Source organism: Taudactylus pleione, unplaced genomic scaffold (assembly GCF_031769625.1).
Source record: "Taudactylus pleione unplaced genomic scaffold, aTauple2 ptg000517l, whole genome shotgun sequence".
NCBI lineage: Eukaryota > Metazoa > Chordata > Amphibia > Anura > Myobatrachidae > Taudactylus > Taudactylus pleione.
In genome coordinates this window covers 3,886,034-3,958,122 of record NW_028284919.1, presented here as the reverse complement: position 1 = coordinate 3,958,122, position 72,089 = coordinate 3,886,034, and positions in this window count along the sequence as shown.

Genomic DNA, 72,089 nt, shown 5'->3' with positions numbered 1-72,089 from the left:
TCTCTCTCCCTCTCTGTCTTTCTCTACCTCCCTCTCCCCCTCTATCTCTCTTTCTCTCCCTCTCTCCCTCCCTTTCTCCCCCCCTCTCTTTCTCTCTCTCTCTCTTTTTCTCCCTCTTTCTATGTTTGTTTTTGTTGTTATGGAGGCTCTGTTCAAGATTTATACAGTTTATTTGTTTCCAAATGGTTTTGATGGAAACTGTTCTTTTTCCACAGTCCTACCACCACCACCACCACCACCATCATCACCTGGCCCCAGTGGCTTCTCCATGACATGTAAGTACAGTACACCACATTGTTTTCTACAGCACTGTATCTCTCTCCTTTTTTCCCTTGTCAGTCTCTCTCTTTCTCTCACTTTCTCCCTCCCTCTCCCCCTCTCTTTTTCTCTCTCTTTTTCTCTCTCTTTCTCTTTCCCTCTCCCTCCTTCTCCCCCTCTCCCTCCCTCTCCCCCTTCCCCCTCCCTCTCTTTCTTTCTCTCTCTCTCTTTCTCTTTCTCTCTCCCTCTCTGTCTTTCTCTCCCTCCCTCTCTCTCCCCCTCTCTCTCTCCCTCCCTCTCCCCCTCTTCTGTACCTTTGCAACTCTGCCTGACTTCCGAGTCACCTTTGTTGCTGTACCCTGATCTTCTACAGCTGGTTCACGGTCATTTTGCTGTGTTAGACGCTGATTTGCGTAGCGAGTTTCAATGCATACGGTAATGTTTTGTTTTACTCAGCAGCCAACTTAGTTTCAGTCGCAAAATTGCTGTGTCCTGTCCCCGCCGCCATCTTGTTTTGCTCAGTGGCCATCTTAGTTTCAGTCGCAATATTGCTGTGTTTAACATCCCGCTGCCACAGTATGCCCCGTCCTTCACCCATCCCTGTAGACGCTTATTTGTGTATCGAGTAACTATCACACACACTGTATACCGCTGATCATTTCCTAGCCTCTCGCTGCCCCTCATAGTCTCCCGTGAGTGACCCTCCTGTCCCCGCCGCCATCTTGTTTTGCATCAGCGGCCATCTTAGTTTCAGTCGCAAAATTGCTGTGTTTAATATCCTGCTGCCTCGGTATGCCCCATCCTTCACTTCCCATAGATGCTGATTAGTGTATCGAGTAACTATCACACACACCGTATACCGCTGATCATTTCCTAGCCTCCCGCTGCCCCTCATAGTCTCCTGTGAGTGACCGTCCTATCCCCGCCGCCTCTTGTTTTGCTCAGCGGCCATCTTAGTTTCAGTCGCAATATTGCTGTGTTTAATATCCCACTCCCTTGGTATGCCCCGTCCCCGTAGTCGCTTATTTGCACATATTATACCTACAGTACTGTATCATTGCATTATTGCACCACTTTGCACATTTAACTTTTGCACTAATGGTTCTAATGGTACTGTACACACTAAGTTTTGATTTATAAAAACAACATTTGACACTCTACTTTACAGTACTGTTCTGTATATCAGTTCAGATATTCACACATTTTATTACTGACAAATCACCATTGTCATTTTAATACTGATGAGCTGACACCTACCGTACAGTACAGTACAGTATATAATTAGGGAGTGTTTTTTAGACACCTGTATTATTTATCATATTTATTATCTTGTGCCTCTATACAATCTCACAATATTGGTTAGTGCTGTAACAGTTGGCGCTGTAATCTCCTATATTTACCTGTATATACTGTATAACACACGCACAGTGTTAGGAGACAGTGAAAAGAGATACTGTAAGGTAATTTACCAGCCAATCAGCTCCCAAATGTAATTATTCAAATGAAACGTTGAAAAATTACAGTTGGGAACTGATTGGTTGGTGCAGTACTGTACGGTACCTTACAGTACCGTATCTCTTTTCACTGTCTCCTAACACTGCTTAGTACTGTGTACAGTACTGTACCGTATGTACTGTATTTGATTGAATCTATGGTATATTTACTGTTGAAAAAAAACACTGAAAACAACTTTTAAACTAAAACTGAAAGTAAAGTACAGTACTGTCTTTATCCGGCATTTGAAGCACAGGTTTTTTTGATGCTCTCGCTTTGTACCCTTTTTGGCACAGACAAACAAATTACTGGGCATACAGTACAGTAGCACTTTTAGCCATTGATTTGCAGATGGACACGAGCATTTATTCAGTGTGAAAGGGTCAACATACCGGTACTGTACAGTACTGTACATCGAAATGACCAGGTCTCCGACCCAGGTTAAATGTAAGGTCAAAGTGACCCTTTCACACAGTAAAAATCTGATCAGCAAATTACTGCACTAAGTACAGTAAAGTGCTTTACTGTAAATGCTACAGTACTTTAATTTAATCTGTGTGATAGGGTTATTACTGGAGTTGTATAGAGTACAGTAGCAGCACATTCTTGAAAGTGCAGTATGAGTACTGTAATTGTTTACAGTGTTGGAATGTGAAACATTTACTGTATACAGTACATGTATTTCCACTATTTTACCTAACATTGTATTTAGTGTCTTTATACTTGTGTATTTCAGAGTGCACCGAACTGTCAAAATAGTGAAGAGCAAAGGTTTTTACAACAGAAACAAATCTTGCCCACTTCCAATGACCAAAAGGCTGAGTGCACTAGTCCCACAACTGTCTACAAGCAAATCTTCCAAGAAGAGAATTTACAGGTACTTCTTGTAGTCAAGGCAAGGAAGAATGCAAAGCCGAAGAACAACACTTTGCAACTGGACATAGGAGAAAATGGACCAGGGAACGTGGAGCAACCCATGAACATCCAGAACCAGGAGGAAACACCAGTGAATTATGGACCCGAAGAATTGGACACCTTTGAGCCTCTTGTTGAAGATGTATCCCACTCACCAACTCGTCGAAAACTGTCATTCCAAGAAGATAATGCATGCACATGTAGCTGTGCTAGGATGGTGAGAGACCTCATGGGAAAAGTTGGTCATCTGGAAGTGAAAATTGACAACTTGAAAGAAGAGCTGAAGGAAGGGCTGAAGGACACCATTGCAGAAGCAATGAAAGAAGCAATCCGGCAAAGTAAAGAAGAATGGCAAGAGGCTGCTGCCCAGAGTACCAGGAAGAGACATGAACAGGCAATCCAGTATGAAATGGTCACACCGGATGAATTTGAGCCTGAGGATAACGACGACAATTTCAACTTGGAGACTGACTCATCCTTCCACTTGCTAGATATGGACAATACAGTGGCATCAGAGCACTTGGACATGACAGCAGTGCCATCATGCAGCCTGCCTCAGTGGGAGAGTACACCAGTGGCATCATATTGCCTGCCTAAACAGTCAGTTGAAGAATCGAGGATCAACAATGCAAGCCTGTCTGTACTTTCACCAGGAACACCTGTCATGTCGAGCACCCCAGCACCACTGACTGTATTCGGAACACCCTTACCGGATATACCACTGGCTGTAATCAACATTGACAAGGACAATGAAATTTACAGAGCTGTCAATTGTGAGATGCATCGATATGTGCAAGCAATATTTCAAGAACACGTGCCCTACGACCTGTATTGCAATTGGACCAAGCGGGTGAGCTTTGATGGCAGTTGGAAGAAAGTGCCAATCCCCAACAATTTAAGAGAAGATATCCTCTCAAGATGTTGGACAAAATTCAGGATTGGAAAAGAAGAACTTACCCGGATAAAGGACATGTTGAATGGGGTGCTGCGCATGCCAAGGAAACATGCATGGGGGACAGTCACACATACAAGTACAGATCTTCAATCAACAAACACAACTTGAAGAGACTTGTCAGAAGACAGGAAGACCTGGCACCACCGCTGGCCAGGATGTGGCAGCGGCAGAAGAAAGAAGCTGAGGACAGGAGAGGACTAAAGGGATGGAAAGCAAAACAGCTAAAGAAGTTCCCCCCCAAAAGCCTCTTCCACCATAACAGGTACCGATAGGCCCTCTGTGAGGCCAACTGTACTGTACATTAATATTGTAGTTTGTTAGGCTGGTGAGATACAGTAGGGCTGATATTAATGTTACAGTAGATTAGTGTGACACACTATTAGAGCAGGAAAGGGCCTTGCATGGCATATTCTCTCTCCTACAGGGACCTCTGTGTGGGATTGAGCGGGACGAAGGAAAAGAGTATCTCCGTTGAGTACTGTATGTACCGTAGCTGTGTGTCTGTCTTTTACTGTCTGTTCATCTCTGCCTATCCTCCTTTCTTCAGGGCGTACAGTGGACCTTGCACTCCGATGAGGAAGGACTGTTCTCACGTCATCTCCTTCCTCCTAGGTACTGTACAGTAGTCATGTCCGTGTCCAGCTTGGAACTCCAGGACATGCCAATGGCAGAAGAAAGAAGCGGGGGACAGTAGAGGACTACTAGGTTACTGTAGGTTAAATAAAAATTGTCATTAATTTATAAAATTGGTGTTTGTACTGTATGTAATTCAGTCTTTAAGTGCGCCTGAGACCCAACACGTGCATCTGTCATTAAAAAGGTACAAAAAGTCAATAACACACAGATGCAGGGGCATATCTTCCTATTGGCCAGGATTTCACTCACCAGGGGCGCGCCAGCCGATGGGGGTTGCCGCCCACAGTCATATACTGTACAGTATCCCTGTTGCCCATCCCAGTGATTTCACAGCTGCCCATATACAGTACAGTAGTATACAGTACAGTAGACATACAGTACTGTACACACTGAGGGCCGTTTTCAATTTAGGGGTCTATTTACTTTTTTTTAGACAATCTCGTCTTTTCACTCCAAGGGGTCTATTTACTGTACTAAGCAGTGTTAGGAGACAGAGTGAAAAGTGATAAAAAAGTGATATGGTGTCAGGCAATCAGATCCCAACTGTCATTTTTCAAACACAGCCTGTGAGATGACAGTTGGGAGCAGATTGGTTGGCACTTTTTCACCCATTGGAGCGAAAAGACGTGATCGGCTAAAAAAAGTTTAGCTGATTACGTCATTTTGCCAGGCGTAAAATTATCGCTGTATTCAATTTGAAAGCTTTTCCGCCTACCATAGGCGGAAAGTCAATGCAATGTACAGTAAGACAGTATGTGAAAAAGTTTCACCTAATGTATGAATAGCAGGCGGAAAAAAGTGGTGAATTGGGGTGCAACATTGCGGGAAGCCTTCAACGTGCAGCCTTAAGACAGTCCCTAAAGGTACTGTAAACTGCATAATTTTTTTTTTTTTTTTAAAACAGTCAGAACACCCCTAAAATTCACTTTCATTTTGGGGGCGGAAGAAAAAAATTTTGGGGAAAAGGTAAAACATGTAGGGGTAAATTTACTAAGATGGAAGTTCTATTTAAGAAGTTACTGTACTGTATGTTGCCCATAGCAACCAATCAGATTCTACTTCTCATTTATCTACAGTAGCACCTTCTAGAAGATAATACCTGGTATCTGATTGGTTGCTATGGGCAACATCACTTCTTAATAGAACTCCCATCTTAGTAAATTTACCCCCTAATATATAAAATGTACTGAGTTTAGTAAGGGTTGGATAACAATACTGAATAAAAGTAGCAAAGAATTTAAAAAAAAAAAGCGCTACTTGGGTATACCGTAGATCTGGGCATGCGCCTGAGATACGATGACGTACAGTATTGTAGGACACACTCAAGCCAGGTGCAACCTTGGTATTGCAGGCGGCTGTAGTGTAATGGTAAATAATCAAACCAATACATTACGTCACTTGTACATCCCTTTTGCGGGTTCGAAACTTGAAAGGTTATACTTTTTATTTTTTATTATTATTACACAGTCAAGGTTACACTTTTTTGTCATAAAGTACTGTGGCATAGAAATACCAGAATTTCTGGATAATTTATTAGTGAAGATTTAAAACAAAATAAAATTTCCGTATACAGTATATATTTTAAAGGTCTCGAACCAGCGGGACAAGAAAATGGTAGATGCACTAGGGCTAGGCATTAGCCCCCTAGACTACTGCATCTACTGTACTAGAGTCATGGAATCTCTACAATGTCTACCGTAAGTCCAGGACAGGGTCAACAGTATTGTACTTACTATAATACAGACAACTGGGCATGCGCAGTGCAATGAGACTCAATACGCCACAGTGTAGCGCGCAACTAGCAATGCGGTATATGGCGTACCGTATGGAGCAACAAACTACAGTACTGTAGCTGGACACATCTACAGTACATACAGTATAATATATTGAGTTTTGTAAGGGTTGGATAACAATACTGAACTACAGTACTATAGTGAACATTTAAAAAAATAAATAAATTATCAAGGTCTCGAACAGAAGGAGAGAAGTGTAAGACGGATCACCTAACCCCTTGCTCACAAGTCTCTCCTAGTAACAATTGCATCTGTCCTCTACAGTACTTTATGTGACATCTACAGTACTGTACGATGAAGTACTCAGGCGTCTGTAGCGTAGAGGTAAGAAATCGAACGTCTACATTGCAGACGTCGGGTTAACCTTCCGGGTTCGAAACCTGGAAGGTTAAACTTTTTTTTTTATTTTTTTATTATTATTAGACAGTCAAGGTTACACTTTTTATTTTTTAATATTATTACACAGTCAGTGTGTAATACGGAGATCCCACTTTCACTGTGTGTGGATCATGACCCGCTACTGTATGATCTTCCATACTGTACACCATGGTATAGCGCTACAAGGGTATGGCTATGGCGCAGCACCACTGACAATGCATTGCAACCCCACCACTGGGCACACGCCAGAGATCCTATTTGTACCGTAACCCCTCACAACTGGCTATAAGTCACCACAGCGACAACTGTGCAGACATTGACGCAATTTTGCAGTTTAAATGCAGAGTCAGTTTGTAATGCAGAGACCTCTCTCTCAAACAGAGCCAACTATCAGTTACTGAACTCATTAAATCACTAAAGTTTCCAAGTCTGGGACAGCATCGACATTGACGCAAGTTTGCGCTCTAAAGCACAGTCAGTTTGCAATACAGAGATTTCTCTCCCAAACAAAGCCCACTACTGTAGCACTTTCTGAAGTCATGAAATGACTATTGTGTATACCAGGGGTTCTCAAACTTTTTTGCTCTGGGACCCAGTCTAATAAAAATTATTACAGGACCCCAGCAAGTTACTGCAGAATGACTGCCACACATGCGTGGTCAGCAGACCGCTCATGCACAGTAGCACTATGGAGACGCAGTAGACTTTGGAAACTGAAGTGAGGTATCTGCTACTGCAGAGGCAGAACTATGGGAGACAATGGAGGCGCCTTGTCTATTGCCCACAATATAGTCACCCCACTTAACGCTATTCTATATTAGTGTTTTTGTGCATAAGTGATAGATAGATAGATAGATATATGGATGGATAGATATGCACCACATTTATTTTCCCTTTTGTTTTAGGGGGCACAAAAATAATAACTTGCCTCCGGGCATCTGGTATGAACTTATGCCACTGCGTAATGCGATCATTTTATTTAGACATTGCAGGGACGAGCTCCTTTCAAAGCCCCTGTCCCTGCAAGGTGAGGCAGAGAGTGACTGGGGAGGCAAAGGGTGACATAGGAGGCAGTGGATAACAGGGAGAAGCAGTGGGTGACAGGGGGTAGGCGGAGAGTGTCGGGTGACAAGGAGGCAGTGGGTGGCAGGGAGAAGCAAAGGATGGCAGTGAGTGAGGGGGAGGCAGTGGATGGCAGCAAGAAGCAGTAGGTGACAGGGAGAGGAAGTGGGTGAAAGAGTGAAGCAGTGGGTGGCAAGGAGCAACATAGGGTGTCAGGAAAGACAGTGCGTGACTGGGGAGGCAAAGGGTGACATAGTAGGCAGTGGGTAACAGGGAGAATGAGTGGCTCACATGGGGAGGGAGAGGGTGACAGGGAGAGACAGAGGGTGGCAGGGGGTGACTGGTTGACAGGGAGAGACAGAGGGTGATAGGGGGGAGGCAGATAATGGCATGGAAAGGCAGAGAGTGACTGGGGAGGCAATAGGTGACATAGAAGGCAGTGAGTAATAGGGAGAAGCAGTGGGTGACGGGGAGGCAGAGGGTGTCGGTGGCAGGGAGAAGCAGAGGATGGCAATGAGTGACAGGAGGCAGCAGTGGGTGGCAAGGGGCAGCAAAGGGTGGCAGGGAAGACATTGAGTGACTGGGGAGGTAGTGGGAGGCTAAGGGTGACATAGGACACAGTGGGTAACAGGGAGAACCAGTGGGTGACAGGGGGAGGTAGTAGATGAGAAAGACAGAGGGTGCAGTGCATTTCAAGGGAGAGGCAGTGGATGACGGGGGAGGCAATGGGTTTTTAATAAATTTGATTTTTCTGTTCCCCCTTCCAGTTCCCACACTGTGTGCTCCCCTGTTCCCCCATAGGGTCTGTGCTTAACACTCCCCTCATTCCTCCTGCTGAAGTTTCTTCTCCCTACACAGCAATCAACATACATTCTCTGTCCTCCCACCCTGGCAGCAGTGGTCCCCCAGGCTGCATTTACTTAACAACATCTGCACAGACTGCAGAGAGAGTCTGGCAGCTGGCTCCTCTGAATCTGTCTGCTGATGAGGCTTGCTGCCTGTGTGTCAGTATTTGCTGCCTAGCAGGAGGACAAGAGAAGCTGAGCACTGGGGTGGGACGGGGCTGCCTGATGACTCCTCGGATCTCTCAGCCAGTGATCCGAGGAGTCTGAAATAACAGACAGTTCAACTGGTTTCACTCTTCTCAGAGGGGTCATCAAGCTCACCCCATGTGAGTCGCGACCCCAAGCTGAGATGGCCGGGACCCACTTTGGGGTCATGACCCACAGTTTGAGAACTGCTGGTGTATACTATAAGTCTCGGACAGTGCAGAATGGCACAAGTGTGAAAATTCAACAGTACTGTAGGAATACAGACAACTGGGCACGCGCCATGGCATAGCGCTACTTGGTTTATGGCTTGGCTCCACTGGGCATGCAGCACACATTCCATTGTCATTGTAACCCCTCCACTGGGCATGCGCTGACATTGACGCAATTTTGCGGTTTAAACGCAGAGTCAGTTTGTAATACAGAGCCCACTCTCTTTAACAGAGCCCACTACCAGTTGATGGTCATAAAAAATCACTATAATGTCCAAGTCTGGGTCAGAGCCGGCATTGACGCAAGGTTGCATTCTAAGGTACAGTATGTACAGTAATAAAATTCCAAATTTCGCTGTTTGACTCCCGAAGCACTGGGCATGCGCTCCACATGTACTGTATTGAATACTGAATATTTTAAGTGAAGATTTTAAAAATAATAAAAAAAAACATATTTTCAAGGTCTCGAACCCACGGAACAAGAAGAGGGGAGAAGCAGTGAGACCAAGCATTAGACCGCTAGGCCACATGCTTCACCCATTACTAGAGTTCTGTAGTTTGTAAAGTAATGAAACCACTACAATGTCTAAGTCTGGGACAGTGCCGACAGTATTTACATTTGCACAAGTATGATTTCAACCGCACAGTCAGTGGGTAATACAGAGCTTAATGATTTCAAACTTTATTAGACATTCTTCTACCGCTTTATTATGCCGTACATTCCTGATTCCATGTGGAAAACGCTGTAATACTGTATAGTGTACCAAATCACCGCTTCTGTCAACCAATCATCGGGTGGTGATACAGAACATACCGTGCGGTACATTGGAAATCACACGCATGCGCTATGTAGTTTAGGAAAAGTGACACCTGGTGGGCAAAAAGTTGTATTACACGTAATGAAATCAGATGCATGCGCTATGTAGTTTAGGAAAAGTGACATCTGGTGGGCAAAAAGTTTTATTACACGTAATGACTTTTTTCCAGCGTTACGCTACATTACTAAACTTTCTTTGTGGCGTGACTCATGGTGTGGTGTGTGGTGTGCCATGCATGGCGTGAGAGATAACGCTGTGATGCCACGTGATACCTGGGCACATCTGTATTAAATGTTTTAATTGTTTCAGGAGGCCAAATTTTAGGTTTCGCTCCTTTAGGGGTATGAGTAGTGATTTGTGCTACCACAGAGTAGTATCCCTTGATGAACTATCTGTACTAGTTGGGAAAAAGAAAGAAATCGCAGTGTAGTTTAAAGGTCTAAAAATTTAGACCAATCCAGAATGGATTTTACCTTCTCCAGATCATTCTGACAACCCTGAGTGACTATAATGTAGGAATAGTGGTATGTTCAAAGGAGAATTTACAATTTACAATAGAGGTGATTCTTCCTAATACAAGCAAGTACTTCCTGGACATGTTCATGGTGGGCAGTAAATCCAGGAGAAGATTAGGATATTGTTGAGATACACAACCACATATTTCTATCACAAAAAAGTGATACATAAAGCTCTGTAAAACCTGCAGGTACATTCCTAAACCAGAATGGCATCACAAGATGTTGAAAGTGTCCATCTCTGGAGTTGAAGGCCATCTTCCATTTACCTCCTATCTTGCTTGATACTGTATCATTTTAAATAATTTTCTCCACAAAGATTTAGTTTGGTAAATATCTGAGACCCTTTTATGATGCCAAATAGGTTAGATATAAGAGGTAGAAGATACCTGTTCTTGACAGTAATGGCATGGAGCCACCTGAAGCCCTGTATTTCTTTTCCACAAAAAATAAACTAGTCCCTACAGGAGAGGAGGACTTGCAATAAACCCACATTCAAGGTTTTTTCCATCTATTCAGAATGTTCCTGAACAGTGGCTGCAGCACAGTCCAAATTTCAAACAGAGGAGCCACACCAACTGCCAGTGAGTCCCAGCCAGCGATGCTTGGCAGCATTTTGAAGGACAGTTGGTTTGCCTCCCATATTCAAATTTGAACTGCGCTGCAGCCCCTTCTCTGGAACCACTACTGATTCTGAGTTTCTGGTATGGTCAAGGGATACCCCTTTCCCCTGGGAGGTGTCTTTCAAGGTATTAAATCAATAGCAAAATCCCAAGGCCTATGAGGTGGAAGTTTTTCAGGTCATTGTTTGTGGAACACTTCTGTAAAATACTAGTTTTGAGGTGGTATAGGAGGAACAGAGTGGACTGAACAAATTGGAGAGCTTGGGCAGGGAGTGACCTTTGACAGACATTGAGAATGACAAGCAAGAATTTGTCAAGTCACCTAATTCATGTGCAGAGAATGGCTTTGCAGTCAAGGAAGGTCCATAATAATGTGGTCAATAGCTAGAGGGATGACCAGAAAGCTTATCTCCTTTTAATGAAGAGCCTTTACTTTCATAACCATGGGACTGGTTTTGAGGGAGACATGATCATTTTGCAGGTTATTTCCATCAGTTCCCACAACATACTAAAGCAGAATAAGAGACTCTGTGGGAAGTCCCAATTCTAAATCATATAGGGGCACTTATGACACTCTAAGCTGCCCTGGAGCCAAGAAATGCAGACTTTTTTTAAGTTTGTCTTAAATTTTGAGTGATACAAGTGTAGAAAATAGTTTTATAGATGGAGAGTAACAAAGAGAACATAGACAGCCCCTGGTTTACCATATAGGGTCTACCATTTCCCAGCTTGTTGTCAACCATGTACCCAGGATTCCCACAAAAGAGGTAAAGATTATCTTCAACCAATTTTCACATTCCAGAGACAATTCAGAACATCTAGTTTGCATTATTTATTCTACAGAAGTTTCTGAAGCAGGAAGACCATGCCCTGCTGGGTTTTGAAAATGGGATGCCAACCTTATTGCCATGCGACAGAGGGCAATTTATTCTTAATGTGCTCATTAAGGTCCTGCCACAAGGTTGCCACCATACAATAGTCTCATTGTTCCATGATAGATCAAAAGCTAAGGTGCACAATTGTACTTTGTACTGTCCACAGGGGAGGTCCCTTGGGGAAGTTATAATGACTAATCACTGCTGAAATCACTTTACCAGGTTCATCAAATTCCTTTTTAGAAGCATCCAGGAAGGCATTACCGTTCTGGACCAGAGGATCATTGCATACCCCCAAGCAGAAAGGCCTGGGTTAGCACCTGATCAGACAATTAAAAAACAATGAATACTGCCGTGACCTTATGAGAACCAAATTCCCAGGGAGGAGTTCAAAATCAATCTAGCATAAAATAAGGAACCTTTGCCTGGGATCCCCGTCAAATTTAGGGGAATTAGATATTTAATGATTGAAAACACAACCTGCCCTATTGGCAGGTTGCAAAGCATCCAGGAAATGAGCCATATTCTGTAAATATTGCATTACTTGTTGATTAAATTACTTTTGCTTTTCAACTGTTTGTATTGAAGCATCCATGTTTTGCCCAGAGTAAACTATCATGTTCTTGGTGGATAGAATGCTGTCAGACCAGGATTTGCACTGGCAAGGTCGATATGCAAAGTCTTGGCCAACAACCATCCTAAGGTGGATGGGTTTCAATGCCGGCAGACTGTAGATAGCAGCCTTCTAGAGTTAACCATGTGGGAATTTAACTGGAGTGAGGTACAAAGTCAACAGGCAATACCATAGTCAGGAGGTCCAAGGTTTTCATCACAGACAAGGTAGCAGTAGAGTAGACAAGCCAAGGTCAAGGGGCATTTACAGGTAGTAAAATCTTAGGACAAGCAGGAGTCAGTGAACTGGATGGTAATAAAACAAATGTTAGAGAAAGGTGATGTTACCTAATATTCTGGCATTCACATATTGCCCAGAGCTTCCTCAAATAGAGAGGACATTTGAATTTGTTGCCAACCTGATGTCATGTTTGCACATTTATACCTTTAAGGCGGGGAGGTAGTGGTGTGCACATCCCATGGAAAATGCCACCACCTGAGGAAAAGAGTCAGAGCCTACCTGCAATAACCAAGGAGTGGGAATTCTGGACAGACCACTAAGCAGCCGGGGGGGAAAGACACCAGGCAGGCCAAAGAGCATGCTGCCTGGTGACCATGTCAGATCCTGTAAATCAGTGCTGTTTTATGACAGTACCCCCCATATCTTAGGTGTAGGCACCAAACACTACAAAAAATGTATGTTAGGGAACCTTTCATAAAATTTCTTAAGAAGATGAGGTACAGCAACATCTGAGGCTTTTACCCATATATGTTCCACTTGCATGAAATCTGAGACCCTGTAAGTCGGTGCAGAGTGCCATTTTGTGACAGGTACATTTTGTTGACTGTATGCTGAAGAGATTTAGGAAAAAAAATTGGCTATTTTATGGAAATGCATGTCTTCTGAAGAGAGGATAATCAGGCACCTACCCAGGGTGCAAATATAGGGAGGGCACAGAAAATTAATATTTTATGCTCATTTGATTGCAATTGATGGCTTTGGGGCATCTAACTTGTAGTTATGGTTCTGCATTTGAACATGACAAGATGTATTATATTGTGGGTATTGAGTAATAAAATAGTGATTTTGATGGTGGAACATGACCGGCACAAAAGTGGCAAAAGAGGCTCAGCACATTAGTGAGAAAAACCTCAGGAAACCACATTTTACTTTCAGATTCCTTTTGCACATGGTGTGGCCAAAACAGCATTAGAGATGCAACAGGGGTGAAACTAGAAATTCTTTCACCCAGGGGAAGGCAGTAATTTTGCCCCACTATAAGCATCTGTCCTTTCAGAACCCCACCCTGATATCTCTACAGCAGTCTGCTCCCCTCCTTTCTGTATCACTGCAGCAGCCTGTGTCTCTCCTCCCTATAGCTCTGCAGCAGCAGCCTTTGTTTGTGTTGCCCCTCCCCCCACCACCACTTAGCTGGGTATTCTCCTTGCTCCTCCCTAAAGCTGGCCACACACTAGACCAACTTATATCCAACCAGCCAACTAGTTGATTGGTTGGAATGAAAATCTGGTAAGGTATGAAAGCAAATGACAATCAGCAATTTGCTCCCAAACACCGAAAAATGAACAAAAACTGTTGTTTGAACAAATTGTTTAGATCAAACATTTAACAAACTTGTCTGATGACCAAATTTGTTTTCTGGCATTTAGGAGCAAATTGCTGATCATCATTTACTCCCATACGTTACCAGATTATCATTCCAACCAATCAACTAGTTGGATGGTTGGATGAAAGTTGGTCTGATGTGTGGCCTGCTTAAGGAGGCGGGTGATCCCGGTCCCTCTATGCCTGTGCTTTGCTTATTAGTGACAATCTGCTTCAGCCTCATCACAGGTTTCCCACTTTATGTCTCTGACTATCTCGGCACCCCCTCAAATCTGGAGCCCGGTGCACATGCCCCCCCCCCCCCTCTTCCCCCTAGTTACAGCCCTGGATACAATCATATTGTTTGACTGATTTCAAGCCATTATCATTAGGCTTCTATATTTGTCCCATATATATCATCAGAGCCCCCACATGTCCTTACATAAGTCAGAGCCACCTCATGCCTCTTTATATAGCATAAATCCCCCTAATGCTCGACAGAGCCATCTCATGACCCTTTAAATGGCATCAGTGCCCTCTCATGATTATTTACATGGCATCAGACCCCTTCATACCACAACAAGCTAGATAGAGCCCACTCATGCCCCTTTATATGGCATCAGAGCCCCTCACTCCCCTACATATGCCAGACTGAGCTTGATTGGTTGGAATGAAAATCTGGTAAGGTATGAAAGCAAATGACAATCAGCAATTTGCTCCCAAACACCGAAAAATGAACAAAAACTGTTGTTTGAACAAATTGTTTAGATCAAACATTTAACAAACTTGTCTGATGACCAAATTTGTTTTCTGGCATTTAGGAGCAAATTGCTGATCATCATTTACTCCCATACGTTACCAGATTATCATTCCAACCAATCAACTAGTTGGATGGTTGGATGAAAGTTGGTCTGATGTGTGGCCTGCTTAAGGAGGCGGGTGATCCCGGTCCCTCTATGCCTGTGCTTTGCTTATTAGTGACAATCTGCTTCAGCCTCATCACAGGTTTCCCACTTTATGTCTCTGACTATCTCGGCACCCCCTCAAATCTGGAGCCCGGTGCACATGCCCCCCCCCCCCCCTCTTCCCCCTAGTTACAGCCCTGGATACAATCATATTGTTTGACTGATTTCAAGCCATTATCATTAGGCTTCTATATTTGTCCCATATATATCATCAGAGCCCCCACATGTCCTTACATAAGTCAGAGCCACCTCATGCCTCTTTATATAGCATAAATCCCCCTAATGCTCGACAGAGCCATCTCATGACCCTTTAAATGGCATCAGTGCCCTCTCATGATTATTTACATGGCATCAGACCCCTTCATACCACAACAAGCTAGATAGAGCCCACTCATGCCCCTTTATATGGCATCAGAGCCCCTCACTCCCCTACATATGCCAGACTGAGCTTCCTTATATTCCAGAGCCCATTCATGCTGATTTAAATGTGAACCCCCTTATCTCCCTACATATGCAATACAGCATTCTCTCATTCCAAGGATCATGTCCCTTTATAGGAGAGCCCCTCATCGACTGAGCCCCTCATGCCACTAGATATGCCAGACAGAGTCCCCTCATGCACCTACACATGCCAGTTCCAACTCATGTAACTTTATATGGTAGCATGAGTACCTGTAATTATGCCATTAGTAGATGACCAGCCCAACCTTACATGCCATAACCCCCTCATACCCTCATGCTGAGCATTACATACCATCACTGCCCATCTCAACTTCAGTCCTGTCCCTATTGGCTTTTTTCGTATAAATAGTACAGAAACTGCAACAGTCTCATTGTGACTTGGGATTACCTACTGTATGTCACAATGCTCACAATCAGAAGTGAGTATAGTGAAAAAATTGTATTTATGAACGCTGCCTGCCTGGGATTATGTGTACTCCAAACTCCAAAAAGGTGTCCTGAATAATTCTGAATGAGTGGTAACCTTATGTGCAGTGGTTAACAAAGTAAGCTTGGTGCCACAGTAGTCAGCATTGCTATCTCATTGTGCTGAGGCCATGGTTTCCATACGAACTCCAGTATGGAATTTGTTAGTTCACCTCATGTTTGCATGTGTTTCCTCTGGCTCATCTGGTTACCTCTCACAGTTCAAAAAAATGCTGGTACAGGTAGGGTAAGGTTATTATGTGTGTTTGTATGTTAGAGAATTTAGGGGTCTATGTACTAAGCAGTGATAAGAGACAGAGTAAAAAGTGATAAGTCAGTGATAAGGTGCCAGCCAATCAGCTCCCAACTGCCATCTCACAGGGTGTGTTTGAAAAATGACAGTTGGGAGCTGACTGGCTGGCACCTTATCACTGCTTAGTACATAGACCCCTTAGCTTGTAAATTCCACTGTTGCAGAGACACATGAAGGATAACACATTATTGGTTAAAACGCTACTTAATATGTTGAAACTGTATAAATGAGGTTAATAATGTTAAATACTGCAAGTCCATCAGATTTGACTGTTTACTACCTGCTTGACCCCATTCTGTGAAATACTGTTGTAAAAAGGAGTTGAAAAACTTTATTGAAACCTTTTTCAAATGAGGGGGAAAAATATCTACTCTAACCAACATCAAGACTGCTGCATAGCTTCAAGTGACTGTTATATTGTATTTAGCTACAGTAGTTATTCAATTTTAAATATTAAAGAGTTTGTGTTATGCTGCAATTTGACAAAATGTCAAAAGTAAATCAATTTATAAAAATATATAATGTAACACAAATCAATATTTACAAAGCTAAAAAGCTGAATTTTAGCTATAGATGCCTAGTGACAGCAATATGCACACATTAAGCTCAGTTACTGACTGAAATTCAATCATCGTGCCTGACTTGCATTATTATCAATACATGCAAAGACATAGAATGCAATGAAAACAATTTTATGGGGCCTATGTAATTTTTAAAGCGGTTATTATTTTAAAGGCAAAACCAAGCTGGTTTTGCCTTTAAAATGATTGCCATTTTGAAAACACTAGAAGACTCGCAGGAGTTCCTGTAGTGGCACCAGATCGCACCCTTTTACATAAACCCCTATGTGTATAATTGGATTTTGCATGTTCCATTACAGTGCTTTCAAAGCATGTCCCTTCACTTCACTTCAAAATGTTGTAGATCTTTATAGGGGAACATAGTGTACATACATATTGCAGGCTAACACAGAGGGCTGATTGTGAGTCGGATGGATATCTGTGCATTGCCGTAATGTCATGCACAGATGCATATGTGCACATTTTTGCATATCTGTCCTATTCTGAGTCAGTTTGAACTTGGCCAGATCTGACTTTCCATGAAATTGGGTGCTTTGGGGCGATCGCACAGAACCGCCCTGTCCTGTGGGATGTTGATGGGTGCGTATCTAAAGCTCTGTGCAATTTGAGTTGTGCACACAGGGAAGGGAACCCTGCTTCTGATGGATCTATTGAATTAGCATGGGGCTGGTGCAAGTGCAGAGACTACAGATGACAATGTGGTGGCAGAGTACAACCAATGGGTGTCAGATGCACAAACCCACGCTGTAGCTGAATCTCCCATTAGCCTAAGGTAGTAAAGGTGGCTTCTACAGCTGCACCCAAGTACAGCCACTTGCATGCAACTCAGAAACAACTGTCGAATGATCGCTGTGCTAGCCTTTTCATTTCAGTGGATTTGTGTGCAACATATAGAAACTGATTTAAAATTAGAGATGTGCGGTCTAGTTTTATTCGGTTCTTATAGCCAAATTATCGCAAGTTCCGATTTCTCTTATTGGCTATCCAAATCACATGACAGCCGGATAGCCAATATGATGCCGTTTTTGAGATCCGAACATATCCGAGTAAATCCAAGTAAAACCGAACCGCACATCTCTATTTAAAATTATAGTGTGCGATGTGCCTTCATCGAGGAGAAAATATAATTTCCCTTATATTATAAACAAAGGCATTTGTGTGAGGTGAATTAAGCTATTAGAATTATCCTGCAAAGATGATGTGGTAAAATATTAATAGGCAATATGAATATACATATCTAAATTAGAAATAAGTGATTAGAAGTTAATAGAAGTTTGCAAATAGAAAATGAACATTGCTTATAGAAATGTATTTATTGAAAATGGAAAATGGCTAAATACCAAGATTCTGTGCAATGGAAAATGTTGTTTTCGAGAGTTCTCAATTCTTGTTGAGTTCTAGGGGTATATTTCCTAAAGTGCGGGTTTATAGAAATGGAGATATTGCCCATAGCAACCAATAAAATTCTACTTAACATTTATCTAGCACCTTCTAGAAGATAATAGCTGGAATCTGATTGGTTGCTTATGGGCAACATCTCCACTTCTATAAACCTGTACTTTAGTAAATATACCCCATAATCTCCAGACATCAGATGCCTCTTGTTATGGAGGGTCGTGAATGATTGTGCATCTCTGTGTAAATTCACACTGAACACTTTTGGTACAAGATTGCCTGCTCGAGATATCTGTCTCATTTTATGATAACTTAGTGAAGGTCCAAGGAACTTAGGCCCTGATTCAGAGCCGGACGCTCTGACCAGAGCGCTCGCTCTGAATCAGGGCTCTCCTCCATTAAAATGGAGCGTCCTCCTGGACGCTCATATAGCTGTGGGTCACCACCCACAGCATATACGAGCATGCAAAAAGATGGTCGCGATGGTCTTGACCATTGCGACCATCAGACTTGCGAGAGAAACCCTGCGGTCGGGTTTCCCAGCCGCAAGGCCAGGAGTGATTTTGGCTCTATCAGAGCCAAAATCACTCCCACTGACATCACTAGTGATGTCAGTGGGGCCGGCTTGAGACGGTAGGCGTTCCCATGGGAATGCCTCCATCTGGCAGGCACGCCCCCGGCACGCCCACCAAAGGGGGCGTGCTGTCAATCAACATCGACAGCACGCCCCCTTTGGTGCGAGACCCCGAGCGATGCAAAGCCCGTCGCTCGCCGGGTCTCGCGCATGCGCATGACGGAGCTCCCTCCGTCGTGTGCATGCGCAGTGTGGAACATCGACCCACTTGCAAGCTGACTGCCGCTCGTGAGTGGGTCTGAATGACCCCCTTAGCATCCAGTATCAACCTTCTTGGTGACATTCACTGATGCACTGATATCCAGACCATGCAGGGGTCCATCTACCTATCTATAACTGATGGGAGGATGTCAGGAACCCTGCCAATCACTTATAATGAAGAACTGGCACTTTTAATCAGCTATTATAATTATACCTGATTTGAATATGTAATTGATAGCCATAAGTTAGGATAACAAGCATGATTCAAGTGATGCGTGGCAGAGCTTCTAATGGAATTTTGAAAGACAGCTGTCGCACGCTGCCTGTGACTGCCTGATGTTTATATGCTAATGATAGTAATTTCCTGATGATTAAATAATTATATAAAGAACAATTTATTTTTACCTGGAGTGGAGACAAGTTAACAAGGTATTGCTTTAATACCTTCAACGTCAGTGAAGCTGCACAGAATGGGAAGTTGCTTGTTCCCCCCACATCAATAGATTGATAATTCATATCCATATACCACTTAGGCCCGTATTCAATTAGAAGCGAAAAGTCAGAGGCCGGACTTTTTGCAGTCATCAGAGGTTTTGCAGGCGAATAGTTATCGCGCGTGTCCTCGCATTCAATTGCAAATGTGCAAAAACGGGACCCGGTGAAACTGAAATCAGCTAAAATTTCTGTCAGTTTTGGGGAAATCAGCCTGACACCCCCCAAAAGATGAACTGGCATGGGGGATCACTATGGGTACCCCCGAATAGCCCTGCTAAAGGTATTTGGGGTTTTTAAATGGTCTCAATAGGTGCTATTCAGCATCTTTCAGAAAGTGGTGAACAATAGCATTTTGCTACTTTTTGGGAGAAAATAAGTATTCCCATCAAATTTGGGGTACATGAAAATGGATGCAAGCATATTTTAAAGTTGCTAAAGTCAAGCATTAAAATGCGCCAAAAACACACCTTCAGCAAACACCTGCAATCAAAAATATACCTCCCCCATACTTGCAGACCCCCCCAAAAGCTATTTCGCTAGTTTTTGAATTTGTACCCCCACTTTGATTTTTTTTCGGCCATTTTTTCAAAGTGCTTTTTTGATGTGTGTGAGTTTTTTTTGCATTTGTTGATGCAGTTAGCATCGGGGGGGGGGGGGTGACCAAAGCGTGCAGGGTGGTTCTGGCAATATTGCACCCCAAATCCCCAATTCTGCACGTTTTTCCGCCGGGTATTCATAGGTAAAACTCTTTCGCCTATTACATTGCATTGCATTATCGCGTTGGCGAAAATATGCTACAATGGAATACGGGTATAAGTTGAAACCGGTGAAAATGACGTCATCGGCGAAAAAGTATTGCCGAAACTGACTTTTTGCTTTTAATTGAATAAGGCTTAATTGGCTTATAGTTTTAGCAAACTTTTTAGAAATTGTCAATTCTTTGTGAATGATTGATATATGTTAGGAACATCTATTTAAAACTCATTAAACAAATTTTTATTAAAAACTCTTCAGAAATGTTTTAGTATACAATATTTTGAAACAGGGTACAGCGCAATGTCTGACATTAAACTCTTGCAGAAGTATCTTGGTCTCTTCTTCCCCATTCTTCCCTTGTTCAACAGCAAACAGCATATTTTCTTGCAGGATTATCTCTCTTCAAGTTATCTCGGTTAACCAAGAGGAGTTCGAGCTGGTTCCTGGCCAACTCTGTTTTGATATTGAGGCCTCTGCTGTATCGGTATTTTCACTTACCAACTCTACCAACAAATTTTTGCCATCTCTGATAATTAATTTTTTTTGTAATAAAATGACTTTTGTTAGATCTGCACAATCTGTCCCACCAATTACATAAATTACAATCACCCACAGCCAGTGAATTTTCTGAATTTTTTGTCAAATAATTTTCTAGTGGCTCCTTTGACTAGGAATTCCTCACTATCCAGGACCAGCTAGTAATTTTGAACCAACCCTTGCAGCACTAACAGGGAGAAGAATGTTAAGGTTTCAACATGCATTGTTGGGTCCCAATTCTTACTTCTTGAATTCCATTGTAGTGTTGTCCAAAATATTCATTGCTTGGAATATACTTATCTGGTTAATCTGTTATTAGTTGATCCAATTGGTTATCACAAAATAACCAATAGTAGTCCGAAATTCTACTTTCCAAAGATGCCACACTCGGTTTTTGTAAAAGGCAGCAGTGGCAGGCCACAGTTTGGCGTGCCTAATGTCTAATGCACAAACTTGGTACACATGTACATTTTCTTGATCACCATGGTAATTATATTGATTGAGAGATTGCAAGCTCTTTCACTTGGGTCTACAATTAACATTTTGTAACTTTGCTTATCATTTACCAGCTTTACAACTTTGTATATTGCAATGTAATGTCTTTTTCTTGTACTTGTTCAAAGATGCAGTCAGGTCCTGCATTCACTTATGTTGAGCAGAGGAGTTCCCAGAAGTTGGCAGCTGCATGGAGCTGTGTTCCTTTATGTTGCATAAGATGCAACTGAATTACTGCAAGTGACCAAGCCAGGCAAGTGATTAATGTATGACCAAATGATAACGTACCCATAGCCCCTTTATCAACATTGAGTGACTAATACTGGGAAATTGCTTGTGATTGGCTTATCAGCTAAGTGGCATCCTAATACCGGTCAATTGATTGTTTTCTAATTTTGTGTAAGGTTTACATCTTCTTAAATTTTTTAAATTATTACTATTTTTCTTTACAATGGATTACAATAAGTTTATTTGTCTTGAGTTACCATTTGGAATTACAAAAAGAATCTCAGGGGTACATTTTTCATGATAATTATCAGGAGTCCACTCACAGTCCATACTGTACCTTCCTCTGTCTAATAACAAATTTGTTCATGTTAATTAACCCCTTCATCATAGGTGACCCTCATAATAAAACACACACACAACTTGCTCCTTTATACTATAATCTTTCCACCAAGATACCAATTATACCCTCCTTTCCTTCATCCCATCCCACCCCCACAGCTCCACTTACAATGTGAATCTCCCGCCATGGGCTGCTGCTGCTAATCTCAACAGGTCAGAGGAGCATGTTATGGGCTCCTCCAATCAGAGATCAGGCCATGCTCCTCTGACCCTCTGCAGAGTCTCATGGGATTTACCCAGTAATGCAGTGCCCCATCCTCTGCATGTAGCTGCCGGGCCCCATTAGTCCCATAAGCCCTTGGCTCTGGCAGGCTGGGTGGTTGGCAGGTGGACCCCCTAGCCACATGGTGCACAGTGTCGTACAGTCAGTGGCAGGCAGGCGCTGGGCCCCCTTGGACCACTGTACCGCCTTGCTGATAATCTGGCTCTGCATTCATAAATGCAAAAGATGTTTGAAATCTTCACATCGGGACAACCCTCTATGACAAAAGTTTCAAAGTGAATAAGCAGCGGCTTTTTTTGTGCCCACATATCTTTTACATGCTTTTGCACGTGTTGCATTTATTCACAGCTAACAGTTGCATAGAGATTAATTGGGTGATGAGATATTACAATAAATACGAAAGAAAAAGATTTTGTCTTAGATGTGGCACATAGTAATGGGTAATTATTTACATAAAAATTAAATCTTTATTAGATATACATTATAATGTCCAATTCTGGAACGCTAACTAGTGAAATAAAAGGTTAAAAATAAAGAGAAGTGATTGTGTATTAGATTAGAAATGAGTAATAAAATCAAGGATTATCCTTGCTGTTTGTCCTCATTATTTCTTCATCCTGTATGTTAATGTAATTATTCTACAGAGCTGCGAACTACACAAATAGTGATGGAGAGACAATTTAACTAGACCCAATTTTTATATGTAAAACATATCTACCGTACCAATTGGTATGGTGTTATCAGGTACTGTAAATATCTATCACTTATAGTTAGTATATACTCATATAAGTCTCCTGATGAACAACTATCACTAGTATGACTCCCTTAATTTAACATCTCACAATTTTACTGAATCTCATTGTAGTCAATCTCAGTTGCACTTATACCTTATAAGCATATTACAAATGTATTTAAATTTCTTGTTTCATGTATAGCAACCTCTTAATGGATGTGCATATATTATATCTGTATTGTAGAAAGAGATTGTTCTAATCCCGCAGTTTAGATGCTTTGTGTCAGTTTTCTCATTAACCTATCACACGGAGATAATATTACACAGCCTAACTTATTAAGTCACTAGTTGCGTGTAGCCATTACTATATTAGTTTTATGCACATCTAAACCAAGGTCTATAATTATAATGAGATAATTCGGTATCAGTTATTATGGGTCTTTATATTCTTTTCAACATACACACTGACATGCAGTATATGTAATTAGTACACTCTGATATATTTAGTATACATTCTCTCACATCAATCATTTGCAGCCTTGAAGATTATGGCCCTCATTCAGAGCCGTACGCTCTGAGCAGAGCGCACGCTCTGAATGAGGGCCGGCCTCCATGAAAATGGAGCGTTCTGGACGCTCGTATAGCTGTGGGTCACCACCCACAGGCTATACGAGCATGCAGTTTGATGGCCGCGATGGTCGTGACCATCGCGACCATCGAAACTGCGAGCCGGAGCCTGCGGTTGAGGTTTTCAACTGCAAGCTCCGGAGTGATTTTGGCTCTATCAGAGCCAAAATCACTCCCACTGACATCACTAGTGATGTCAGTGGGCCGGCTTCTGACGGGAGGCGTTCCCGTGGGAACGCCCCCGTCAGGGAGACACGCCCCCGGCACGCCTACCAAAGGGGGCGTGCTGTCAATCAACATCGACAGCACGCCCCCTTTGATCAGACACAACGAGCGAAGGACTTTCCTTCGCTCGTCGCGTCTGGCGCATGCACACGACGGAGCTCCCTCCGTCGTGCGCACGCTCAGTCCAGAACATCGACCCACTTGCGAGCGGACAGCCGCTCGCGAGTGGGTCTGAATCAGGCCCTATATCTCCCCGCAAAGAAATTCACTTAAAGGGGTAAATTTACTAAGAATCGTGTCTTATCAAGATTGCCAGATTAGAAACTCGATTTGCATTGCTGAAACTCTGGTGATTTTAGGCAGTGGAAACACTCAAGTTTACCAAGAATCGTGATTACCTAAGACCGTGTTTTCTGATGGTGTATGTGATTGAGATTTCTCTTCTGAGTTTCCGCATTCTGACCGCAGCTAAACTCTTACGAACAAGCAGCCCACACATACTGTATCAGTGAGATATGTGCAGGCTGCTTGTGTGTTATAAATGGATTTAAATGGTTAATGTAAAAAACAAATGATGTAGGGTCCCCCCCAAAAAAAGTATAACCAGTCCCGGGCTCCTGAGCCAGCCCTGGTTCTTAAAATATGGGGAAAAAACTAGCAGGGTTCCCCCATATTTTATGAACCAACACTGGGCTTCCTGAAAATAGAATTAAACAATTTTTCAGGGAGCCCAGTGCTGGTTCATAAAATAAGGGATCACACTGATCTGTGTATTTTTCTTCCAAACTCGCAGCTCAGGGGGTAGTTTATTTGAAACTTCCATTTTGGTCTGAGTTTGCTACAATTACAGCCATGATTCTAATCACGATTCATAGTAAATTCCTGCATTGTATTTTTTCAATGAAAAGTACTTGCGAGTTTAGCCAATGGTGTATTTAATCGTGTTTGCATTCTCACCCGAGATTTCCCAGTTTTAAAAGTGAAATTTCTCCCGAGTTTTCCTTCCGTAAATTTCCGAGTTTGAAAAATTGGGTAAACTCACAGAAGATTGCTATCTCGACCAAACACGATTCTTAGTAAATTTACCCCATAGAGTCTTGAATTAAATAGGATTCTGTTGTCAGTCCTAGTCCTGACTGCCAATCAGGGCCGGAAACAGAAACCTTTGGGCCCAGTACAGTGATACCAATGCCCCCCTCCCCCTCTGCCCCTCCTCCACAACCCCTGCATTTACCAATACATGAATAATAAAAAATAAAAACTATATATGTATAAGCACACACATCTATATATCATATATATATATATATATATATATATATATATATATATATATATATACACACACACACACACACACACATATATACATACATACATACACACACACACACACCCCCATTAACAAAATTAAATAAAGTAAAAATAAGCTATCACTTGACTTACCACAGGCTCAGGCTGCTACACTGCCCAATCAGTGTCAGTCACTCTGGGCTGGCTCATGGATGGGACTGCCAGCAAGGGAGGGAGGATGTCTATAAATGGAGAAATGGTTCTGCAGGCCTGCAGCTTGAAGTTGACAGTGCTGTACTGTCATTGTTCCCGGCAGGTGCCAATTACTTTGTGCTCGGCTGCAGTGCAGTGCCCCATTTCAGTTACCCAGGCCATGGCGGAGGTGAAGGGCTGGCTCCCGGCGCAGCGGCATGCCTAATGATGTTGCACGTTGTGACGTCATTGGTATGCACAGTGTATCATAACGTTTTTTGATTACACATCCCTCTAGTTTTCTTCATAAAGACATATAGGGTTTTCTGAGCGCATTTATATATCCTTTCATTTTATTATATAGAAGATTAGACACCCTTCTGCATAAGTGCAGCCCACCCCGCCCATCTTTACTAACATCACCAACCTAGTCCAGTGCGCAACAGACCTTTCTGTGTATCATAACGTACCATACGGGCTGAATATCCGGGGTGTGTTGTGGGGGGGTGGGGGGGTACTTTTTTTGTGTTCTTGTGCCAGATGTGCTGCCAGCTTGGTCAGCTCAGTTTATAAATAACTATTAGGCACAACGGCCGAATCTTGTGCCCCTGAAATTTGGGGCCCCTCTGCACCTCGGGATCTGGGTTGGGGGTACTCCTTATACCCCCCTGTCACCGGGCCTACTGCCAATTCTTATTGATCGTAATTTGCTATGCATTTTTATTATAAACTCTATCACTGCAGTTTATATTGATTCAGTGTTACAACTCCAGTCTAAGTGTTCCAGGGAGATGTATTTTGCAACAGTGTTGCTATTATCAACTAGGCTGGAAATTAAGTAGCGCAGAGACAATACGTCTTATTGCAGGATAAGTTTACTATGCTACCCTGATATAATACATGTCACGTTTAAATTACAACATTACAGACATTTATTACTGATGCACACACAGTGGGCATGCTGATGCACATTTTGCTGTTAGGAGCTTTGTCAAGGCAAGCCGATTACCTTTACTGCCCCAAACTTTATTGATACGGGAGGACCAATCACTCATGTCCCATGATCACATGGTAGCCAGGTCACGTCACATTAGCCCTTAGCTCTGGCAGCCTGGGCGGTTGGCAGGAGGATGCCCTAGGTATAGGTAATTATTAACTTTTGTCTGCTGGCAGCACTCCCAATTTGAATACAATTCTAGTGATATAGAATATGAGGTTAGTATGTATAAAGATGGGTTCACACTGCAAAGATATATCTGCAGGTCGAGTGACCTGCAGATATACCTTTAGATGATGGTCGTTCATATACACTGAACGACCATCATCTTCCAGGCAACCACGGGTCCCGCCTCATGTGTGCGGGCGACTGGCTGATCGCCGGTACACACTTGCCAATGCACAGATATATCTACAGATATATCTATCCATCAGCTGTACAGTACAGCCGATGTGATATATCTGTGAACGGCGTAGTTCACAGACATATCGCTGGTACATACTGGCCGACTGGCACCAGATATATTGGCCGTTCAATTGATCGCCAATATATCTGTCAGTGTGTACCCAGCGTAAGAGATTGATGTGTGTGGATGTAAACTTTTTTCTTGTGTGAGATATTACTCTGATTGTGTATTCTGTACCATAGCTGTGGAATATCATTACTTGTGCATGTTCCCCTACCCCTTGTGCTACAACTATGATCATAGCTAGTGAATGGCACCAAATCAGCTTCTTACTGATCACCTTTTAAATGCTGATCTGTGGTACGTGTAAGCTTGACTAACTCACCATTGAAGGGGTCATAGACAGCAGGCAGCCTGGGACTGGGACAATAACGGGATTTATCTTTAAGGGGAGAAGAAACACTACATGGGAGATAGATTTTAAAAAGTGCCCCAAAGGAAATGGCATAAATGTTAAATTATTTGTCACAAAAGAAAACCCAGAGCATTATGCATTTGATCTGTATATATTGCTAAGGCTAACCACCACTTAGTTGAGAAGATTGATGGTATCAAGCCAGAAAAGAAATGTGGAGTATGTATTGAGAAGGATTAAAATATTCCACGTCTAGGCCCAGGAGGGAGTTTTCTTGTGAGTAGGTTCCAGGTCAAGCAGTTTGAAATCCTACCCGTATGAAGCTATTTAGTAAGACTAGTGTCTGAGTATGGTCCTGGTACAAGTTGTACTTGCCTTGACTTTGTAGTTGTTCAGGTGGAATGTAGTTACCATCCTGCTGGTCGGGATGCCGGCGCTTAGAATACCGGCGTAGGAATCCCGGCACCAGAATCCAGACCGGCAGCATCCCAACAGTACGTATTAGCAGGGTTAGACTGGCCCACAGGGGAAACCCCCGGTAGGCCCCACTGTCTGAGGGCGCACCCCTCCTCTAGGATCAGGTTCCAGACTGTGCACTAGAATTATACATTATAAATATGTTACATTATATTGCACAGTACTATGTGTAATTCTACAATGCATTGCTGTTATTAATCTGGAATATTATCATATATGCACTAGCAGTATTATATTATATATATATATATATATATATATATATATATATATATACACACACACACACACACACACACACACACACATATACAGTCAGGTGCATAAATATTGGGACATTGACAGAATTTTCATATTTTGGCCTCTATTCACCACCACAATGGCTTTGAAATGAAACAAACAAGATGTGCTTTAAATGCAGACTTTCAGATTTAATTTGAGGGTAATTACATCCAAATCAGGTGAACGGTGTAGGAATTACAACGGTTTCTATATGTGCCTCCCACTTTTTAAGGGGCCAAAAGTAATGGGACAAACTAAACAATCCTAAATCTAACTTTCACTTTTTAATACTTTGTTGCAAATCCTTTGCAGGCAATTACAGCCTGAAGTCTGGAACGCATAGACATCACCAGACGCTGGGTTTCATCCCTGGTGATGCTCTGCCAGGCCTCTATTGCAAATGTCTTCAGTTCCTGCTTGTTCTTGGGGCATTTTCCCTTCTGTTTTGTCTTCATCAAGTGAAATGCATGCTCAATCGGATTCAGGTCAGGGGATTGACTTGGCCATTGCATAACATTCCACTTTTTAGCCTTAAAAAACTCTTTGGTTGCTTTTGCAGTATGCATCGGGTCATTGTCCATCTGCACTGTGAAGCGCCGTCCAATGAGTTCTGAAGCATTTGACTGAATATGAGCATATAATATTGCCCGAAACACTTCAGAATTCATTCTGCTGATTTTGTCAGCAGCCACATCATCAATAAAAACAAGGGAACCAGTTCCATTTGCAGCCATACATGCCCACTCCATGACACTACCACCACCATGCTTCACTGATGAGGTGGTGTGTTTTGGATCATGTGCAGTTCGTTTCCTTCTCCATATACTTCTCTTCCCATCACTCTGGTACAAGTTGATCTTTGTCTCATCTGTCCATAGGATGTTTTTCCGGAACTGTAATGGCTTTTTTAGATGTTGTTTGGCAAACTCTAATCTGGTCTTCCTGTTTTTGTGGCTCACCAATGGTTACATCTTGTGGTAAACCCTCTATATTCACTCTTGTGAAGTCTTCTCTTGATTGTTGACTTTGACACATATACACCTACTTCCTGGAGAGTGTTCTTGATTTGGCCAACTGTTGTGAAGGGGTTTTTCTTCACCAGGGAAATAATTCTTCTGTCATCCACCACAGTTGTTTTCTGTGGTCTTCCGGGTCTTTTGGTGTTGCTGAGCTCTCCGGTGCATTCTTTCTTTTTAAGAATGTTCTAAACAGTTGATTTTACCACACCTAATGTTTTTGCTATCTCTCTGATGGGTTTGTTTTGATTTTTCAGCCTAATGATGGCTTGCTTCACTGATAGTGACAGCTCTTTGGATCTCATATTGAGAGTCGACAGCAACTGATTCCAAATGCAAATGTCACACCTAGAATCAACTCCAGACCTTTTACCTGATTAATTGATAATGAAATAACGAGGGAATAGCCCACACCTGTCCATGAAATAGCTTTTGAGTTGATAGTCCCATTACTTTTGGCCCCTTAAAAAGTGGGAGGCACATATAGAAACCATTGTAATTCCTACACCATTCACCTGATTTGGAAGTAATTACCCTCAAATTAAATCTGAAAGTCTGCAGTTAAAGCACATCTTGTTTGTTTCATTTCAAAGCCATTGTGGTGGTGAATAGAGGCCAAAATATGAAAATTCTGTCAATGTCCCAATATTTATGCACATGACTGTTATATATATATATATATAAAATAGATTGACTATAGAGCGACTAAGTTGCTAAAGTGTGCTAGTGATGTGGGTATAACACAGGTCATAAATATTAGTCAATATACATTACAAACCCATGATAAAATTCATAGAAATAAAGTGCAAGTGCATATATATGTATAAATTAGTAAACAATTTATTTAGAGACACCAAAACAAAATGGGGTGGGAGGGGCTGGGGGGAAAATGGTATACACAATATTACAGATAAAGATACTTGTAATACTTAAACAAATCTATTAGTACAAGAATTAAAAAGAGGAAGGATCAAATTAAAAAGTATTTCATGCCACTTTAAAGAGGAAATATTCCTTTCTTAAAAAATATGCGTAATAAATAAATAGCAGCTTATCTGAGTGGAAAAAGTAGAGGTAGAGGGGATCCCCTTGATGAATTCCCCAGGAACGAAAAAACGTTGGGAGTGACCAGACCTTGCCTCTTGAACTTATGAAATAATTACAGCATTCAGAGTTCCGACGTTTCAGTCCTATACGTGGACCTTTGACAAAGGTCCACGTATAGGACTGAAACGTTGGAACGCTGAATGCTGTAATTTTTTTACTAAGATTAAATAAATATATATAATTTAGAAGACTGGTGAGTGCACCCCCTTCTTTTCTATTATATATATATACACATATACAAACACACACACACACACACACACACACAGAGAAAGACTGCACTCCTAATCCATCAGAAATTCATCCGTTGGGTGATCCCCTAAAGACTAGCAAGGCCATTGCTTACAAAATTCAAAAAGGAGGGCACTCACCAAATTCTTAAAGATTAAAGCCAGCAGGGTTAAATTGCGCACAGGAACCACTATGTTATATGTCATGTTGACATTTTGGTCCCTCAGGATCTTTCTCAAGACCAAATCTCCAATAGCAGTAAATTTTGGATGAGGTGACAGAATTTACTACTACTGGAGATTTGGTCTTGAGAAAGGTCCTGAGGGACCGAAATGCTGCCATGACATAACATAGTGGTTCCTGTGCAAAAATAAACCTTGCTGGCTTTTATCTTTAAGAATTTGGTGAGTGCCCTCCTGTTTTGAATTTTGTATCTATATACAGTATATATATATATATATATATATATATATATATATATATAAACAAAGTCAGAAATCCACCGCATTCGTCACCCTCAGATTTGGGGTGCAGACCTGCACTTGCCATTCCCAGGTCTGGGGTGCAAGTGGCTGAGTTTTCTGTTTTTAATTATTTAAGCAATGTGGTCACAAGCCACTTGCACCCCAGGCCTGCACCCCAAATCTGAGAGTGGCGAGTGAAGTGGATTTCTGACTTTATTTATTTGGTTAATTTTTAATTAACCCTTTTGTGATCATAGCTTTCTCATGCACCCCTGTACAAGCTCATTATATTAACTTGTGTCAGCTGCATTTTTGGTAGTATGATAAAAGCTATGTTTTGGTGAATGTCTTGCCTTTAAAAGCCATAAGTTAGTTGGCAAGTGAGCTTTAAACCAGTTAACATTTTTTTATTTAAACTCTGTTATAGCAGCTACCAGGTTTTCATAAGTATGACAGAGTGTAGGACCTGCAGAGAAATGGGGTCCCATGATGTGGGCTGCAGGCTTAAATGCATTGATCAATCCATTAACCAAAACCCCATTATTTATATATTATAGTGAATGATTTAACAATGGTGAGTGCTGAGTTTTCTGTTTATTACAAGGGCACAGTTGTGCCCTTATATTAAGGCTGCATCTAATACAACAGATTTCTCCATAGAGACTTCTGAAGGGAGGGGCAGGGTGTTCAAGGGGCTACCCCTCAAAAGCTATTAGAGGTACGGATCTGAAATTTGTCAAGGCCGGGTAGAACTGTTACTTGGTGCAGCATGCCAAATTTCAGGGCAAAAACATAAAAAAATTAGGATTTGGGAGTAATCTAAAGCTCCAACTGTCACATTTTTCTTACATTTTCATTTAGGACCACTTTTCTGCTGTAGTCTATGGGGGTTTTTGGGGAAGGCAAAACTCAGGGTACAGTAGGTGGCGAATTTTGACTTGGGGTTTGTTTTATTAGGTAGCTATTGTGCCAGGGTACGTGCTTTTGGGGTTCAGGTAAATTAGAAAGTTACAGTTTTTAAACTATTACCTCAATAATGCGCCATTATAAATATAGGACTTTTCAACTTGTTGCGCCTCAGTAGGAGACTCCAGCAGGTATTCTCACTGTGGCTTCACCTGGGTGCACAACGATGACCTTTGTTTGTGGGCGATAACAGCGCTGAAAAACATCAATGGTAGCAGCGGCGGGGACACGAAGGTGGCGGTGGGGACATCAGCGGCGGTGGTGGCATGGGTGTCGGCGGTGGGGCACGTGTGTTAGTGACTGGTCGCGTGTGTCAGCTGCATGGGAGTTGGTGGGAGCCAGCGGCAGCAAAAGGTCCGGCGGTGGCACAGGCATTGGCGGCGGGCCTGTATCCGAGAGGATCCAGTCCCCGCCAGCCATTCTGCCATGTACTACAGCGGCGCTACAGCACCATAGTGCCATTTTTGAAATTCAAAGATGGCCTCCACAAGCCAATCACAGCTCACGGCATCCTTCTTTGAATTTCAAAAATTGCACCAAGGCACCATTTTTTAAATGAGCGCCGCTTCCGTACTTGGCAGAATGGCTGGTGGGGACTGGTTCCTCTCAGATCAAGGCCCACAACCGACACCCAAACAGGCGCCGGTCCCGCAGCCGCCGGGTGCTGCCGACAATGATGTCGTGAGCTGTGATTGGCTTGCGGCGACCATCTTTGATCAAAGATGGCCGCAGCGAGCCAATCACGACTCGCAATGTCATTGGAGGTGGCCGTAGCTGAGGAGGACCACAGAAGCCCTGAGGAGGTGGCAGCCACCCCCCAGGTGAAGACGCTAGAAGTCCTGGCGGGTGGGCGCCCGCCAGGTGAAGACGCTGAAGCCCTGCTGGGCTGGTGCCTGCCAGGCAAAGGCAACAGAAGCCCTAGTGGGCGGCAGCCATGTAAAAGATCTATCACAGGCTGCCGCCCACTAGGCGAAGATGCCAAAGCCCTGGCAGGTTGGCGTCCGCCTGGCAAAGAGGCAAGAAGTCCTAGTGGGAGGCAGCCACGAAAAAGAGCTGACACAGACTGCCGCCCACTAGGTGAAGATGTCAAAGCCCTGGCGGGTTGGTGCCCACCAGGTGAAGACACCAAAGCCCTGGCGGTTTTGCACCCGCCAGGTGAAGATGCCGAAGCCCTGGCGGGTTAGCGCTCGCCAGGCGAAGATGCCATAAGTCCTAGTGGGCGGCAGCCATGAATAAGAGCTGACACAGGCTGTCACCCACTAGGTGAAGACGTCAAAGCCCTGGCAGGTTGGCGCCCACCAGGTGAAGATGCCAGAAGTCCTAGTGGGAGGCAGCCACAAAAAAGAGCTAACACAGGCTACTGCCCACTAGATGAAGACACCAAAGCCCTGGCGGGTTTGCGCCCACCAGGTGAAGATGCTGGAAGTCCTATTGGGAGGCAGCCACAAAAAAGAGCTAACAGGCGAAGTCACCGAAGCCCTGTTGGGTTGGCACCCACCAGGTGAAGATGCCTAAGCCCTGGGGTGGTGGTGGCCACGTAAAAAAGAGCTTAAAGGCTGCCATTCCCCAGGTGAAGACCTGTAAAAGAAAATCTTACAATATTAAAGTGTGTTGTGTTATTTTAATATTTTTTTTACAGGTGGACTACAGGTGGCAGTGGGCCCTAATGCCCAGCATGCTGGTACTTGTGGTTTTTCAAGTACTAGCATGCAGGGAGGCATGCTGGGACCTGTAGTTCACCTGCAAAAGAAAATATTCTTTAAAATACACCACATCACACAATCAACCTGGCACCTACCGCCCAGGGGTGCTGGGGATAACCCCGGGCTATCAGCCTAGGCCTGGGGTGCCCTAAGGAGGGTAACCCCTTTATTGTGGGGGTCCCCAGCTCCTCAGGAATCCCTGACCTGGACTGACTAGCAGTCAGGGTTGATGCTGCAGCTGGGGCACCTGGTGAAAGGGCTCCCCTGGCTGTGGCATCAGCCCCCCTTTAGAAATAGTTCGGTTCTGGTTCTGCAGAATACAGGGTGACCCTTCTCATTTTTTCCCCTGTATTTCCAGAAACAGGACCAGATCAGAGCCTAGTGCCAGTTGTGCAACTTACGGGGACCCCTAAGTCATTTGTCCCCCATTTTTTGGCAACCAGGGCTGGTTCTGACTAGCACGGTGCTGGTTGTGCATAAATGCGAGGGACCCCTATGTCACTTTTCCCCTGCAGTTAAGCACAACCAGGACTGGCTGCCTGTGTTTAAAAAAAAAACACTGTAAAAAATGGCGTTGCCCCACCCCCCAAAAAACCAACCAGCCAGAGGCTATGGAGCCCCAGTACTGGTTGTGCTAAATACAAGGGACATATGACATAGGGGTCCCCTGTATGAAGCACAACCAGCAACAGGCTTTTCAGAACCTGTCCTGGTTGCCAAAATACAGGGGACAAATGACTTAGAGGTCCCCCGTATTTAACACAACCAGCAGTAGCGGGGGGTGATGCCACAGCCAAGGGAGCCCTTTCACTGGGCCCCCAGCTGCAGCATTTCCCCTGACCGCTAGTCAGCCCAGGTAGGGGATCCCTGGGGAGTTGGGGACCCCCCCAATAAAGAAATCCCCCTTTCCAGGCTTATAGCCCGGGGCTATCCCCGGCACCCCTGGGAGGTGGGTGCTGGGTTGACTATGTAAAGTGTGGTGCAATTCAATTTAAAATATTGTCTCTTGCTGTGGAACTACAGTTCCCAGCAAGCGTCCCCCGCATGCTGGTACTTGGAGAACCACAAGTATCAGCATGTGGGGCATTACGGGCATGCTGGTAGCTGTAGTTCCACAACAAAAGCAATATTAAAAAACACACAACACACGCACTGTAGAAAAGTATAATTTTATTAAAACATACATGTGCACACACATGCATACACTCACCTAGTATCCCTGAAGCCAATCTGTCCTCTTCTCCAGTAGACAATCCAATGGATTACCTGTAATAAAAAATGTCATACTCACCTCCTCCTATGCGTGGATTTGTCCTCTTCATTCCAAAGTAGGCAAATCCTGGGTCTTGGCAAAAAAAAAAAAACGAATTACCCGAGCCCACGAACATTAGTAGTGTTCTCTAAGAACACTACTACCCAAAATACAGCTCCGCTGCGGGATTTCAGTCCAGAAATCCTGGTGTGGAGCGCTCATTGGCTGAGAGAGGCGAGCCTTCTGCCTCTCAGCCAATGAGCGGTTCTCACCATTGAATTTAATGATGAGAACAGAGCGTGCCCATTTAAAAAATGGTGCCTCCCAAAAAATCCTCCTGTGTGCTGTCCCCTCTTCCACCTGAGTGTACCCTTCTCCCCTGCAGGTGGCCTGGTTTGCTCATCCAAACCCTGATCATGGTTGAGTCTCTCATATCCAAATATTCCGAAATACAGAACTTTTTTTGCATGACTGAGATAGTGAAATCTTTGCTTTTTGATGGTTCAATGTACACAACCCTAATTTAAGGCACAAATTTATTAAAAATATTGTATACAATTACCATCAGGCTGTGTGTATAAGGTGTATTTGAAACATAAATGAATATCATGTATGTACACATGCTTTGCTTGAGTCACAAAATTATTGAAAATATTGTATAAAATGACCTGCAGGCTGTGTGTATAACGTATATATAAAACATAAATGCATTCTGTGTTTAGATTTGGGTCCCATTCCCAAGATATCTCATTATGTTATGCATATATCAAAAATACGGAATATTCCGATATCCAAAATACCCCTGGTCCCAAGGATTTTGGATATGGGAGAATCAACCTGTAGTTAATAAATTTAAAAGCTATGAAATTCCATAGACAAAAAACCTTACAGTTTCACATGTCCCATTAAGGCTTCTTAGACATAATCTGAAAAATCACAAAACTTATTAATTTTCTGCCACTCAAACTCCAAAAAGCAATGAAATTATGATCATTATGGCTGATACCTTAATGGACGTGTTCCTTGCGCAATACAGATATGGTATGTCATCATACCCTGTGGTTAACTGCAGATTCAGCACTCTCACAGAATGAGATTGCGGTCACTTGCAAAATGGTGGAGCTACTAATTCACAGAATTGTGTGCTCATTGGAATACACATATGCAGTCTTTGCAACGGAGATCAAAGCAGAAAATAGAGCTGTGCGGATGGGATAAAATGTGGATGGGTGGAGGAGACAGTGGCGTGGATAGGTGAGACACAAAGGCGTGCAGAGGAGGGAAGGTTAAGCAGTACAGAGGGGGGGGTAGCCAAAGTAATGCACATGGGTGGAAAACAGTGGTTCAGATGGGGGGGAAACAGAATGGCACGGTTTGGGGGGACAGCGACGTGGATGGGGTAGAGAGTGGCATAGACATGGGAAGACAGAGTAGTGCAGATGGGTAAAGACAGATTGGTACGGATAAGGGAATAAAGACTAGCACAAATAGGAGAACACACAACAGTAGGGATTGGGGAAGACAGATTAGTGTGGATGGGTAGGAAGACAGAGTAGTGAGGGTGGGGGGTGGAGGAAACAGAGTTGCACAGTTTTGGTGGACAGAGTGGTGCAGATGGAGGAAGAAAGAGTGCCACAGAGGAAAGGAAGACAGTGGCGTGGCTTAGGGGAAGGCAGTGGAGCAGAAGGAAACAGAGTGGCATGGATGCAGGGTGGTGCAGATGGAGAAATACAGATTGGTGCAGATGAGAGAACACAGACTACCATAGTTCGGAGACCACACAGCAGTAGGGATTGGGGGAAGACAGATTGGTGTGGATGGGGAGGAAGACAGAGTGGTGCGGGTGGTGGGGGGAGACAGAGTTGCCACAGATGAGAGAAAGACAGCAACATGGCTGTGGAGAAGGCACGGAGGCAGGGCGGTGCGACTGCGGAAAAACATTGGTGCGGATGAGGGAACACAGACTATCACAGTTGGGACACCACACAGCAGTAGGGGTTGGGGAATATATAGCAGCATGGAGGCATATAGGGGAAGAAAGTGTACATGCATAGACAGAGTATGATATTTTTAAAAATATGGGAGCTGAACATGTATTCTAAATGAGATAAATGTATGCAGTGATAAGGATGTTGGAAGCCAGTGAGATTGTTTTGGTGATCAAATGGGAAGATTGTGGGCACTGAGTGGGATGTGGGGGCCACATAACTGCTCAAACCTCAGTTGCATAGACTGCATGTGTGTATTCCAATGAGCACACAATTCTGTGAATTAGCAGCTCCAACATTTTGTGAGTAACAAATGATGATCGTAATTTCATTGCTTTTTGTAGTTTGAGTGGCAGAAAATTAATAGGTTTTGTGAATTTTCAGAACATGTCTAAGCAGCCTTAATGGGACATGTGAAACTGTAAGGTTTTTTGTCTATGGAAAATAATATATATATATATATAATTTTTTTTTTTTTTTTCGTTTATTTAAAGGGTCCAGACCATGCACTCTCTAATGGTTAGCCAAGCCTCTGTGTAGGCTGGCCACACCCCTTCTGAAGGCTGGCCACACCCCAAGTATGGGCTCCTATCACTGCATTCCCCCGGTGGGCCCTTCATGCCCCAGTCCGACACTGAGCATTAGAGTTAGGGGGGGTAGGTTTAGGGGTTAGGCCAGGGGTGGGCAATAAGCGGCCCTCCGGCTGTTGTTGAACTACAAATCCCAGCATGCCTTGCAACAGTTTTATCATGACCTGATAGCAAAACCGTGGCAGGGCATGTTAGTATACATAGTTTTACAACATCAGCTTATTGCCCACCTCTAGGTTAGGCACTAGTGAGAGGGTTAGGCTGCGGGAAAGGTGGCTTTGGGTTAGGGGGAGGTTTAGGGGTTAGTGTTAGGACACTTACCTAATTGTGTTGGGATTCTGACTGTCTGGGTGCCGCCGTCAATATAATGACTGCCTGCATCCCAACCGCCTAGATCCCATACCCAACCCGTTCAGAGACAGAGACAGAAAGAGAGCTGTAGTTGGGAGATATGAAGGCTGTGGTGGGAGATAAGCAAGCGTCATGCACAGCTGCTTAGACATGGGAAGTATTTAAAAACTATGCTGCAACAAACCTTACAATAATGACTCAGGGCCTGTTGCAGACCTGCTCGCAAGCGGGTCGATGGTGGGCCAGTGCGCACACGCGAGCCCAGAAGCGAGCGCAAAAAGCACTCGCTCCGGCGCTCGCATCCAAAAGGGGCGGCTGTCGATGGTGCTCGACAGCTCGCCCTGTTTGGAAGGCGGGGAGGAAGGGTGGCCGGGCAAATGGAGGCGTTCCTGCAGGAATGCCTGCCATTTGTGGGCGGCCCTACTGACATCACTCGTGATGTCAGTAGGTGGACTTCCTGCTCTATTAGAGCAGGAAGTCCACTGGGGCTTGAGGCCACGAGACCCAACCGTAAGGGTCTCGTCGCAAGCCCGATGGTCGCGATGGTCTTGACCATCGTGAACATCACCTGGCCGCTTGCAATAGCTATGGGTGGTCGCACAAAAAAAAAAAATGCCCTGAATCAGAGCGAGCGCTCTTTCAGAGCGTCCGACTCTGAATCAGGCCCTCAGTATATTAAAGGAGAATGTGAAGCCAAGGAGCCTGTGCATAGTAACAGAGTCAGTGTAGTTGTAACCTGTAACTTTGTGTGATGTCTGATATTTCACCAAGGAGAAGAACAAAGATGTGGTACAAAATGTTGACAATTAGCATGTTGACATGGACGTTATGTCAACATGTGATTTGTTGACATGCATAATATCGACACGGTCATAATGTTGACAGTGCATATCTGTATGTTGACAAAGCATTTTTCTACTGTTAGAACCCTAACCACAGCCTAAACCCACTGTGAATTTAATTGCAGCCTAATGGGGGAATTCAATTAGACCAGTTAATTTAACGGGTGTGAAAAAGGGTGATAGCCTTGTGTTAATGAAATTACCCCCTATACCTAAAATTCTGACTTTGTGTTCACATCAACATTGTGAATATCGACATGTTCACTGTCGACATTTGGGTCATGTCAACATTCAGGCCATATCGACATTCTGGTGTCAACATAATGACTACCTACAGAAGAAGGACACTTGAGTGAAAAGGAGACTAATACCCCTTTTACACCAGAGCAAAAACCTGGGTTTGTGCTGGGTCTACCCGGGTTGCAGCTCAGTGTAAAAGGCTCCCTGAAAAATAACCTGGGTCAAGTGACCCTGCAATCCAACCCAGGTAGCTACCAGGGTTGGACCCAGGATGGACCCAGGTAATGGTGCAGTGTAAACGGTGCAACCCGGGTTATCTGATCTGGATCATGCCTAAAATGAGCGGATTGGTGGTTGTGGAGCATTCACCTCCCACTTTTTATGACCTCACAGGTTTAGCAGGGCAGACCTGAGTTCAGTGTGAACAGGGCTGACCTGGGAGTAACCCAGATCAAAGGTGCAGTGTAAATGGGTCTGACCAGGGTTGGAACCATGTCCAAAAACCCAGGTCAGACCTGGGTTTTTGGTGGAAAAGAGGTATAAGTGAATGCTGTAATGAAAGAATGGCTATTATAGAGGACAGTGTAGGGATCAACTGTGAGAGTGACACCCAAATGCATGGAGTTTCAGCTCTTGTTTATCATCTATGAAACAGTCAACTATTTATTTGCAACTACCAAGTACTGTATGTGCAGGAGGTGTTCAATTAAAGAACAAACATATGCGAATATACAAGGCGTTAACAAGGTCACTCCAGATGAGTCCCAGAGATGCAAAAATAACAAGTAAATTAAGTAATAGAATAGTTAGCTGTCATAAAAGCACACTCCTAAAAGTTGCTGCCGTGTACCAGAGTAGTCTCCCTGCCAATTAGCAATTTTACATTTGTGGATGTATATGTATATACTTGTATTGTTTAACTAAATTTGTATATTTTTATATACAGTATAGGACACAGGTTCTCAAACTCGGCCCTCAGGACCCCAAACAGTGCAAATTTTCCAGGTCTCCTAACAGAATCACAAGTGCGATAATTAGCTCCACTAAAATGTGTCAGTGAGTAATGAATACACCTGTGCACCTGCTAGGTGACCTGGAAAACATGTACTATGTGGGGTCCTGAGGACCGAGTTTGAGAACCACTGATATAGGATACTCACACGACTCTCCTTTGCCGAAATACTTTTGTTTGAAAAAATTACTATATTAGAGATATATTAATTTATTTGCATACAATTTGCACCGTTTGCTCTTTTTCTGTGTTATATGGTGTTCAATTAAAGAGTGGCATTTATAAAGAGATGTTCTGGTGCTCATTATTTTAACAATTGCAATATAAACTGTACTTTCTGCCTGACTGGTTTTCAAACTAGCATGTGCAAGGGCCACTTAATGAGATATATGTACAACCCTAACTTCCATAGACTATTTAATTAAGGACACGTAATCATTTGGTTTCTTATTAATGCTACTTTTTGAACACCAGAGAAAGAAAATACTGTACTCTAATACTTAAGTTGGGACATTAGTAAACACAAAATATATTTATGAACTTAAAAATATTTAATAAAACACAGATATCATAAATCATACATAAGATATTAAAAATAAATATACATACATGAAATCATAAATACACATACATAACTCGCCAAGTATAAATGAGAATATATAGGATAATAATGTAAACAATAAAAAAAGAGTTGATCTCTCTCTCTCTCTCTCTTCTCTCTCTCTCTCCCATAAAAAAACAGCTCAACCTTGGCTTAATGTAATTGTTTAACAAAATAAAATTCCGGATTGCAATATATCCATATAGCTGATATATTACAATATCCTCAGTGATATTTGCCTGGAGATTCTCTCTTTAACCGCATTAATACACAGTAGCTCTCCTTAGGATTATTATCCTGAATTGGAGAATAGCCCATCACAGTGGAAAAAATCTCTAGATTGCGGTGAAAACGGCTAATGGCCAACCGCTCAATATATGACAACCCCTCAGCCTCTGGCAGCCCGTAAGAATTGCTATACCTGTAAAATGTCCTGGGCACTGCAGTGGGAGACAGCCTGATGTAGTGAACTGCCATAGTGGATGCGCGGCACTCATCTCTATGTGGTAATAGCGGTGTGAGACAATATAGCGGGTAGGACCGGCGGTCAGCGCTCACATGTATCAGCGCACTAGTCATGGTCGGCTCCTGTCTCCATGATAACCCAGCAGTTTAGAAACTGTAACAGGTGAGGGGCTTGTAGCAGTCACTTGCCAATTGTCAAAGGTGGCGGCTGGACAGGGATCGAATCTCCGGTAGTCCTAAGGAAGGAGCAGCAACGTGTTTTGGCTACCTCTGTAGCCTTTTTCAAGCTAGAATGCTCCCCTCTATCCATTATCCGGTTTAAATAACACAGGAGCACGAGTGACTGGGCAATTAAGTAAACAGATTTAACCATCACTTGTCTAAAATATTCAGCTGAAAGATTCAGTTGAAAAGCTCCTAATCAGTCTCATTTAGTCTAAAGACACACTCTGGTTTATATTAGGTTATTTATATATATATATATATATATATATATATATATCACTAATAATAGCATAGCAATATACAATAAAAACATATAAAATAATGAACCTTAAGTGTATTGGCTTAATATTACTGCAGGTATAAAAATAAGAAAACAATAATAAATATTTTTTTTATAATAATAAATATACATTCAAAATAACATACTGTACACAGTTTATCATATTATATTGTATTTTAGGCTAATTTATTTTTGTCTTTAAAGACTTTTTGAACACCAGACTTCATTTACAAAACTCACAAGATGGGAACCAAAAAATGCATTGGTTTTGCACAGGTGTGCTTAGATGTACACTTCAACATGTCAAACTAGAAGTGTGCATGTGGAGGTAGACAAATCTCAATAGTTGCACTGTACAGAAGTACCTTACACTTATCAAAGTCTAATGTTGTGTTTGTGCCACCCATTTCATTCATTCACTTTTCTCCTGCAATGCTCCATGGTGTAGGCTTAAATTAATCATGTGAGAGAAGAGACTTCTGGACTGTGGGGGTGACTCATCTTAGGTTGGAATTGCATGCAAGCAGCTTTGAGATTCCGTCCTTGTTAATATGTATGACACCCCCTCCTGCATTTGCGATCACAGCACTGCAACGGAGGTTGTAGGCTGGGATCACCATCGGTCTCAATGGTGGACAGCGCTGGGCTGCCAGCCACCTGAGTAAGCCTCAGCTTACTCATGCTGGCCAACTTGAGAGGCCAGGAAACTGCATCCTTGGAGGCAGCTCCTGGTCTTGCCACTCCCGGAAAACAGGGCTGACATGCCCCGTTTCTAGGAACGCCGGCTGTCCCTGACCCTCTGCCTCTCAATCATACTTATAATGACTGACGTAGCTCCCTGCACCTATTCCTGTTGGTCAGTGAAAATGTCTGCTCAGCAGTAAACATCACCATTATCCTCTGCAAACCCGTTCCCTATATCAAAAATCTAGGCACACTGTGCAAATCGAGGCATACACCAATGTCGAAAGGGGCACTTGCGCTATGCCTTAGCTATTTTGCACTTTGTAGAAAAATGTTCACTGTAGCCAGAGCTGCACAGTTTATGTCAAGTTTAGAAATATACTAATTAAGCTGTGAATTGTTTTTCCCTGTGTGTAACATCCAGAACAAAATTTTTAGCTATTTTGTCACAAACTGTGAAGCAGCATTCTTATCGTGAAATTATTTTGTTTTACAGGTCTCCTTCTCTGGGAAAATACTTTGAGGTATATTTACTAAATGTTGATTTTAATCATTTTTGATCGATTTAAAAATCAAATAGATAAATAAATTGATTAACATTGATGTTGTGTTTCTGGGGCTAAATCACAAATGTACTAATACAGATTTAAAAAATCAAATCAAAAATGGTCTGTTAGCAAATGTGTCATTTAACCACAGAAACACAACATCGATGTTGATTGATTGTCATCAATTTTAAATTGAACAAAATCGATTAAAATTGACCTTTAGTAAATATACCCTTATGAATCTATTTAAAAAATATATATTGTGTCTACTGATATTGGTGTGAAACTAAGAGTTCACTGAATATCATGCGGAAAAATTCCACCTTCTCAGAACAGATGTAAACAAGTAACAAGGAGCTTGCCTTTTTCAATCGATCGACTTCCATATGTCCTGTGAGATTTTGCTTTCATTTCTGTTTTGATGTTGCTGCATTTCTCCCTGGATTGTGTGATTATGATGATTTCTAAAAAAAATAATTTAAACTAACTTGAGTTATCTCTTATCAGATATGACCTGAAAAGAGCAGCTACAAATCTCTGCTTTTCTTTGTAATTTTGCTTTGCATAAAAGGTCATTTCCAGATGCTAATGATTTCAAAAGACCATCTTTTCAGTGGAGGTTTAGCACAGAGTATAACATCCTCTAATAGCATGAACCGACTATACTGTAAATGTAATATTTTTATACGGCAATTTTTACAAACATGGAAAAGTCATGAGCATAGCACTACCCAAAAGCTCAGGGTCAAGCAATGCACTAGGAAAGACGTTAATTAAAGTTAAAGCATATTGATCATTTTTGCCAGTAATGGGGTAGGGGACCTTGGGATGAACAAAGGTAATTACTGAGAGGGGCATCCGCAGTTACTTCTTAGAGCATAAAACCTCATCATATACTATTTTGCATACAGCCTCTGTCAGGGCTGGATTAAGGATTGTTGGGGCTTCAGGGCATCTACCTTGTGAGATTACCTACCAAGGAAATTGTCAATATGATATGCCAGTGATGTTATTAAAAAGTATGGTGTGTAAATACTACTAGTAGAGCCACCAGTTCACATTATAGGCCTGATTCTGCAGATTTGTGGATATTCACACAAATGGTTAATGTTTTTCAGCTGTGCATATTTGTGTCACTAAATAGTCGCACAGAGCATGTGCCCCGCAGTGTGTGCGCACAGAGTCACAGTAGCGATTGGGATGCACAGCCTCCGACATGTATTGGAAATGTATTTGGCGTTCCTGGGTAATGAGGGGAGGTGACTATTTAGATGTATGAATTTGATCCGTCATATGGAAGTATTATGGGCGTGTCGTTGGTGAGTCACATAACTGGTGGCAAACTCAGACGCATAATCACTTATATTGGAGGCCATACTCTGATGGAGATTCTGCACCTAGCATGGGGATGGTGCAAGTTTTGATGGTGCGTCCAATGGCATTGTCTAAAATGCACAAAGTGGGCGTTTCAGTCTTTACACATCCAAATGAACACCGTTACACCAGGGAAGGGCTTTACTAGCATTAGCATAAAGTTGCAGCAGTGACTAGGGTAATTGATGTAAAGCAGATCCAGTAGCGTACAACTAAGAAATGGCCCACCATGTCACACAGTAACCCTTGTTCACATATTCCACAGTGATCCCCACGCTGATTATGTAGCTATGTGTAGGAATTCCCCCTTGTGTGGAGCCCAGGGGCCCTTGGGTGACCAACCCTTGCCACAGTGTTCTTAATGTGGCACTAGCCTCTGTCCATATGCATATATTTAGCAGTGCCCCTATATTTTATGCTTAGCAGTGCCCCTATATTTTATGCTCAGCAGTGCCCCTATATTTTATGCTCAGCAGTGCTTGTATATTTTATGCTCAGCAGTGCTCCTATATTTTATGCTCAGCAGTGCTCATATATTTTATGCTCAGCAGTGCTCATATATTTTATGCTCAGCAGTGCCCCTATATTTTATGCTTAGCAGTGCTCATATATTTTATGCTCAGCAGTGCTCATATATTTTATGCTCAGCAGTGCTCATATATTTTATGCTCAGCAGTGCTCATATATTTTATGCTCAGCAGTGCTCATATATTTTATGCTCAGCAGTGCTCATATATTTTATGCTCAGCAGTGCTCATATATTTTATGCTAAGCAGTGCTCATATATTTTATGCTCAGCAGTGCTCATATATTTTATGCTCAGCAGTGCTCATATATTTTATGATCAGCAGTACTCATATATTTTATGCTCTGCAGTGCCCCTATATTTTATGCTTAGCAGTGCTCATATATTTTATGTTCAGCAGTGCCCCTATATTTTATGCTCAGCAGTGCCCATATATATTATGCTCAGCAGTGCTCATATATTTTATGCTCAGCAGTGCTCATATATTTTATGCTCAGCAGTGCTCATATATTTTATGATCAGCAGTGCTCATATATTTTATGCTCTGCAGTGCCCCTATATTTTATGCTTAGCAGTGCTCATATATTTTATGCTCTGCAGTGCCCCTATATTTTATGCTTAGCAGTGCTCATATATTTTATGTTCAGCAGTGCCCCTATATTTTATGCTCAGCAGTGCCCCTATATTTTATGCTCAGCAGTGCCACTATATTTTATGCTCAGCAGTGCTCTTATATTTTATGCTCAGCAGTGCCACTATATTTTATACTCAGCAGTGCTCATATATTTTATGCTCAGCAGTGCTCATATATTTTATGCTCAGCAGTGCTCATATATTTTATGCTCAGCAGTGCCCCTATATTTTATGCTTAGCAGTGCTCATATATTTTATGTTCAGCAGTGCCCCTATATTTTATGCTCAGCAGTGCCCCTATATTTTATGCTCAGCAGTGCTCTTATATTTTATGCTCAGCAGTGCTCATATATTTTATGCTCAGCAGTGCTCATATATTTTATGCTCAGCAGTGCTCATATATTTTATGCTCAGCAGTGCTCATATATTTTATGCTCAGCAGTGCTCATATATTTTATGATCAGCAGTACTCATATATTTTATGCTCTGCAGTGCCCCTATATTTTATGCTTAGCAGTGCTCATATATTTTATGCTTAGCAGTGCTCATATATTTTATGCTTAGCAGTGCTCATATATTTTATGTTCAGCAGTGCCCCTATATTTTATGTTCAGCAGTGCCCCTATATTTTATGCTCAGCAGTGCTCATATATTTTATGCTTAGCAGTGCTCATATATTTTATGCTCAGCAGTGCCCCTATATTTTATACTCAGCATTGCCCCTATAATTTATGCTCAGCAGTGCTCATATATTTTATGCTTAGCAGTGCTCATATATTTTATGCTCAGCAGTGCTCATATATTTTATGCTCAGCAGTGCCCCTATATTTTATGCTCAGCAGTGCTCTTATATTTTATGCTCAGCAGTGCTCATATATTTTATGCTTATCAGTGCTCATACATTTTATGCTCAGCAGTGCTCTTATATTTTATGCTTAGCAGTGCTCATATATTTTATGCTCAGCAGTGCTCATATATTTTATGCTCAGCAGTGCTCATATTTTTTATGTTCAGCAGTGCTCATATATTTTATGCTCAGCAGTGCTCATATATTTTATGCTCAGCAGTGCTCATATATTTTATGCTCTGCAGTGCCCATATATTTTATGCTCTGCAGTGCCCCTATATTTTATGCTTAGCAGTGCTCATATATTTTATGCTCAGCAGTGCTCATATATTTTATGCTCAGCAGTGCTCATATTTTTTATGTTCAGCAGTGCTCATATATTTTATGCTCAGCAGTGCTCATATATTTTATACTCAGCAGTGCTCATATATTTTATGCTCTGCAGTGCCCCTATATTTTATGCTCTGCAGTGCCCCTATATTTTATGCTCAGCAGTGCTCATATATTTTATGCTCAGCAGTGCTCATATATTTTATGCTCAGCAGTGCTCATATATTTTATGCTCAGCAGTGCTCATATATTTTATGCTCAGCAGTGCTCATATATTTTATGCTTAGCAGTGCCCATATATTTTATGCTCAGCAGTGCTCATATATTTTATGCTCAGCAGTGCTCATATATTTTATGCTTAGCAGTGCTCATATATTTTATGTTCAGCAGTGCCCCTATATTTTATGCTCAGCAGTGCCCCTATATATTATGCTCAGCAGTGCTCTTATTTTTTATGCTCAGCAGTGCTCATATATATTATGCTCAGCAGTGCCCCTATATTTTATGCTCAGCAGTGCTCATATATTTTATGCTCAGCAGTGCTCATATTTTTTATGTTCAGCAGTGCTCATATATTTTATGCTCAGCAGTGCTCATATATTTTATGCTCAGCAGTGCTCATATATTTTATGCTCTGCAGTGCCCATATATTTTATGCTCTGCAGTGCCCCTATATTTTATGCTTAGCAGTGCTCATATATTTTATGCTCAGCAGTGCTCATATATTTTATGCTCAGCAGTGCTCATATTTTTTATGTTCAGCAGTGCTCATATATTTTATGCTCAGCAGTGCTCATATATTTTATGCTCAGCAGTGCTCATATATTTTATGCTCTGCAGTGCCCCTATATTTTATGCTCTGCAGTGCCCCTATATTTTATGCTCAGCAGTGCTCATATATTTTATGCTCAGCAGTGCTCATATATTTTATGCTCAGCAGTGCTCATATATTTTATGCTCAGCAGTGCTCATATATTTTATGCTCAGCAGTGCTCATATATTTTATGCTTAGCAGTGCCCATATATTTTATGCTCAGCAGTGCTCATATATTTTATGCTCAGCAGTGCTCATATATTTTATGCTTAGCAGTGCTCATATATTTTATGTTCAGCAGTGCCCCTATATTTTATGCTCAGCAGTGCCCCTATATATTATGCTCAGCAGTGCTCTTATTTTTTATGCTCAGCAGTGCTCATATATATTATGCTCAGCAGTGCCCCTATATTTTATGCTCAGCAGTGCTCATATATTTTATGCTCAGCAGTGCTCATATATTTTATGCTCAGCAGTGCCCCTATATTTTATGCTCAGCAGTGCTCTTATATTTTATGCTCAGCAGTGCTCATATATTTTATGCTCAGCAGTGCCCCTATATTTTATGCTTAGCAGTGCTCATATATTTTATGCTCAGCAGTGTTCATATATTTAATGCTCAGCAGTGCTCATATATTTTATGCTCAGCAGTGCTCATATATTTTATGCTCAGCAGTGCTCATATATTTTATGCTCAGCAGTGCTCATATATTTTATGATAAGCAGTGCTCATATATTTTATGCTCTGCAGTGCCCTTATATTTTATGCTTAGCAGTGCTCATATATTTTATGCTCAGCAGTGCTCATATATTTTATGCTCAGCAGTGCTCATATTTTTTATGCTCAGCAGTGCTCATATATTTTATGATCAGCAGTGCTCATATATTTTATGATCAGCAGTACTCATATATTTTATGCTCTGCAGTGCCCCTATATTTTATGCTTAGCAGTGCTCATATATTTTATGTTCAGCAGTGCCCCTATATTTTATGCTCAGCAGTGCCCCTATATTTTATGCTCAGCAGTGCTCTTATATTTTATGCTCAGCAGTGCTCATATATTTTATGCTCAGCAGTGCTCATATATTTTATGCTCAGCAGTGCTCATATATTTTATGCTAAGCAGTGCTCATATATTTTATGATCAGCAGTACTCATATATTTTATGCTCTGCAGTGCCCCTATATTTTATGCTTAGCAGTGCTCATATATTTTATGCTTAGCAGTGCTCATATATTTTATGCTTAGCAGTGCTCATATATTTTATGTTCAGCAGTGCCCCTATATTTTATGTTCAGCAGTGCCCCTATATTTTATGCTCAGCAGTGCTCATATATTTTATGCTTAGCAGTGCTCATATATTTTATGCTCAGCAGTGCCCCTATATTTTATACTCAGCAGTGCCCCTATAATTTATGCTCAGCAGTGCTCATATATTTTATGCTTAGCAGTGCTCATATATTTTATGCTCAGCAGTGCTCATATATTTTATGCTCAGCAGTGCCCCTATATTTTATGCTCAGCAGTGCTCTTATATTTTATGCTCAGCAGTGCTCATATATTTTATGCTTATCAGTGCTCATATATTTTATGCTCAGCAGTGCTCTTATATTATATGCTTAGCAGTGCTCATATATTTTATGCTCAGCAGTGCTCATATATTTTATGCTCAGCAGTGCTCATATTTTTTATGTTCAGCAGTGCTCATATATTTTATGCTCAGCAGTGCTCATATATTTTATGCTCAGCAGTGCTCATATATTTTATGCTCTGCAGTGCCCATATATTTTATGCTCTGCAGTGCCCCTATATTTTATGCTTAGCAGTGCTCATATATTTTATGCTCAGCAGTGCTCATATATTTTATGCTCAGCAGTGCTCATCTTTTTTATGTTCAGCAGTGCTCATATATTTTATGCTCAGCAGTGCTCATATATTTTATGCTCAGCAGTGCTCATATATTTTATGCTCTGCAGTGCCCATATATTTTATGCTCTGCAGTGCCCCTATATTTTATGCTCAGCAGTGCTCATATATTTTATGCTCAGCAGTGCTCATATATTTTATGCTCAGCAGTGCTCATATATTTTATGCTCAGCAGTGCTCATATATTTTATGCTCAGCAGTGCTCATATATTTTATGCTTAGCAGTGCCCATATATTTTATGCTCAGCAGTGCTCATATATTTTATGCTCAGCAGTGCTCATATATTTTATGCTTAGCAGTGCTCATATATTTTATGTTCAGCAGTGCCCCTATATTTTATGCTCAGCAGTGCCCCTATATTTTATGCTCAGCAGTGCTCTTATATTTTATGCTCAGCAGTGCTCATATATTTTATGCTCAGCAGTGCCCCTATATTTTATGCTCAGCAGTGCTCATATATTTTATGCTCAGCAGTGCTCATATATTTTATGCTCAGCAGTGCCCCTATATTTTATGCTCAGCAGTGCTCTTATATTTTATGCTCAGCAGTGCTCATATATTTTATGCTCAGCAGTGCCCCTATATTTTATGCTTAGCAGTGCTCATATATTTTATGCTCAGCAGTGTTCATATATTTAATGCTCAGCAGTGCTCATATATTTTATGCTCAGCAGTGCTCATATATTTTATGCTCAGCAGTGCTCATATATTTTATGCTCAGCAGTGCTCATATATTTTATGATAAGCAGTGCTCATATATTTTATGCTCTGCAGTGCCCTTATATTTTATGCTTAGCAGTGCTCATATATTTTATGCTCAGCAGTGCTCATATATTTTATGCTCAGCAGTGCTCATATATTTTATGCTCAGCAGTGCTCATATATTTTATGCTCAGCAGTGCTCATATATTTTATGATCAGCAGTACTCATATATTTTATGCTCTGCAGTGCCCCTATATTTTATGCTTAGCAGTGCTCATATATTTTATGCTCTGCAGTGCCCCTATATTTTATGCTCAGCAGTGCCCCTATATTTTATGCTCAGCAGTGCCCCTATATTTTATGCTCAGCAGTGCTCATATATTTTATGTTCAGCAGTGCCCCTATATTTTATGCTCAGCAGTGCCCCTATATTTTATGCTCAGCAGTGCCCCTATATTTTATGCTCAGCAGTGCTCTTATATTTTATGCTCAGCAGTGCTCATATATTTTATGCTCAGCAGTGCCCCTATATTTTATGCTTAGCAGTGCTCATATATTTTATGTTCAGCAGTGCTCTTATATTTTATGTTCAGCAGTGCCCCTATATTTTATGCTTAGCAGTGCTCATATATTTTATGCTCAGCAGTGCTCATATATTTTATGCTCAGCAGTGCTCATATATTTTATGATCAGCAGTACTCATATATTTTATGCTCTGCAGTGCCCCTATATTTTATGCTTAGCAGTGCTCATATATTTTATGCTCTGCAGTGCCCCTATATTTTATGCTCAGCAGTGCCCCTATATTTTATGCTCAGCAGTGCCCCTATATTTTATGCTCAGCAGTGCTCATATATTTTATGTTCAGCAGTGCCCCTATATTTTATGCTCAGCAGTGCCCCTATATTTTATGCTCAGCAGTGCCCCTATATTTTATGCTCAGCAGTGCTCATATATTTTATGCTCAGCAGTGCCCCTATATTTTATGCTTAGCAGTGCTCATATATTTTATGTTCAGCAGTGCCCCTATATTTTTTGCTCAGCAATGCCCCTATATTTTATGCTCAGCAGTGCCCCTATATTTTATGCTCAGCAGTGCTCTTATATTTTATGCTCAGCAGTGCTCATATATTTTATGCTCAGCAGTGCTCATATATTTTATGCTCAGCAGTGCCCCTATATTTTATGCTCAGCAGTGCTCATATATTTTATGCTCAGCAGTGCTCATATATTTTATGCTCAGCAGTGCTCATATATTTTATGATCAGCAGTGCTCATATATTTTATGCTCTGCAGTGCCCCTATATTTTATGCTTAGCAGTGCTCATATATTTTATGCTCAGCAGTGCTCATATATTTTATGCTCAGCAGTGCTCATATATTTTATGATCAGCAGTGCTCATATATTTTATGCTCTGCAGTGCCCCTATATTTTATGCTCAGCAGTGCTCATATATTTTATGATCAGCAGTGCTCATATATTTTATGCTCTGCAGTGCCCCTATATTTTATGCTTAGCAGTGCTCTTATATTTTATGCTCAGCAGTGCTCATATATTTTATGCTCAGCAGTGCCCCTATATTTTATGCTCAGCAGTGCTCATATATTTTATGTTCAGCAGTGCCCCTATATTTTATGCTTAGCAGTGCCCCTATATTCTATGCTCAGCAGTGCTCTTATATTTTATGCTCAGCAGTGCTCATATATTTTATGCTCAGCAGTGCCCCTATATTTTATGCTTAGCAGTGCTCATATATTTTATGTTCAGCAGTGCCCCTATATTTTATGCTCAGCAGTGCCCCTATATTTTATGCTCAGCAGTGCTCTTATATTTTATGCTCAGCAGTGCTCATATATTTTATGCTCAGCAGTGCTCATATATTTTATGCTCAGCAGTGCTCATATATTTTATGCTCAGCAGTACTCATATATTTTATGCTCTGCAGTGCCCCTATATTTTTTGCTTAGCAGTGCTCATATATTTTATGCTTAGCAGTGCTCATATATTTTATGTTCAGCAGTGCCCCTATATTTTATGCTCAGCAGTGCTCTTATATTTTATGCTCAGCAGTGCTCATATATTTTATGCTCAGCAGTGCCCCTATATTTTATGCTCAGCAGTGCCCCTATATTTTATGCTTAGCAGTGCTCATATATTTTATGCTCAGCAGTGCTCATATATTTTATGCTCAGCAGTGCTCATATATTTTATGCTCAGCAGTGCTCATATATTTTATGCTCAGCAGTGCTCATATATTTTATGATCAGCAGTGCTCATATATTTTATGCTCTGCAGTGCCCCTATATTTTATGCTTAGCAGTGCTCATATATTTTATGCTCAGCAGTGCTCATATATTTTATGCTCAGCAGTGATCATATATTTTATGCTCAGCAGTGCTCATATATTTTATGATCAGCAGTACTCATATATTTTATGCTCTGCAGTGCCCCTATATTTTATGCTTAGCAGTGCTCATATATTTTATGCTCTGCAGTGCCCCTATATTTTATGCTCAGCAGTGCCCCTATATTTTATGCTCAGCAGTGCCCCTATATTTTATGCTCAGCAGTGCTCATATATTTTATGTTCAGCAGTGCCCCTATATTTTATGCTCAGCAGTGCCCCTATATTTTATGCTCAGCAGTGCCCCTATATTTTATGCTCAGCAGTGCTCTTATATTTTATGCTCAGCAGTGCTCATATATTATATGCTCAGCAGTGCCCCTATATTTTATGCTTAGCAGTGCTCATATATTTTATGTTCAGCAGTGCCCCTATATTTTATGCTCAGCAGTGCCCCTATATTTTATGCTCAGCAGTGCTCTTATATTTTATGCTCAGCAGTGCTCCTATATTTTATGCTCAGCAGTGCTCTTATATTTTATGCTCAGCAGTGCTCATATATTTTATGCTCAGCAGTGCCCCTATATTTTATGCTCAGCAGTGCCCCTATATTTTATGCTTAGCAGTGCTCATATATTTTATGCTCAGCAGTGCTCATATATTTTATGCTCTGCAGTGCTCATATATTTTATGCTCAGCAGTGCTCATATATTTTATGCTCAGCAGTGCTCATATATTTTATGCTCAGCAGTGCTCATATATTTTATGATCAGCAGTGCTCATATATTTTATGCTCTGCAGTGCCCCTATATTTTATGCTTAGCAGTGCTCATATATTTTATGCTCAGCAGTGCTCATATATTTTATGCTCAGCAGTGATCATATATTTTATGCTCAGCAGTGCTCATATATTTTATGATCAGCAGTACTCATATATTTTATGCTCTGCAGTGCCCCTATATTTTATGCTTAGCAGTGCTCATATATTTTATGCTCTGCAGTGCCCCTATATTTTATGCTCAGCAGTGCCCCTATATTTAATGCTCAGCAGTGCCCCTATATTTAATGCTCAGCAGTGCTCATATATTTTATGTTCAGCAGTGCCCCTATATTTTATGCTCAGCAGTGCCCCTATATTTTATGCTCAACAGTGCCCCTATATTTTATGCTCAGCAGTACTCTTATATTTTATGCTCAGCAGTGCTCATATATTATATGCTCAGCAGTGCCCCTATATTTTATGCTTAGCAGTGCTCATATATTTTATGTTCAGCAGTGCCCCTATATTTTATGCTCAGCAGTGCCCCTATATTTTATGCTCAGCAGTGCCCCTATATTTTATGCTCAGCAGTGCTCTTATATTTTATGCTCAGCAGTGCTCATATATTTTATGCTCAGCAGTGCTCATATATTTTATGCTCAGCAGTGCTCATATATTTTATGATCAGCAGTACTCATATATTTTATGCTCTGCAGTGCCCCTATATTATATGCTCAGCAGTGCTCATATATTTTATGTTCAGCAGTGCCCCTATATTTTATGCTCAGCAGTGCCCATATATATTATGCTAAGCAGTGCTCAAATATTTTATGCTCAGCAGTGCTCATATATTTTATGCTCAGCAGTGCTCATATATTTTATGCTCAGCAGTGCTCATATATTTTATGATCAGCAGTACTCATATATTTTATGCTCTGCAGTGCCCCTATATTTTATGCTTAGCAGTGCTCATATATTTTATGCTCTGCAGTGCCCCTATATTTTATGCTTAGCAGTGCTCATATATTTTATGTTCAGCAGTGCCCCTATATTTTATGCTCAGCAGTGCCCCTATATTTTATGCTCAGCAGTGCTCTTTTATTTTATGCTCAGCAGTGCTGATATATTTTATGCTCAGCAGTGCTCATATATTTTATGCTCAGCAGTGCTCATATATTTTATGCTCAGCAGTGCTCATATATTTTATGCCCAGCAGTGCTCATATATTTTATGCTCAGCAGTGCCCCTATATTTTATGCTTAGCAGTGCTCATATATTTTATGTTCAGCAGTGCCCCTATATTTTATGCTCAGCAGTGCCCCTATATTTTATGCTCAGCAGTGCCCCTATATTTTATGCTCAGCAGTGCTCATATATTTTATGCTCAGCAGTGCTCATATATTTTATGCTCAGCAGTGCTCATATATTTTATGCTCAGCAGTGCTCATATATTTTATGATCAGCAGTACTCATATATTTTATGCTCTGCAGTGCCCCTATATTTTATGCTTAGCAGTGCTCATATATTTTATGTTCAGCAGTGCTCTTATATTTTATGTTCAGCAGTGCCCCTATATTTTATGCTTAGCAGTGCTCATATATTTTATGCTCAGCAGTGCTCATATATTTTATGCTCAGCAGTGCTCATATATTTTATGCTCAGCAGTGCTCATATATTTTATGATCAGCAGTACTCATATATTTTATGCTCTGCAGTGCCCCTATATTTTATGCTTAGCAGTGCTCATATATTTTATGCTCTGCAGTGCCCCTATATTTTATGCTTAGCAGTGCCCCTATATTTTATGCTCAGCAGTGCCCCTATATTTTATGCTCAGCAGTGCTCATATATTTTATGTTCAGCAGTGCCCCTATATTTTATGCTCAGCAGTGCCCCTATATTTTATGCTCAGCAGTGCCCCTATATTTTATGCTCAGCAGTGCTCTTATATTTTATGCTCAGCAGTGCTCATATATTTTATGCTCAGCAGTGCCCCTATATTTTATGCTTAACAGTGCTCATATATTTTATGTTCAGCAGTGCCCCTATATTTTATGCTCAGCAGTGCCCCTATATTTTATGCTCAGCAGTGCCCCTATATTTTATGATCAGCAGTGCTCTTATATTTTATGCTCAGCAGTGCTCATATATTTTATGCTCAGCAGTGCTCATATATTTTATGCTCAGCAGTGCTCATATATTTTATGCTCAATAGTGCTCATATATTTTATGCTCAGCAGTGCTCATATATTTTATGCTCAGCAGTGCTCATATATTTTATGCTCAGCAGTGCTCATATATTTTATGATCAGCAGTACTCATATATTTTATGCTCTGCAGTGCCCCTATATTTTATGCTTAGCAGTGCTCATATATTTTATGCTCTGCAGTGCCCCTATATTTTATGCTTAGCAGTGCTCATATATTTTATGTTCAGCAGTGCCCCTATATTTTATGCTCAGCAGTGCCCCTATATTTTATGCTCAGCAGTGCTCATATATTTTATGCTCAGCAGTGCTCATATATTTTATGCTCAGCAGTGCTCATATATTTTATGCTCAGCAGTGCTCATATATTTTATGCTCAGCAGTGCCCCTATATTTTATGCTTAGCAGTGCTCATTTATTTTATGTTCAGCAGTGCCCCTATATTTTATGCTCAGCAGTGCCCCTATATTTTATGCTCAGCAGTGCTCATATATTTTATGCTCAGCAGTGCTCATATATTTTATGCTCAGCAGTGCTCATATATTTTATGATCAGCAGTACTCATATATTTTATGCTCAGCAGTGCCCCTATATTTTATGCTCAGCAGTGCTCATATATTTTATGCTTAGCAGTGCTCATATATTTTATGTTCAGCAGTGCCCCTATATTTTATGCTCAGCAGTGCCCCGATATTTTATGCTCAGCAGTGCCCCTATATTTTATGCTCAGCAGTGCTCTTATATTTTATGCTCAGCAGTGCTCATATATTTTATGCTCAGCAGTGCTCATATATTTTATGCTCAGCAGTGCTCATATATTTTATGATCAGCAGTACTCATATATTTTATGCTCTGCAGTGCCCCTATATTTTATGCTTAGCAGTGCTCATATATTTTATGTTCAGCAGTGCCCCTATATTTTATGCTCAGCAGTGCCCATATATATTATGCTCAGCAGTGCTCAAATATTTTATGCTCAGCAGTGCTCATATATTTTATGATCAGCAGTGCTCATATATTTTATGCTCTGCAGTGCCCCTATATTTTATGCTTAGCAGTGCTCATATATTTTATGCTCTGCAGTGCCCCTATATTTTATGCTTAGCAGTGCTCATATATTTTATGCTCAGCAGTGCCCCTATATTTTATGCTCAGCAGTGCCCCTATATTTTATGCTCAGCAGTGCTCTTATATTTTATGCTCAGCAGTGCTCATATATTTTATGCTCAGCAGTGCTCATATATTTTATGCTCAGCAGTGCTCATATATTTTATGCTCAGCAGTGCCCCTATATTTTATGCTTAGCAGTGCTCATATAGTTTGTGTTCAGCAGTGCCCCTATATTTTATGCTCAGCAGTGCCCCTATATTTTATGCTCTGCAGTGCTCATATATTTTATGCTCAGCAGTGCTCATATATTTTATGCTCAGCAGTGCTCATATATTTTATGCTCAGCAGTGCTCATATATTTTATGATCAGCAGTGCTCATATATTTTATGATCAGCAGTGCCCCTATATTTTATGCTCAGCAGTGCTCATATATTTTATGCTCAGCAGTGCTCATATATTTTATGCTCAGCAGTGCTCATATATTTTATGCTCAGCAGTGCTCATATATTTTATGATCAGCAGTTCTCATATATTTTATGCTCTGCAGTGCTCATATATTTTATGCTCTGCAGTGCCCCTATATTTTATTCTTAGCAGTGCCCCTATATTTTATGCTCAGCAGTGCCCCTATATTTTATGCTCAGCAGTGCTCATATATTTTATGTTCAGCAGTGCCCCTATATTTTATGCTCAGCAGTGCCCCTATATTTTATGCTCAGCAGTGCCCCTATATTTTATGCTCAGCAGTGCTCTTATATTTTATGCTCAGCAGTGCTCATATATTTTATGTTCAGCAGTGCCCCTATATTCTATGCTTAGCAGTGCTCATATATTTTATGTTCAGCAGTGCCCCTATATTTTATGCTCAGCAGTGCCCCTATATTTTATGCTCAGCAGTGCCCCTATATTTTATGCTCAGCAGTGCTCTTATATTTTATGCTCAGCAGTGCTCATATATTTTATGCTCAGCAGTGCCCCTATATTTTATGCTTAGCAGTGCTCATATATTTTATGTTCAGCAGTGCCCCTATATTTTATGCTCAGCAGTGCCCCTATATTTTATGCTCAGCAGTGCCCCTATATTTTATGCTCAGCAGTGCTCATATATTTTATGCTCAGCAGTGCTCATATATTTTATGCTCAATAGTGCTCATATATTTTATGCTCAGCAGTGCTCATATATTTTATGCTCAGCAGTGCTCATATATTTTATGATCAGCAGTGCTCATATATTTTATGCTCTGCAGTGCCCCTATATTTTATGCTCAGCAGTGCCCCTATATTTTATGCTCAGCAGTGCTCATATATTTTATGTTCAGCAGTGCCCCTATATTTTATGCTCAGCAGTGCCCCTATATTTTATGCTCAGCAGTGCCCCTATATTTTATGCTCAGCAGTGCTCTTATATTTTATGCTCAGCAGTGCTCATTTATTTTATGCTCAGCAGTGCCCCTATATTTTATGCTTAGCAGTGCTCATATATTTTATGTTCAGCAGTGCCCCTATATTTTATGCTCAGCAGTGCCCCTATATTTTATGCTCAGCAGTGCCCCTATATTTTATGCTCAGCAGTGCTCATATATTTTATGCTCAGCAGTGCTCATATATTTTATGCTCAATAGTGCTCATATATTTTATGCTCAGCAGTGCTCATATATTTTATGCTCAGCAGTGCTCATATATTTTATGATCAGCAGTGCTCATATATTTTATGCTCTGCAGTGACCCTATATTTTATGCTTAGCAGTGCTCATATATTTTATGTTCAGCAGTGCCCCTATATTTTATGCTCAGCAGTGCCCATATATATTATGCTCAGCAGTGCTCATATATTTTATGCTCAGCAGTGCTCATATATTTTATGCTCAGCAGTGCTCATATATTTTATGCTCAGCAGTGCTCATATATTTTATGCTCTGCAGTACCCCTATATTTTATGCTTAGCAGTGCTCATATATTTTATGCTCTGCAGTGCCCCTATATTTTATGCTTAGCAGTGCTCATATATTTTATGTTCAGCAGTGCCCCTATATTTTATGCTCAGCAGTGCCCCTATATTTTATGCTCAGCAGTGCCCCTATATTTTATGCTCAGAAGTGCTCTTATATTTTATGCTCAGCAGTGCTCATATATTTTATGCTCAGCAGTGCTCATATATTTTATGCTCAGCAGTGCTCATATATTTTATGCTCAGCAGTGCCCCTATATTTTATGCTTAGCAGTGCCCCTATATTTTATGCTCAGCAGTGCTCATATATTTTATGCTCAGCAGTGCCCCTATATTTTATGCTCAGCAGTGCCCCTATATTTTATGCTCAGCAGTGCTCTTATATTTTATGCTCAGCAGTGCTCATATATTTTATGCTCAGCAGTGCTCATATATTTTATGCTCAGCAGTGCTCATATATTTTATGCTCAGCAGTGCTCATATATTTTATGATCAGCAGTGCTCATATATTTTATGCTCTGCAGTGCCCCTATATTTTATGCTTAGCAGTGCTCTTATATTTTATGCTCAGCAGTGCTCATATATTTTATGCTCAGCAGTGCCCCTATATTTTATGCTTAGCAGTGCTCATATATTTTATGCTCAGCAGTGCCCCTATATTTTATGCTCAGCAGTGCCCCTATATTTTATGCTCAGCAGTGCTCATATATTTTATGCTCAGCAGTGCTCATATATTTTATGCTCAGCAGTGCTCATATATTTTATGCTCAGCAGTGCTCATATATTTTATGATCAGCAGTGCTCATATATTTTATGCTCTGCAGTGCCCCTATATTTTATGCTTAGCAGTGCTCATATATTTTATGTTCAGCAGTGCCCCTATATTTTATGCTCAGCAGTGCCCATATATATTATGCTCAGCAGTGCTCATATATTTTATGCTCAGCAGTGCTCATATATTTTATGCTCAGCAGTGCTCATATATTTTATGATCAGCAGTACTCATATATTTTATGCTCTGCAGTGCCCCTATATTTTATGCTTAGCAGTGCTCATATATTTTATGCTCTGCAGTGCCCCTATATTTTATGCTTAGCAGTGCTCATATATTTTATGTTCAGCAGTGCCCCTATATTTTATGCTCAGCAGTGCCCCTATATTTTATGCTCAGCAGTGCTCTTATATTTTATGCTCAGCAGTGCTTATATATATTATGCTCAGCAGTGCCCCTATATTTTATGCTCAGCAGTGCCCCTATATTTTATGCTCAGCAGTGCCCCTATATTTTATGCTTAGCAGTGCTCTTATATTTTATGCTCAGCAGTGCTCATATATTTTATGCTCAGCAGTGCCTCTATATTTTATGCTCAGCAGTGCTCTTATATTTTATGCTCAGCAGTGCTCATATATTTTATGCTTAGCAGTGCTCATATATTTTATGCTCAGCAGTGCCCCTATACTTTATGCTCAGCAGTGCTCATATATTTTATGCTCAGCAGTGCTCATATATTTTATGCTCAGCAGTGCTCATATATTTTATGCTCAGCAGTGCTCTTATATTTTATGCTCAGCAGTGCTCATATATTTTATGCTCAGCAGTGCTCATATATTTTATGCTCAGCAGTGCTCATATATTTTATGCTCAGCAGTGCTCATAGCAGTGCTCATATATTTTATGCTCAGCAGTGCCCCTATATTTTATGCTCAGCAGTGCTCATATATTTTATGCTCAGCAGTGCTCATATATTTTATGCTCAGCAGTGTTCATATATTTTATGCTTTGCAGTGCCCCTATATTTTATGCTCAGCAGTGCTCATATATTTTATGCTCAGCAGTGCTCATATATTTTATGCTCAGCAGTGCTCATATATTTTATGCTCAGCAGTGCTCATATATTTTATGCTCAGCAGTGCTCATATATTTTATGCTCAGCAGTGCTCATATATTTTATGCTCAGCAGTGTTCATATATTTTATGCTCAGCAGTGCCCCTATATTTTATGCTCAGCAGTGCTCATATATTTTATGCTCAGCAGTGCTCATATATTTTATGCTCAGCAGTGCCCATATATTTTATGCTCTGCAGTGCCCATATATTTTATGCTCAGCAGTGCTCATATATTTTAAGATCAGCAGTGCTCATATATTTTATGCTCTGCAGTGCCCCTATATTTTATGCTTAGCAGTGCTCATATATTTTATGTTCAGCAGTGCCCCTATATTTTATGCTCAGCAGTGCTCATATATTTTATGCTCAGCAGTGTTCATATATTTTATGCTCAGCAGTGCCCCTATATTTTATGCTCAGCAGTGCCCCTATATTTTATGCTCAGCAGTGCTCTTATATTTTATGCTCAGCAGTGCTCATATATTTTATGCTCAGCAGTGCTCATATATTTTATGCTCAGCAGTGCTCATATATATTATGCTCAGCAGTGCCCCTATATTTTATGCTTAGCAGTGCTCATATATTTTATGTTCAGCAGTGCCCCTATATTTTATGCTCAGCAGTGCCCCTATATTTTATGCTCAGCAGTGCCCCTATATTTTATGCTCAGCAGTGCTCTTATATTTTATGCTCAGCAGTGCTCATATATTTTATGCTCAGCAGTGCTCATATATTTTATGCTCAGCAGTGCTCATATATTTTATGCTCAGCAGTGCTCATATATTTTATGATCAGCAGTACTCATATATTTTATGCTCTGCAGTGCCCCTATATTTTATGCTTAGCAGTGCTCTTATATTTTATGCTCAGCAGTTCTCATATATTTTATGCTCAGCAGTGCCCCTATATTTTATGCTCAGCAGTGCTCATATATTTTATGTTCAGCAGTGCCCCTATATTTTATGCTCAGCAGTGCCCCTATATTTTATGCTCAGCAGTGCCCCTATATTTTATGCTCAGCAGTGCTCATATATTTTATGCTCAGCAGTGCCCCTATATTTTATGCTTAGCAGTGCTCATATATTTTATGTTCAGCAGTGCCCCTATATTTTATGCTCAGCAGTGCCCATATATATTATGCTCCGCAGTGCTCATATATTTTATGCTCAGCAGTACTCATATATTTTATGCTCTGCAGTGCCCCTATATTTTATGCTTAGCAGTGCTCATATATTTTATGCTCAGCAGTGCTCATATATTTTATGCTCAGCAGTGCTCATATATTTTATGCTCAGCAGTGCTCATATATTTTATGCTCAGCAGTGCTCATATATTTTATGCTCAGCAGTGCTCATATATTTTATGCTCAGCAGTGTTCATATATTTTATGCTCAGCAGTGCCCCTATATTTTATGCTCAGCAGTGCTCATATATTTTATGCTCAGCAGTGCTCATATATTTTATGCTCAGCAGTGCCCATATATTTTATGCTCTGCAGTGCCCATATATTTTATGCTCAGCAGTGCTCATATATTTTAAGATCAGCAGTGCTCATATATTTTATGCTCTGCAGTGCCCCTATATTTTATGCTTAGCAGTGCTCATATATTTTATGTTCAGCAGTGCCCCTATATTTTATGCTCAGCAGTGCTCATATATTTTATGCTCAGCAGTGCTCATATATTTTATGCTCAGCAGTGTTCATATATTTTATGCTCAGCAGTGCCCCTATATTTTATGCTCAGCAGTGCCCCTATATTTTATGCTCAGCAGTGCTCTTATATTTTATGCTCAGCAGTGCTCATATATTTTATGCTCAGCAGTGCTCATATATTTTATGCTCAGCAGTGCTCATATATATTATGCTCAGCAGTGCCCCTATATTTTATGCTTAGCAGTGCTCATATATTTTATGTTCAGCAGTGCCCCTATATTTTATGCTCAGCAGTGCCCCTATATTTTATGCTCAGCAGTGCCCCTATATTTTATGCTCAGCAGTGCTCTTATATTTTATGCTCAGCAGTGCTCATATATTTTATGCTCAGCAGTGCTCATATATTTTATGCTCAGCAGTGCTCATATATTTTATGCTCAGCAGTGCTCATATATTTTATGATCAGCAGTACTCATATATTTTATGCTCTGCAGTGCCCCTATATTTTATGCTTAGCAGTGCTCTTATATTTTATGCTCAGCAGTTCTCATATATTTTATGCTCAGCAGTGCCCCTATATTTTATGCTCAGCAGTGCTCATATATTTTATGTTCAGCAGTGCCCCTATATTTTATGCTCAGCAGTGCCCCTATATTTTATGCTCAGCAGTGCCCCTATATTTTATGCTCAGCAGTGCTCATATATTTTATGCTCAGCAGTGCTCATATATTTTATGCTCAGCAGTGCTCATATATTTTATGCTCAGCAGTGCTCATATATTTTATGCTCAGCAGTGCTCATATATTTTATGATCAGCAGTGCTCATATATTTTATGCTCTGCAGTGCCCCTATATTTTATGCTTAGCAGTGCTCATATATTTTATGTTCAGCAGTGCCCCTATATTTTATGCTCAGCAGTGCCCATATATATTATGCTCCGCAGTGCTCATATATTTTATGCTCAGCAGTACTCATATATTTTATGCTCTGCAGTGCCCCTATATTTTATGCTTAGCAGTGCTCATATATTTTATGCTCTGCAGTGCCCCTATATTTTATGCTTAGCAGTGCTCATATATTTTATGTTCAGCAGTGCCCCTATATTTTATGCTCAGCAGTGCCCCTATATTTTATGCTCAGCAGTGCTCTTATATTTTATGCTCAGCACTGCTCATATACTTTATGCTCAGCAGTGCCCCTATATTTTATGCTCAGCAGTGCCCCTATATTTTATGCTTAGCAGTGCTCTTATATTTTATGCTCAGCAGTGCTCATATATTTTATGCTCAGCAGTGCCCCTATATTTTATGCTCAGCAGTGCTCTTATATTTTATGCTCAGCAGTGCTCATATATTTTATGCTCAGCAGTGCTCATATATTTTATGCTCAGCAGTGCCCCTATACTTTATGCTCAGCAGTGCTCATATATTTTATGCTCAGCAGTGCTCATATATTTTATGCTCAGCAGTGTTCATATATTTTATGCTCAGCAGTGCCCCTATATTTTATGCTCAGCAGTGCTCATATATTTTATGCTCAGCAGTGCTCATATATTTTATGCTCAGCAGTGCTCATATATTTTATGCTCTGCAGTGCCCATATATTTTATGCTCTGCAGTGCTCATATATTTTATGCTCAGCAGTGCTCATATATTTTAAGATCAGCAGTGCTCATATATTTTATGCTCTGCAGTGCCCCTATATTTTATGCTTAACAGTGCTCATATATTTTATGTTCAGCAGTGCCCCTATATTTTATGCTCAGCAGTGCCCATATATATTATGCTCAGCAGTACTCATATATTTTATGCTCAGCAGTGCTCATATATTTTATGCTCAGCTGTGCTCATATATTTTATGCTCAGCAGTGCTCATATATTTTATGATCAGCAGTGCTCCTATATTTTATGCTTAGCAGTGCTCATATATTTTATGCTCTGCAGTGCCCCTATATTTTATGCTTAGCAGTGCTCATATATTTTATGTTCAGCAGTGCCCCTATATTTTATGCTCAGCAGTGCCCCTATATTTTATGCTCAGCAGTGCCCCTATATTTTATGCTCAGCAGTGCTCTTATATTTTATGCTCAGCAGTGCTCATATATTTTATGCTCAGCAGTGCTCATATATTTTATCCTCAGCAGTGCTCATATATTTTATGCTCAGCAGTGCCCCTATATTTTATGCTTAGCAGTGCTCATATATTTTATGTTCAGCAGTGCCCCTATATTTTATGCTCAGCAGTGCCCCTATATTTTATGCTCAGCAGTGCTCTTATATTTTATGCTCAGCAGTGCTCATATATTTTATGCTCAGCAGTGCTCATATATTTTATGATCAGCAGTACTCATATATTTTATGCTCTGCAGTGCCCCTATATTTTATGCTTAGCAGTGCTCTTATATTTTATGCTCAGCAGTGCTCATATATTTTATGCTCAGCAGTGCCCCTATATTTTATGCTTAGCAGTGCTCATATATTTTATGTTCAGCAGTGCCCCTATATTTTATGCTCAGCAGTGCCCCTATATTTTATGCTCAGCAGTGCCCCTATATTTTATGCTCAGCAGTGCTCTTATATTTTATGCTCAGCAGTGCTCATATATTTTATGCTCAGCAGTGCTCATATATTTTATGCTCAGCAGTGCTCATATATTTTATGCTCAGCAGTGCTCATATATTTTATGATCAGCAGTGCTCTTATATTTTATGCTCTGCAGTGCCCCTATATTTTATGCTTAGCAGTGCTCATATATTTTATTTTCAGCAGTGCCCCTATATTTTATGCTCAGCAGTGCCCATATATATTATGCTCAGCAGTGCTCATATATTTTATGCTCAGCAGTGCTCATATATTTTATGCTCAGCAGTGCTCATATATTTTATGCTCAGCAGTGCTCATGTATTTTATGATGAGCAGTACTCATATATTTTATGCTCTGCAGTGCCCCTATATTTTATGCTTAGCAGTGCTCATATATTTTATGCTCTGCAGTGCCCCTATATTTTATGCTTAGCAGTGCTCATATATTTTATGTTCAGCAGTGCCCCTATATTTTATGCTCAGCAGTGCCCCTATATTTTATGCTCAGCAGTGCTCTTATATTTTATGCTCAGCAGTGCCCCTATATTTTATGCTCAGCAGTGCCCCTATATTTTATGCTCAGCAGTGCCCCTATATTTTATGCTTAGCAGTGCTCTTATATTTTATGCTCAGCAGTGCCCCTATATTTTATGCTCAGCAGTGCTCTTATATTTTATGCTCAGCAGTGCTCATATATTTTATGCTCAGCAGTGCTCATATATTTTATGCTCAGCAGTGCCCCTATACTTTATGCTCAGCAGTGCTCATATATTTTATGCTCAGCAGTGCTCATATATTTTATGCTCAGCAGTGCTCATATATTTTATGCTCAGCAGTGCTCTTATATTTTATGCTTAGCAGTGCTCATATATTTTATGCTCAGCAGTGCTCTTATATTTTATGCTCAGCAGTGCTCATATATTTTATGCTCAGCAGTGCTCATATATTTTATGCTCAGCAGTGCTCATATATTTTATGCTCAGCAGTGCTCTTATATTTTATGCTCAGCAGTGCTCATATATTTTATGCTCAGCAGTGCCCCTATATTTTATGCTCAGCAGTGCTCATATATTTTATGCTCAGCAGTGCTCATATATTTTATGCTCAGCAGTGCTCATATATGTTATGCTCAGCAGTACTCATATATTTTATGCTCAGCAGTGCTCCTATATTTTATGCTCAGCAGTGTTCATATATTTTATGCTCAGCAGTGCTCATATATTTTATGCTCAGCAGTGTTCATATATTTTATGCTTAGCAGTGCCCCTATATTTTATGCTCAGCAGTGCTCATATATTTTATGCTCAGCAGTGCTCATATATTTTATGCTCAGCAGTGCTCATATATTTTATGCTCTGCAGTGCCCATATATTTTATGCTCTGCAGTGCCCATATATTTTATGCTCAGCAGTGCTCATATATTTTATGCTCTGCAGTGCCCATATATTTTATGCTCTGCAGTGCCCATATATTTTATGCTCAGCAGTGCTCATATATTTTATGCTTAGCAGTGCTCATATATTTTATGCTCAGCAGTGCTCATATATTTTATGCTCAGCAGTGCTCATATATTTTATGCTCAGCAGTGTTCATATATTTTATGCTCAGCAGTGCCCCTATATTTTATGCTCAGCAGTGCTCATATATTTTATGCTCAGCAGTGCTCATATATTTTATGCTCTGCAGTGCCCATATATTTTATGCTCTGCAGTGCCCATATATTTTATGCTCAGCAGTGCTCATATATTTTATGCTCAGCAGTGCTCATATATTTTATGCTCAGCAGTGTTCATATATTTTATGCTCAGCAGTGTTCATATATTTTATGCTCAGCAGTGCCCCTATATTTTATGCTCAGCAGTGCTCATATATTTTATGCTCAGCAGTGCTCATATATTTTATGCTCTGCAGTGCCCATATATTTTATGCTCTGCAGTGCCCATATATTTTATGCTCAGCAGTGCTCATATATTTTATGCTCAGCAGTGCTCTTATATTTTATGCTCAGCAGTGCTCTTATATTTTATGCTCAGCAGTGCTCATATATTTTATGCTCAGCAGTGCCCATATATTTTATGCTCAGCAGTGCTCATATATTTTATGCTCAGCAGTGCTCTTATATTTTATGCTCAGCAGTGCTCTTATATTTTATGCTCAGCAGTGCTCATATATTTTATGCTCAGCAGTGCTCATATATTTTATGCTCAGCAGTGCTCATATATTTTATGCTCTGCAGTGCCCTTATATTTTATGCTCAGCAGTGCTCATATATTTTATGCTCAGCAGTGCTCTTATATTTTATGCTCAGCAGTGCTCATATATTTTATGCTCAGCAGTGCTCATATATTTTATGCTCAGCAGTGCTCATATATTTTATGCTCAGCAGTGCCCCTATATTTTATGCTCAGCAGTGCTCATATATTTTATGCTCAGCAGTGCTCATATATTTTATGCTCAGCAGTGCTCTTATATTTTATGCTCAGCAGTGCTCATATATTTTATGCTCAGCAGTGCCCCTATATTTTATGCTCAGCAGTGCTCATATATTTTATGCTTAGCAGTGCTCATATATTTTATGCTCAGCAGTGCTCATATATTTTATGCTCAGCAGTACTCATATATTTTATGCTCAGCAGTGTTCATATATTTTATGCTCAGCAGTGCTCATATATTTTATGCTTAGCAGTGCCCCTATATTTTATGCTTAGCAGTGCTCATATATTTTATGCTCAGCAGTGCTCATATATTTTATGCTCTGCAGTGCCCATATATTTTATGCTCTGCAGTGCCCATATATTTTATGCTCAGCAGTGCTCATATATTTTATGCTCTGCAGTGCCCATATATTTTATGCTCTGCAGTGCCCATATATTTTATGCTCAGCAGTGCTCATATATTTTATGCTCAGCAGTGCTCTTATATTTTATGCTCAGCAGTGCTCATATATTTTATGCTCAGCAGTGCTCATATATTTTATGCTCAGCAGTGCTCTTATATTTTATGCTCAGCAGTGCTCTTATATTTTATGCTCAGCAGTGTTCATATATTTTATGCTCAGCAGTGCTCATATATTTTATGCTCAGCAGTGCTCATATATTTTATGCTCTGCAGTGCCCATATATTTTATGCTCAGCAGTGCTCATATATTTTATGCTCTGCAGTGCCCATATATTTTATGCTCTGCAGTGCCCATATATTTTATGCTCAGCAGTGCTCTTATATTTTATGCTCAGCAGTGCTCATATATTTTATGCTCAGCAGTGCTCTTATATTTTATGCTCAGCAGTGCTCATATATTTTATGCTCAGCAGTGCTCATATATTTTATGCTCAGCAGTGCTCATATATTTTATGCTCAGCAGTGCTCTTATATTTTATGCTCAGCAGTGCTCTTATCTTTTATGCTTAGCAGTGCTCATATATTTTATGCTCAGCAGTGCCCCTATATTTTATGCTCTGCAGTGCCCATATATTTTATGCTCTGCAGTGCCCATATATTTTATGCTCAGCAGTGCTCATATATTTTATACTTTGCTGTGCTCTTATATTTTATGCTCAGCAGTGCTCTTATATTTTATGCTCAGCAGTGCTCATATATTTTATGCTCAGCAGTCCTCTTATATTTTATGCTCAGCAGTGCTCTTATATTTTATGCTTAGCAGTGCTCATATATTTTATGCTTAGCAGTGCTCATATATTTTATGCTCAGCAGTGCTCATATATTTTATGCTCAGCAGTGCACATATATTTTATGCTCAGCAGTGCTCATATATTTTATGCTCAGCAGTGCTCATATATTTTATGTTCAGCAGTGCTCATATATTTTATGCTCAGCAGTGCTCATCTATTTTATGCTCAGCAGTACTCATCTATTTTATGCTCAGCAGTGTTCATATATTTTATGCTTAGCAGTGCCCCTATATTTTATGCTCAGCAGTGCTCATATATTTTATGCTCAGCAGTGCTCATATATTTTATGCTCAGCAGTGCTCATATATTTTATGCTCTGCAGTGCCCATATATTTTATGCTCTGCAGTGCCCATATATTTTATGCTCAGCAGTGCTCATATATTTTATGCTCTGCAGTGCCCATATATTTTATGCTCAGCAGTGCCCATATATTTTATGCTCAGCAGTGCTCATATATTTTATGCTCAGCAGTGCTCATATATTTTATGCTCAGCAGTGCTCATATATTTTATGCTCAGCAGTGCCCATATATTTTATGCTCTGCAGTACCCATATATTTTATGCTCTGCAGTGCCCATATATTTTATGCTCAGCAGTGCTCATATATTTTATGCTCTGCAGTGCCCATATATTTTATGCTCTGCAGTGCCCATATATTTTATGCTCAGCAGTGCTCATATATTTTATGCTCTGCAGTGCCCATATATTTTATGCTCTGCAGTGCCCATATATTTTATGCTCAGCAGTGCTCTTATATTTTATGCTCAGCAGTGCTCTTATATTTTATGCTCAGCAGTCCTCATATATTTTATGCTCAGCAGTCCTCTTATATTTTATGCTCAGCAGTGCTCATATATTTTATGCTCAGCAGTGCTCATATATTTTATGCTCAGCAGTGTTCATATATTTTATGCTCAGCAGTGTTCATATATTTTATGCTCAGCAGTGCCCCTATATTTTATGCTCAGCAGTGCTCATATATTTTATGCTCAGCAGTGCTCATATATTTTATGCTCTGCAGTGCCCATATATTTTATGCTCTGCAGTGCCCATATATTTTATGCTCAGCAGTGCTCATATATTTTATGCTCTGCAGTGCCCATATATTTTATGCTCTGCAGTGCCCATATATTTTATGCTCAGCAGTGCTCATATATTTTATGCTCAGCAGTGCTCTTATATTTTATGCTCAGCAGTGCTCTTATATTTTATGCTCAGCAGTGCTCATATATTTTATGCTCAGCAGTGCCCATATATTTTATGCTCAGCAGTGCTCATATATTTTATGCTCAGCAGTGCTCTTATATTTTATGCTCAGCAGTGCTCATATATTTTATGCTCAGCAGTGCTCATATATTTTATGCTCTGCAGTGCCCTTATATTTTATGCTCAGCAGTGCTCATATATTTTATGCTCAGCAGTGCTCTTATATTTTATGCTCAGCAGTGCTCATATATTTTATGCTCAGCAGTGCTCTTATATTTTATGCTCAGCAGTGCTCATATATTTTATGCTCAGCAGTGCCCCTATATTTTATGCTCAGCAGTGCTCATATATTTTATGCTCAGCAGTGCTCATATATTTTATGCTCAGCAGTGCTCTTATATTTTATGCTCAGCAGTGCTCATATATTTTATGCTCAGCAGTGCCCCTATATTTTATGCTCAGCAGTGCTCCTATATTTTATGCTTAGCAGTGCTCATATATTTTATGCTCAGCAGTGCTCATATATTTTATGCTCAGCAGTACTCATATATTTTTTGCTCAGCAGTGCTCATATATTTTATGCTCAGCAGTGTTCATATATTTTATGCTCAGCAGTGCTCATATATTTTATGCTCAGCAGTGTTCATATATTTTATGCTTAGCAGTGCCCCTATATTTTATGCTTAGCAGTGCTCATATATTTTATGCTCAGCAGTGCTCATATATTTTATGCTCTGCAGTGCCAATATATTTTATGCTCTGCAGTGCCCATATATTTTATGCTCAGCAGTGCTCATATATTTTATGCTCTGCAGTGCCCATATATTTTATGCTCAGCAGTGCTCATATATTTTATGCTTAGCAGTGCTCTTATATTTTATGCTCAGCAGTGCTCTTATATTTTATGCTCAGCAGTGCTCATATATTTTATGCTCAGCAGTGCTCATATATTTTATGCTCAGTAGTGCTCATATATTTTATGCTCAGCAGTGCTCTTATATTTTATGCTCAGCAGTGCTCTTATATTTTATGCTTAGCAGTGCTCATATATTTTATGCTTAGCAGTGCCCCTATATTTTATGCTCTGCAGTGCCCATATATTTTATGCTCTGCAGTGCCCATATATTTTATGCTCAGCAGTGCTCATATATTTTATGCTCAGCAGTGCTCATATATTTTATGCTCAGCAGTGCTCTTATATTTTATGCTCAGCAGTGCTCATATATTTTATGCTCAGCAGTGCTCATATATTTTATGCTCAGCAGTTGCTCATATATTTTATGCTCAGCAGTGCTCATATATTTTATGCTCAGCAGTGCTCATATATTTTATGCTCAGCAGTGCTCATATATTTTATGATCAGCAGTGCTCTTATATTTTATGCTTAGCAGTGCCCCTATATTTTATGCTTAGCAGTGCCCCTATATTTTATGCTCTGCAGTGCCCATATATTTTATGCTCTGCAGTGCCCATATATTTTATGCTCAGCAGTGCTCATATATTTTATGCTCAGCAGTGCTCTTATATTTTATGCTCAGCAGTGCTCATATATTTTATGCTCAGCAGTGCTCATATATTTTATGCTTAGCAGTGCTCTTATATTTTATGCTTAGCAGTGCTCATATATTTTATGCCTAGCAGTGCCCCTATATTTTATGCCTAGCAGTGCCCCTATATTTTATGCTCAGCAGTGCTCATATATTTTATGCTCAGCAGTGCTCATATATTTTATGCTCAGCAGTGCTCATATATTTTATGCTCAGCAGTGCTCATATATTTTATGCTCAGCAGTGTTCATATATTTTATGCTTAGCAGTGCCCCTATATTTTATGCTCAGCAGTGCTCATATATTTTATGCTCAGCAGTGCTCATATATTTTATGCTCAGCAGTGCTCATATATTTTATGCTCTGCAGTGCCCATATATTTTATGCTCTGCAGTGCCCATATATTTTATGCTCAGCAGTGCTCATATATTTTATGCTCTGCAGTGCCCATATATTTTATGCTCTGCAGTGCCCATATATTTTATGCTCAGCAGTGCTCATATATTTTATGCTTAGCAGTGCTCATATATTTTATGCTCAGCAGTGCTCATATATTTTATGCTCAGCAGTACTCATATATTTTATGCTCAGCAGTGCTCATATATTTTATGCTCAGCAGTGCTCATATATTTTATGCTCAGCAGTGTTCATATATTTTATGCTCAGCAGTGCTCATATATTTTATGCTCAGCAGTGTTCATATATTTTATGCTTAGCAGTGCCCCTATATTTTATGCTCAGCAGTGCTCATATATTTTATGCTCTGCAGTGCCCATATATTTTATGCTCTGCAGTGCCCATATATTTTATGCTCAGCAGTGCTCATATATTTTATGCTCTGCAGTGCCCATATATTTTATGCTCTGCAGTGCCCATATATTTTATGCTCAGCAGTGCTCATATATTTTATGCTCAGCAGTGCTCTTATATTTTATGCTCAGCAGTGCTCTTATATTTTATGCTCAGCAGTGCTCATATATTTTATGCTCAGCAGTGCTCATATATTTTATGCTCAGCAGTGCTCATATATTTTATGCTCAGCAGTGCTCTTATATTTTATGCTCAGCAGTGCTCTTATATTTTATGCTTAGCAGTGCTCATATATTTTATGCTTAGCAGTGCCCCTATATTTTATGCTCTGCAGTGCCCATATATTTTATGCTCTGCAGTGCCCATATATTTTATGCTCAGCAGTGCTCATATATTTTATGCTCAGCAGTGCTCTTATATTTTATGCTCAGCAGTGCTCATATATTTTATGCTCAGCAGTGCTCATATATTTTATGCTCAGCAGTGCTCATATATTTTATGCTTAGCAGTGCTCTTATATTTTATGCTCAGCAGTGCTCTTATATTTTATGCTCAGCAGTGCTCTTATATTTTATGCTTAGCAGTGCTCATATATTTTATGCTTAGCAGTGACCCTATATTTTATGCTCAGCAGTGCTCATATATTTTATGCTCAGCAGTGCTCATATATTTTATGCTCAGCAGTGCTCATATATTTTATGCTCAGCAGTGCTCATATATTTTATGCTCAGCAGTGCTCTTATATTTTATGCTCAGCAGTGCTCATATATTTTATGCTCAGCAGTGCTCATATATTTTATGCTCAGCAGTGCTCATATATTTTATGCTCTGCAGTGCTCATATATTTTATGCTCAGCAGTGCTCTTATATTTTATGCTCAGCAGTGCTCATATATTTTATGCTCAGCAGTGCCCCTATATTTTATGCTCAGCAGTGCTCATATATTTTATGCTCAGCAGTGCTCATATATTTTATGCTCAGCAGTGCCCATACTCATTGTACACAGACATTATGTCCAACGGTGCC